This window comes from Nelumbo lutea, chromosome 1, assembly GCF_056320005.1.
Source record: "Nelumbo lutea isolate HS-2025 chromosome 1, American lotus-T2T, whole genome shotgun sequence".
Lineage (NCBI taxonomy): Eukaryota > Viridiplantae > Streptophyta > Magnoliopsida > Proteales > Nelumbonaceae > Nelumbo > Nelumbo lutea.
The window spans coordinates 207,419,792-207,491,880 of NC_142684.1; the positions used below are offsets into that span (position 1 = coordinate 207,419,792).

The following is a 72,089-nucleotide window of genomic DNA, read 5'->3' on the forward strand; positions in this document are numbered from 1 at the left end:
AAGGGAAACACTAGCAAAGTGCCACCGCTGTCGAGGAGAAGTACCACAAATTCTGGTAGAGCCTCATCAATGAACATAAGTTCTGTATGGAGGCTCAGGCGCAGTTGAAGGAGGCGTAGGAGAGCCTCTCCAAGGAGAAGATGGAGAGGGCCTGCATCGTAAGCCTTCTCTTTGAGGTAGAGTGGCACCTCACCCAGGCCGAGGGAGATGCGGTCGAGGCGAAGAAGAGGGTGGCTGAGGCGGAGAAGAGGGCCGGGGGAGCAGCGAAGTGTGCCACGGATGCCGAACATAAGGCCACTGAGGCTGAGAAGAGGGCTTGGGAGGTAGAGAAGCGGGCTGAGGAGCTGGTCGATCTTGCTTCCGGGGCTTACTTGGACAGGATCGAGGATACTAAGAAGGCGCTCACGCTGGCTCTGCCCGACTTCGAAGCCAAATCTTTGAAGGTGATCCCTGATTCTCCCGAGGAGGCTGCCAATTCTGCTCTTCCCCCTCTTATAGGAGGCAAGGCCTAAGCTGAGCTTTTTCTATTTTCTTCTTCTTTCTTTTTCTTCTTTTGACAATGTACATGTATTCGGCCTGAGGGGCCATGGAACAAATTTGTAAAGCTAAAGGAATTTTTGTGCATAATGAAAATCAATGACATTTTTTGATTTTTTGTTTCAAGTATTGCACTAGTGCTTTGCTGTGTTGTTTTTCCTTGCATTTTTCACACTTATGCTTTTGTTGATGAAGGGTCCTTGCCCCTCCAAAAGAAAAGACACAACGTGAGAGAAGCGTAGTTCTCTTCAGTTTAGTTTGTGTGTTGGAAGTGTGGCGAAGGGGTGGCCGAGGCAAAGCTTACGTAGTTAGTCCGAGGCTTGCCTGGCCTGCCGCCCTTTTAAGTGTTCATTTAGGCAAGACCGAAGAGGCCTATGATGGAGGGAGGTTGAAGCAGAGCGTGGGGCTCGTCTGGCTCTCTACCTATATTTGGGTAAGTAGCAAGATGACCTGTCAACATGAGAGTGGGGGCCGAGGTTGAGTTGAGGTTCGCCTGCCTCCCATTCTTCTGAGTGTTGACCTCGGTGAGGTCGAAAAGGCCTGCCGCATTGAGGGATGACTGAGACAGAGCAGAGGTCCATCTGGCTCTACGGGGCCTAGGCCGAGCTGAGGCTCACCTGGCTCCCGTATCCCTGCGCATTAGATTTGGCAAGGCCGAAATGGCCTGCCATGTTGGGGGGTGGCCGAGACAGAGCTTAGGCTTGTCTGGCTCCATGGGGCCTAGGCAGAGCCGATGCTTGCCTAGCTCCCATACCCCTGCATACTTGTTTCGATGAGGTCGAGTGCAACGCTCCGAGGATGTTGGCTTCCTTTGTTGGTAGCACTAAGTGTGAAAGTTCAGGAGGCTAACCGCCGCTGAGGTGGGGCGCTAGGGCACATGGGACCCTCGGCCGTCTTGGTGTATTGTGATGCATTAAGTCATAGCTAGGTGTTCGCTACTTATTTGTTAAGTCTTGTCGTTAGTCTAGCGATGGGGTATAGCCCTCGGAGGAGGCCATGCGTCCCTGCTAGTTGCGAGGCTGAAGAGTAATAAGAACATAGTAGGTACACGCGCTGAGCATTGAGCCGAAGAGGAACTTTGCTTCATTCATTTCACAATTTCGAAAAGATGTTACAATCATTTGTAGTACATCCGGAGGTTCTTTGAATTCCATGTCCGAGGTATAGGTCTTTCATTTAGGTGTTCCAAGCGAAAAGTGCCGGGGCTGATGACTTGGTTAATTCTGTAGGGGCCTTCCCAGTTTGGGCCCAGCTTCCCTACTCCAGGTTTAGGGACCATGACTTTTCTGAGGACAAGGTCTCCCTCTCGATAGTGTCTTTCTTTTACCCTAGAGTTGTAGTAGAGGGCCATTCACTGTTGGTAAGCGGCTATCCTTATTTGTGCTTGCTCTCGGGGTTCTTCTAATAGGTTTAAGTTTGCTCTGAGGGCTTCATCATTCTAAGCTTCATTGTACACCTCGATTCGGAGTGTCAGTTGGCCAATATTTGCTGGGATTACTACTTCAGTGTTGTAGGTTAAGCTGAAGGGAGTTTCTCTCATGGCTGTCCGAGGCGTAGTTCGGTAAGCCCAGAGTACACTGTTCAATTCTTCAGCCCACAGGCCTTTAGTGCGGTCCAATCTGGTCTTCAGTCCATCCAGTATTGTCCTATTGGTGACCTCGGCTAGGCCGTTAGTTAGAGGATAGCCTACCGAGGTGTATTGTTGCCTGATGCCGAGGGAGGCACACCACTCCTGGAACTTGGCATCATCAAATTACTTCCCGTTGTTGGTGACTAGCATGTAGGGTAGGCTGAAGCGGTAGATGATGTTTTTCCAAAAGAAATTTTGGATGGCTTGCGCCGTGATGGCTGCCAAGGGCTCGGCTTCCACCCACTTGGTGAAGTAGTCCACTGCAATAATGAGGTGCTTCCTGCTCCCCGTGGCCGGAGGAAAGGGGCCAAGGAGGTCCATGCCCCATTTAGCAAAGGGCCATGGGCTACTGAGGGCTGAGAGAGTGGTGGCCGGTCTATGGCATAAGTTGCGTGCCTTTGGCATGGTTCACACTTTTGCACCAATCTAGCTACGTCCTTGTGAAGGGTAGGTTAAAAGTAGCTTTGCCTTAGGGCTTTTTGGGATAGGGCTCTCCCGCTAAGGGATTACCGCAGATGCCTTCGTGAATTTCTTGTAGCACATAGTTTCCCTCCTTCGGGCGAAGGCACCAAAGGTAAGGCAAGGTGAAGGATCTTCGGTATAGTTTTCCCTCGAATAGGGTATAGTGGGCTGCCTGTCGTCTGAGTCATTTTGCCTCATTTCTGTCTTCGAGCAACCGTCCCGTTGATAGGAAGTTGACGATGGGATCCATCCATGAAGGTTCGACCCCTATGGGGAGTAATTGGACCTGTTCAATGGAGGGCCGAAGTAGCTTCTCAATGTGCACGGTCCAGTCAGGGGATCCACTTGAGGTACTTGCCAACTTGGAAAGGGTGTTGGCTCATGCATTCTCGGCTTGTGGGACCCGTTGCAGGGAGAAGCGTTGGAAGTGGCGGGCTAGATCTTGAAATTTGGTGAGGTACTTGGACATACTTTGTTCACAGGCCTCGTACTCGCCGTTCACCTAATTCACCACCAATTGAGAGTTGCTAAAGGCTTTGACGTGCGAGGAGCCGAGGTCCCTAGCAAGCTGTAGACCAGCGAGGAGGGCCTCGTACTCGGCTTCGTTATTTGATTTTGGGAAGTCGAACTTTAGTGCGTATTCTAGGGCAACATCATCTGGGTGAGAAGGATGAGGCCCACTCTGCTTCCTTTAGCATGGAGGAACTATTGACAAAGAGCTTCCATCGAGGTTGAGCCTCATCGTCCACATTATCCCCCTTAGCATTCTCTAGGGGCTGGCGAAGGGCTCGGGTGAAGGTGCATTCTACTATGAAATCTACCAGGGCTTGTGCTTTGATTGCGGGTCTCGACTGATACTGGATGTCAAACTCTGATAGTTCGATGACCCGCTTTGTCAAGCATTCCGAGGTCTCAGGTTTGGCGAGGATGACCTTGAGGGGTTGGTTCATCAGGACCACTACACTGTGGGCCTAGAAATATGACCGGAGCTTCTTTGCCGAAATCATGAGGGTGAAAGCCAATTTTTCTATCTCAAGGTACCTGGTCTCGGCGTCACAGAGGACCTTGTTGGCAAGGTACATTGGCTTCTGCATGCCATCTGAGGGGTTGGTTCATCAGGACCACTACAGTGTGGGCCTAGAAATATGACCGGAGCTTCTTTGCCGAAATCATGAGGGTGAAAGCCAATTTTTCTATCTCAAGGTACCTGGTCTCGGCGTCACAGAGGACCTTGTTGGCATGGTACATTGGCTTCTGCATGCCATCTTCCTTGATGGGGGCTGAACTAACTGCTTTGTCCCTGGCCGAGAGGTACAGGTACAAGGTTTCTCCTTCAGCCGACCAAGTGAGGAGGGGGGGGGGGGTGAAGTGAGGTACACCTTGAGCTCATCAAAGGTGTGCTGGCACTCCTCCATCCATTGAAACTCTTTCAACTTCTTGATGACACAGAAGAAGGGTAGGCAGTGGATAGCTGATTTTGACATAAAGCGATTGAGGGCTGCTATTCGACCAATGAGTTTTTGGGTCTCCTTCCCCGTCCTCAGGGGTGCCATGTCTAGTATGGCCTGTATTTTCTTAGGATTGGCCTCAATGCCCCTCTGAGTGACTACAAAACCTAAGAACTTGCTTGATGTGACGCCGAAGGCACACTTGTTGGGATTGAGTTTCATGTGATACTTTCGCAAGGTGTGGAAGGTTACGACTAGATCCGAGACGTGGGTCTTAGCTTTCAGGCTCTTCACTACCATGTCATCCACATAGGATTTGATGTTCCTCCCCATTTGTTCTTTGAACACCTTGTTGACAAGGCACTAGTAGGTGGCCCCTGCATTCTTGAGGACAAAGGGCATCACACAGTAGCAGTATGTGCCATGTTCGGTGATGAATGAAGTCTTCTCTTCATCATCCGGGTGCATCTTTATCTGATTATATCCGGAGAAGGCATCTATGAAGCTAAGCAGCTCGTACCTTGTAGTGGCGTCAACGAGGTGGTCTATCCTCAGAAAAGGAAAATTGTCCTTGGGACAGGCTCAGTTAAGGTCTGTGAAATTAATACAGATCTGTCATTTATCATTAGCTTTCTTTACCATAACCACATTTGTCAACCAGTCAGGGTAGTGTACCTCTCAAATGAAGCTGACGTCGAGTAGCTTTTCAACTTCGTCCTCTATGGCCTTCCAACGTTCTGGTGCAAAGTTCATCTTCTTCTGCCGAAATGGCTAGAAGTCGGGTCCACGCTTAGCTTGTGTAATGACTGAGGGGTCAATTCCGGGCATGTCAGCGGTGGACCAAGCAAAGACATTGGCATTAAGTCTGAGGAAACTTACCAGCTTGGATAGGCTCTTGGGGGGAAGGTTGGACCCAATGTGGACTGTTTTTTCGGCCTCGTCCTCATCTAGGGGGACCGAGATGAGGTCCTCGGATGGCTGGCCTTGGCTCACTGGCTCCTCCCTGAGGTCAAGCCCTTCTAGTGGCCGAGCTTCTTTATTCTTGCCCTTCAGTGCTGCCACATAGCATTGGTGGGCGGCATGCTGGTCCCCACGAATAACTCTGACGCCGTGCTCAGTGGGGAACTTCAAGGTAAGGTGGTAGGAGTAGATGGCTGCCCGAAGTGCGTGAAGGGTTGGCCTCCCCATGATGACGTTGTAGGGTGAGCCAATCCTCACGACCAGGAGCTCAGTGATCCTTGTCACCTACTGGGGCTCCACCCTACTGTGATTGGTAGGGAGATCTTGCCCTTTGGTTTGACGATGCTACCGAAGAATCCGACTAGCGGGGCATCTACTGATTGGAGGCGCTCTAGAGCTATCTTCATCTTTTTGAAAGCTTCGTAGAAAAAGATGTCTGCTGAGGAGCCACTGTCAACAAGAATCCTTTTGACTACGAAGTTCGCAATGATGGCCGAGACCACCAATGCGTCATCATGGGGGACTGCTACCCCCTTCAAGTCCCCGTCCGTGAAAGAGGGGTTCTTGCGTCTTCTTCTTCGGGGCCGGCCCCTGGATGTTCAGTTGCTTGGCGTAAGCTTTGCGAGCCAAGGCCAAGGCTTCGCTTGAGGCTATGCCTCCCACTATGAAGTCAATGATGCCTGTTGCTTGTTGGTGGTGGTGCTACTGCTACTGATGAGAGGACGAGGTGTCGGCCTCACCTCTGACGTACTGCTTGAGGTGGCCCTGATGAATGAAGGACTCTATCTCATTTTTGAGATTATAACAGTCCTCGGTGTCGTGGCCGGTACCTCGGTGGAACTTGCAAAATTTTTTGGGGTTCCCCCTACGGGAATTCTTCTTCAATTTCTCAGGACACTTCATGAACTTTTCCTGCTCAATCTGCATCAGAATCTGTCTGCGGGTGGAGTTGAGTGGAGTGTACTGGTTGTAGGCCAAGGCCAAGCCAGTGGCTTCCTGTTGTTGTTGCTATTGTTGCGGCCCTGGTCCCCGTTCTTCCTCTTCTTCTCGGGGGCTCCATCTCGGTGCTCTGTGCCTCTCTCATGGGCATCCGTAGCCGAAGCCTCTTCAACGACAATGTATTTCTGGGCCCTTTCTAGGAATTCCAACTTCGTTTTTGGCTGACTTTTGGCAACAAAGCACTTGAGGGCCGAGCGGGGGAGGAGCTCGCTGATAGCAGCATGCATGGAGACTAGGGGGTTGAGGTTACAGACTTTGCGTTCTTCTTTATTGAAGCGATCGATGTATGACCACATGCTCTCTCCTCGCTTCTGCTTGAGAGTCATCAACGAGACAACGCTTTTCTGGGGGCACTAACTGCTGATGAAGCGAGCGAGGAACATGCTGGAAAACTGCTCCCATGAGGTGATGGATCGAAGAGGGAGGCTAGAGAACCACCGCCGAACGACTCCCTTGAAGGTTGCCTAGAAAGCTCAGCACGTTAAGGCATCGGAGTATCCATACAGGATCATAAGTGCCTTGAAGCTCTCCAAGTGGTCATATGGGTCCGTATTTCTACCGTACATCTCCAAGGCGGGAGCCTTGAAGTTCGGGGGCAGAGGTTTAGTGACAATATCAGGGGAGAAGACATCCATTCTCCATGGGCAGTTGCTTTGCCCGATCGAGGTGTCAGTTTGACCTTCCTTAACCTGTTGGAGCTTGACTTTGACAACATCGAGCTTGGCTCGGAGTTCGGCGAACATGGGGTCGGGCATGGCCTGCACACCATCCCTCTCTTCATGAACATGGTGGTGCTCGACATGGACTCTAGAGTGCTCGGAGTTGAGACCGTGTGCCTCACGCTTAGCGCGACAGTCATTCAGGACGTCCCGGAGGTCCAAGAAGTGAGGGGAAGAGGCCCGACGCCAGCCCTCGGCCCTGGATTGGGCGTTGGGGTGATTACGACGTCTGCCTTCATCCCTTGGATTTGCCCTTTGGCGTCGGTGATGTTGCTCGGAGGATTGACGGCTATTCTCCGATCATTCCGACTGCTCTTCCCTTCGCGTGGGAGGTTTGGTGGTTTGGGAGAGCGGGTCGGCTGGGCAACTATTACCAGACTCGGAGGGCTTGGTCCACTGCGCGTGGCAAAGGCTGGGCTGGTGGACCCATACCGGTTTGGATGTGTGGACTCCCCGGCAGGGAGGCCATCCTGGGGGTAGCCTCCTGCCTGGGGGTAGCCTCCTGCCTGGGGGTAGCTCTGCTCGACTCGCTGTGTCAAGTATTCCAAGCGGTCGAGCATGGCATGGAATTGTTCATTAGTGATAAGATTTTGTGTATTTCTCGTTCTTCGTACCATGTTGATTGGTTGGAGCTTGGGGACTTGTTAGCTTGTTAATGTTCTTTTAGGGAGCATCCTAGTGACGTGTTCCCACATATCACGCCAATTGTTGATGCTCAGGATGGTCGAGGACAACAAAGTAATTTCACACCTAGACTCCGAATGGTCGGCCGAAGGCTTCAAAGGTTCGGGAAGCTTGTTGCCGAAGCCGAGGTATACAGGCTGAGACAGAGAGGGCTCCGGATACTGCCTAAGCCGAAGGTAGGTGGTCGAAGTACTGCAAGGCAAAACACGTCAGAGGCCCTGGGTGAGAACCCGAGGCAGAGTCTTCGACGATCAAGTTAGTACGGGGTACAAAGAGGGGAATTACAATATAACTCTTGAGATCAGTTCTAAGCCCAGATGCAGATTGTATTCGATGCCCCTTACATGGAGGGGGGCACCCCTATTTATACTTGAACTGCCTGGAGGTAGGTGGAGATGAGCGCCTGGGATGGGCGCTGTACGAGGGCAGTCATAGAGCTCTCTGAGGATGCGTGGGCACTTCGCGGTTTGCTCCATACGAAGGGAGCAAAATAACCTCTATTGTAGCGGATCTCGTTGAGCAAAATAACCTCTATTGTAGCGGATCTCGTTCCCCATTCTGGAGCTTGTGGGTTGGGCCTTCCAACCTCAAATGGGCTGGGCTGGGCCACCCCACATCAAAAACAATGAAAGGAATTAAACACATGGTGCCTAATACATGTTCTTCAAAGAGGCCAAAGAATACTTTAGAAAAGGCTAAACAAAGTGAAAGAAGAACCAAACTATTTGATGAATGTTCTACCGAACAACCTATACAGGTAGTTTTTTTTTTAATTCATCAATTAAAAGTTTACTTTTATTTTACTTTTTGCTCGTGATCGCTAATTAAATTGTGACAGTGTACAAATCATGAGGTGGAAGTGATATAAATAAAAAGGGGACAAAACTAACAAAGTCAAAAAGAAATTGGCAAACTTCTCAATCTAGACAGGTATTGTTTTGATTAAATTATGAATGTGTTTTCTTGTTATAGTTTTTATATTAATAGGATTCATGGTTCGAAGAGAATAGCCTGAATAAAAACAATGCGCCCCATCATGTTTAGGTATAAAGTTGACTGACTTGGTCTTTATCACTTAACTTATATACTTTGATTCTTCTAACCAGATTTTATGTTTAATGAATGTTGGTACCATTGCTTCAATATTTTATCTAGTTTAATAAATGTCTCTCTCTTATATATACATATGTATTTTTTGTCACAACCATTATCGAATTATTGCATGTATCTTCAATCCAACTATTTATTTAATGCAGGTAGCATGTCTCAATTATTACAGGTGAGTCGTGCATATGATTATTTTTTAAGACCGCTCTGAAGTTGCTATATTTTTTCCTTTTTTTTTTTGTCTTTTAGTTGTAATTATTCATTCATATGTGTTTTTATTGGCACAATTATCAAGCAATGTCTTTAAAAACTCTACACATGACTACTCTCATACGAGTCAGATCAAGCCTTCTATTTCCTCAAAGAATTATCTTTCACATTAGTTTCTAGTCATGAGTGTAATAACATAATTTTATTTGACAGGGATTGTAGAATATCCACAAGTAATGACCTCTAGCAATTTGGAAGTTGGAAATGATGATTCAAAAACTTGTGATTGATAAAAGTTTTTTCCTCAAATTTCCTATGTTTTAAACTATTGGACTACTAATTTGATTTTATAAACTTTTGACTTTCAGGTTGAGTTGTTCTTGGGGATTATACACAGTGCAGAAACTAGCAATGTGGACCCACCAGCAAACACATAAACAATGATTCACATTTAGGGGTGTAAATGGATCGAATTTAAATCGGATCATGTAATACCCGAATTTGAATCCGATGAGAAAATCCGATATCCGACGGATATTAAAAATTACTATCCGAATTTGAATCCGATTAAATATTCGAATATCCGATTCGAATCGAATTTGATTAATTAATTATTTTAGATAATTAATAAATATATAAAACAAATATTTTATTGATATAAAGTATATAAATATAAAAATTATTTATATAACTTAATTATTATATATAAATTATATAAAATATTATACATAAAAATTAAAAAATAGGTCGAATTTGGATATTTATTGAATCGAATTATGTCATATCCGAACTCGACCAATTAGATATTCAAATTATCCGAATTTGATTCTCGAGTATCGAATTCAAAATCGGATTTTCGAATACCGTTGACACCCCTATTCAGATTAAAGGATTTTCTTTTTACAATCCATTATAGTACTTATTTTGGTTTTAATAGGTAGAATCTAAGAAAAATGGTAAAAATGTATTTTTTATTCAACTTGCAAGAGTATTTGTCTTGTTAGCAACAAGTTTTGTTACCAACTTTAAAATTTCTTTTTTCTTTTATTTACAGATGCTATTGATTTTTGAATGCTAACGTGGTCGATTGGCATATAACTTAATCTGCTTGAGTGAACTGTTATATGATCCATGATGACCCATTTTACCATTCATTAAATGATCATTAGAAAGCGTGTTTTTTCAATGCACAACTTAAGAGCATTGGATGCTTTAACAGTGACAGAGAGACATGCATGGAAGAAACAAAGATTTGTTTGACAATTAAGAGCATCGGATGCTTTGCAACATAGTTACTATTGACAAATTGCAACTGTGGCCAGTAGAACTGTCAATAGTCAATGTTCTTCTGGCCTTTAAGCAGTTGCTGATGTTGCTGCTGCAAGAAAAAACTGGATTTTATGATATTGGCATTAGAGCGGAAAAGCACCAAGAACAAATGAAAGGAAAGTTCCCAAATAGATGCAACAACCCAGTAGAAAAAGAAGAAGAACTAACACAAGAATAGGAGCGGAAATATGTTCTTCTCTGATTCGTTTTCTTCTTTGGAACTCCTGCAAATCTCTTCTTAATGCTGCCCAAAGAAGAAACATTCTTAATGCTGCTTAAACAACACGTGATTTGCACACTCCTGCAAATTTCTTGTTAATGCCACCCAAAGAAGAACCACCCTCCACCGTTTCGTAGCAAATCAAACGATTTCCATTCCTGGGTTGAGTTTTTTTATTTTTTATTTTTGTAAAAAGATCTACTTTCTAGAAATTGGTTGTTAATGGCGTCTGGATTTGGAAAGGCTTGAGTTTCCTTCTTTTTTTTTTTTTTTGTTTAGCCTCTTTCCTAATTCAACTGGGCAGTCAAATTTTCTATTTTTACTCCATCTTTTTCTTATTTTTAAGATATCAAAAATTGAAATAGGAGACTAATGCCCCAAACCTTACCATTAGACCACATCTATGCATGTAAGATGGGAATGCATGTGAAGTGGGACGTGATTAAATGTCATTGGAAGTGTACCTCGTCCCACACCATATCGAGTGCAGGAAATCCGGGTTTGTCCAATCAATCATACATTCAAAAGCGGTTTCCTCTCATTTCATTTTGAATCGACAATTTCGATCATACATTCATCGGTGCCTCTGACACCGATCTGTTATCATTTGTTCAGGGATTGCAAACCATTGGTAGACGTCGAGGTTCTGCATTGGGCCATTTCGATTAAGGTTAGTTGGTTTGATATCTGAGAATCCGGGTTTCCTACTTGAAGGTTTGACGTTGGGAGTTTTGGAAATTCGGATTCTGAGATATGGATTTATCTTCTGTCAGCGAGGAGCTAGCGGAGATCGATGGACAGATTAGTGAAATCCTCCGTACTTTATCGTAAGGATTTTGGATATTTCGATTTTTGATGGATTCGTCTGTATATCTGCAAACTCCTGTCTACGTTGTGTTGGACATATGGGACGTTGTGTTTTCATATGCAGATTTTAATTCGACATGATAGCTGAATATACTAATATTTCATTTTCAATATTTGCTCTAGTTTTTGAAGATCATTTCATGCATTTCCTACATTGTGAAAGGATTTCTGAAATAGTTATATCTTCCTTTTCTATCAGAAATGGATTCCAGAAGTTGCAGAAGATCAAGGATGCAAATAGGCAGAGCAGACAATTGGAAGAGCTTACGGAAAAGATGCGGGAGTGTAAGAGGTTAGTTGTTACCCGGCTTCTTGCCTACTTTTGTAAGCGAAACTTATGTAGAACGAGGGAGGAACTTGAAAATGTGCTTAGGGAAGTAAGTAGTCTAGGTTGGAAAATCACACAGTCACAAAGGCGATTAGGCAATGAATCTTTTTTTTTTGATAAAATATTGGGTGACTTTTGTTTTTGTTTTTTAATAAAATATTAGAAGAATCTCTCGTATCGTATAGCCTATGAATTATGAAAAACTAGAACAACAAGGGAATGGATCTCTATTTCTATTAATGCAGGTTGGAGATGTAGAGACAATGTGTTTGTCGTTTTAAGGATAGATGAACAAAGCATCAAGGGATGGGGCCCTTGTTAGTTTGAATATATCAAAGATACAGAGGAGAGATTATACGAGAGGAAAGAAAACGAAAGAGTTTAGAGCCCTTATTCTAGTAAGTTAGAAGAAAGTGAAGGGTGATTATAGATCAAAAAGAAGAGCAAAAATAAGTGGCAAAGTCCCTTTAATGCTCTATAAGTTGATGTTTCACCTATTACGATGCCGTTTATACCCTTTGAGCTTATTTATGCAATATGATATGGTTTGGCTGCATTACACCTGCCTAAAATTGTTGTACCATATATGTATGAAAGTACCAAGGCTTGGCGCAATTATTACTAGGGGTGTCAATGGTATTGGAAAATATAAATATCTAAATTTGACCGATCATTTAATTCTTATATATAATATATAAAATATATAAATGACTTAATATTTATATACTTTATATATCAATAAAATATTTATTTTATATATTTATTAATTATATAAAATAATTTATTAATTGAATTCGAGTAAGACAAAATATTTGAATATTTAATCGGATTCGAATTCAGATATTAATTTTCAATATCCGTCGAATATCGAATTTTCTAATCAGATTCGAATTTGATCCGTATACACCCCTACTTATTACCACCTAGGCATTGCCTTCACATCTGACTGGAGATTATGTAAAACAAAGAGTTGTCATTGCCCAGCAGGGAATCAATGTAGGACTCTTAAGGAATGCTCAACATTTGTTATATTTATTACCATAACATAATAAACACATGCAGATGCTTGAACACTGTAAGAATTAGAGTTAGAACGTTTTTTTTTTCTTCTGTATGATTGAGTAAAAGGTGCTCTGGGTAGGGATGTAAATGGATTGAATTCGAATTGGATAAGGCAATATCCGAATTAGAATTTGATATCTGAATTTGACTCGATATTTGATGGATATTAAAAATTAATATCCGAATTTGAATCCAATTAAATGTTCGAATATCCAATTCGATTCAAATTCAATTAATTATTTATTTTAAATAATTAATAAATATATAAAACAAATATTTTATTGATATAAAGTATATAAATATATAAATTATCTATATAACTTAATTATTATATATAATCTATATTAAATATTTTATATATTATATATAAGAATTACATAATCGGTCAAATTCGGATATTTATCGAGTCGAATCAGGTCATATCTGAATTTGAATATGATTGACTATTCAGTATGAATAGGATATCCGAATTTGACCGATTAGATATTCGAATTATCTAAATTTGATTCGATTATGTCGAATATCGCATTCAAAATGGGATTTTCAAATACCATTGACACCTCTAACTCTAAGCTCCTCAATGATCATTAACACATTTATAGGCAATGGCCTCACATTTACTATGTGCATCTTTGTCGTAGAAAAGACCCATCAGATAATCCACCCTGCATATCAGATGTGGCAATATGTAGAGTCCTTTCCTTGATCATCTTGCATTTATATTTTGGATTACCCAGAACAATTTCATATAAAGTACTTCATACTTTTATGAGCAAGTTGTGCAGAATAAAGCTGCTAGATTATTAGGAGTTTACCAAACTTGTTAATCCAGATTTCATCCTCCCAAAATTTGTTCTCACCTCACAGCAACTCCAACCATGCACTGGAAACATCTTCCTATGAATAAAAACATACAAGTACAAAGATATTTCCAATGCATAGCTGGGGTTGTTGTGAATACAGTGTGAGAACAAATTTTATAAGAACGAAATACTATATCCAAACTTGCTACTTAAAGTACTTTTTTACATATTTTTTTCTAACAATTCCTGCAGACCTTTTAGTTAGGTTTATTGGTAAAATCTTTACAATTTCCAAGTGTTGTCCATCTTTGAGGGCATGGTGCTAGTTTGTAGAAAAGATGAAATATAAACACTACTCAATCTTCTGAAGAAGGCATCCTTTCTTAGAAAAGATGTTTTATGTCTCCAGGCTTATTAAAGAGTTTGATAGAGAAGTCAAGGATGTTGAAAGTAGAAATCGTCCAGATGTCAACCGGATGCTCAACGAGAAAAAGCAGTCAATGGTGTTGTTACAATTCTCAATTTATATATTGTAATAATTTTCATGGATAATGGACAAATTTATTTGTTTTCTATATGTTATAATAAGTTTACTCCTTGTTTTTTTTTTTTTTTTTCCAAAGCTTTAACCAAGAATTGATTTCATTATATGCAGATCAAAGAATTGAATTCCTATGTTGCTCTCAAAAAGCAGTAAGTTATCTTTCTTCTTTCATCTTTCTGAAGGTACCATCGTTCTGTTTATATCAAGGTTCAAAGTATCGATACGAGTCGTATCGTATCGGTACATAGAAACGATCAAAACTTTATTTTATTTTTATGCTTTTTATTATTAAAAAAAATAGAAATCTGAAACACCTGAAAACAGACATTTCGAACCATATCTTATTTAAAAAATACGATACGATACACCCCATATCAATACTTTGAATCATGATTTATATAACAACTAAGTGTTACCAATCCATCTTCCTTCATTTGAATGACACCCTCTTCTGTGCATTGTATTCTTTTATTTTCTTATCTTTACTTAAGCTATTAGTTTCTTTACATCTTGCCAATGTTACAATAGTCATGTAGTCATGGGCTGCCTGAAAACTTGTGTCCTTTTCAATGTTGTGCTTGATCTCTTGACATATTATTTTTCTGACTCTAAAAAGCCATGCTATCTTTATATACATGGTTGATCTGTCTCATCCACTTAATTGGGCAAATCATCAATTAAAACGATTTCGATTTTTTACTGAAATTTATTTTATCTGAGTTAACTCAGCTAGGTTTTAACTATGTTACTATTTACTTACTTTGACCTTACTATTGGAAAAGCACAAGTCACTCATCATCTGTTTATTAGCTCTCCTTATCTGTTTGTTGTTGTTCATTGGATGACTTTCTTTTCAGTAGGTTGTAAACATTCTTACTTCAGAATCATCTTTATGTTTGTACGGTTTAAATCTATATCTTTGTTCTTGTCCTTTTGCTTTACTTTTCCTAGTGATATTAAACTTAATTTCCGGAGCTTCTTGATAAACTTAAATGCAATATTTATTCATTTAACCTTTTTTTAATTTCAAGTATCCTTAATTACGTGATTTTGTTTCATGTTGTTGTGGATGGCAATACAGATATGCAAGTAGTATTGAAAACAAGCAGCGGGCTGATCTTTATGATGGGCATGGTGATGGGGGTCCTGGTGAAGAGAATGTTTTGCTGGCATCCTGTAAGCGTATGCTCTCTGTTATGATGAGTAGGAATGACAATTTTGTGGGAATTTTTGAGTATTAGACCCGTTCCAATCCTAATAGGACCCGTTTATCAAAATCGTATAGGGTTTGGGATTTTAGATTAAAACTCTATAGGGTTTGGGTTTTGACTTTAGGGTATCCGATACCTGATATCCGGGATGCATAATTATGAACCTATTAATCTATTATATTATATATCATGCACAAATTTATAAATTTTAAGTACTAAGATAATTATTCTATTATTAATATTTTATTTGTATAAATTTCTTGAGATTAAAATCATCATTTGATGTAAATTTGGATTTGATAGATTGTTTATTTTATTTAGTTATAAAATACTAATTTTAAATATTATTTCTTTTAATTTTTAGTTGGAATTGTTAATCATATATATGTATTGATTGTTTTGATGAACACAAAAGTTAATAAAATCTATTTTATTTCATTAATTAAGATAAAAGGCAAGATGGCTTAGTGGCTTAAAGTAATGTTAAGAGATTTGGTGCTATCATTAATTGATCTAGGTTCAAGTCACACTATAACCATTAAGAAACCTTTTTTAGTAGAAAACCTTTGGTCAAAGGATTTAACGGGTTTAGGATGGGACGGGTTTGAGAAATTGAAAGAAAAAATTAGACGGATTTGAAATTACCATGAAGACCATAAGGTATTGCAAATTATGGGAACAGGAAAGATGAACAAGAACATCAGCATGAAATCTGATGATGATTTTAAATATTATTTCTTTCTTAATATTGGTTTCTCTTGTCAAATGACCATAGGCAATGAGTTCTAGTACTTTTCTCAAAATGTATAATAGATGGAATTGTTATCTTACATCAGCATGAAATCTGATGCTAACTATACTGTGATAACTTTATTTTAATATCATGCTCCTTTTAGTTATTTTTGATTTAGAACCTATATATTTTGCAGCCATGACCAACCAAGAATTAATGGATCATGGAAATCGGGTGATGGATGAAACTGATCAGGCCATTGAGCGCTCAAAACAGGTCAGTTTCTTTACAAACAACACCTATTACTAGAGATGACATTATTTGATATTTAACATTTTAACTTTAATTACTATTTTGTATCATTCATATTCAACACTGTGGGGATGCCTATTGAATTCTCAAGACATGTCACTATTTGATTCTTTTCATCATCCAAGGATAGTTGTTCACTTTCTTGTGTTCAATTCATAATTTTTTGGTGTAATTTATACAGTTTAAACTTCTTAAATTCAAATGGTTGGCATTCATTGACCTGCTACTTTCACTCTAAAAGGAAGAAGAAAAAAAAAATCAGTAGTACCCCATATATCACATTTTGGTCATTCAATTTAGAGTCTTGTGCAATCTACAACCCTACAGGAAGTGCTTGTTCTTTACTTAGTTAAAATATAAATTTGTTATATTATAAGTGCATTATAATTATCTTTCTTACTTTCCACAAATAAAAATGTTTACAATAAGAAAGTAGTTAATTCAAGACAAGACAGAAGTAATGACTTCCTAAACAGTTATTGTATTCATTTGCTTTGAAACATTAAAGGGGCTATTCTCCTAGTTATTTCTGAAAGTTGCAAATCAGATAGACAAGTGCCTTATGGTTGGGTTCTCTCTCCTACTTCAGCCCTTTAGTATGCACTTTCTCCATAAACAATGAATAATTGAAAATTAAAGTTTTTCTTTTTTAATTCTTGTGTAATTTACCAACTAAAGGGAAAACTAAATTCATTAGATTGATAATATAAAACTCAAAATTTAAATCATACCCCTAGAAGTCTTATAATGTCTATTTTGTGTAAAAAAGGACATTTCATTGGAATATCAAGCAAAAATTGTGTGCATTATAGCCTTCCTAAAAGGAAAAATTATACTAAACCCATTTATTCAGTAGAAATCTGTATTTGAATCTAATATATGAGTATTCCACAAAAAAGTGTATTTTTAGTAATTATCAAATCAAAATTATTTAGTACATTAGTTCTTTTTCTAATAGAAAACTTTGCAAAATCAATGCCTTAATTCAAATAGAACTCTTTCTATAACTTCATTTTACAAGTAGATTATAAGGCACATGGCATCACATGTGGGATATGAGGCAACATGGAATTTCCTCTCCCTCAAGGGTGGATGCCTTTGCTTAGTTGTGATACTATGCAAGATCTTAAGTTTGGGTAAACTGAAGCTGTTAAAATTCAACTTGAAAAGTATGTACATAATATTCTGAGAGAGGGGATGACACTTGTTTTCTCAGTATTGTATGGCCAATGATATTTTGGTGTTTTTATTCTACATTATCATGGAATATTGGAGGCTTTCACATATGCTTAGTGCCTTAAGGCTGCAAATGGATTGGAATGGGGTATATCCAAATCCATCCAATAAGAATATGAGAGATCCAAATTTGATTTGGTATCTAACTGATATGTAGAACATAGATCCTAATTCCATTCACTTACTCGAGGTTCAAAGTATCAATACTATATGCCCTACATCGAGTGTATCTATCGTATTGTTGGGTTTCCAATACACCACCTGTTTAAAGGTGTTTTTAAGAAACCAGTTCTTTTATTTATTAAATAATATAGAAACATATATAAAGAATAAAATTTCGAAAAAAATAAAAAAAATGCATGGCCGTGTAGGGTATAAAGCATCGATACACCCCTGCCGATACATTTAGTTGTATCAATACTTTAAACCATGCACTTACTTTCATTTATTTCTTTTCATTTATGTTAACTTACTACATTTTATCACCTAGGCAATTACTTCAATGCTTCCTTGCTACACTATGTCCCTACTCTGCTTTATAGCTTCCATCCAAGAGGCAGTCCGCTACTAAACTCTCCAAATTGATAATGTTTTAGTGTAAGACCGTTAAGTGTTTAGTTTTAGGTTTGAAGAGCATAGTCAAAGTCCTGGGGTTCATCTTTAGTAATCATTTTCTGTGTGTATGATACTTGGGGTGTATAGGTGATTCAATGGGACAGTGTAGTGCTTGGTCTCCTAGCCACCTAGTCAATATGTTATAGAACTTTATAAAACAAAATCCCTAGTTCTAGGTTAGTTCCATGGTTTTTCTTATACCAATTAGTATGCATTTAAATAAAAAAAATGCTCTTTATTAATAACATTTTTTTCCTCTCAAAACATGTCAAATCATTAATATCTCAAAGACAATAGCATTTTAAAAAGTTTTAATTTCAATATAAAAAATACACTATAATATATAAATATTTAGTGGAGCAATTTGATGTCAAATTAGCAAGTAAAGAAAGCTACACTTTTATACTAATAAAAATTTAAGATAGAGTAACAAAAAGAAGAAAAAGAACAAGGAGCATAACCTTAATTTATGTAGGAAAAAAAATAAAATCTCTTTTGTTTTTATTTTGTTTTCGCTTTTTTTTTTTTCTATCATTTTCTCTTCCTAAACCCATGGTTCTTTCATATTATAATAGCACAACTTCAAAACAAAGTATATGTAATGAATGCAATACATGATATAATGTATCAACTGACATACTAATAAGATGTATCAATAGTAATAATATTGTAATCAGGCACATGTTTTCTTTCTTTCTTTCTTTCTTTTTTCTCCCTATACAGGCACCATAGTTTTCAAGGCGCCAAGGCGAGGCTGGGCGTTAGGGGTCGCCTTGTCGCTTAGTCGCCTAGGCGCTGGATTTTTTTATATAGAAAACATAGATCCTTGGATAGTTTCCTAGGTACCATAGCCATATTTCCTTAATAATTATTCATAATTTTCATAAGAAAAGTATGGAGTTCATGTTAAAGTATAGAAAATGTGCTGATTAGACAAAATTTTAAGTTCTTCCTTATTGGTTCAGGTTTTAAAGTCTTTGAGGGTTCAATACAACATTTAACAATGTTTGTATCGATTAATCCTAACAAATAAGAAAATAATAAAAACAAATTAATATATAAACACATAAAATGAATATTTTAATTTAATAGTGCCTATTTTATAATTATAATGTAAAAAATAAAGAATAAAAAAGTATTTTACAATACATAGTACAAAATTGCTTGGCGACTAGGCGAGGTGAGTCTCAAAGGGCGCCTTGTCGCCTTGACAACTATGATAGGCACCTAGTAGATGGGCACCTTTTTGGTACAAGGCATTCAGACTAGGGTGCTTTGTCACAGCTTAACAACTATGATGTGCATGTGCATGTGTATGTGTGTGTATGTGCATTTGCATGTTTGGGTCATAGGTGTATGTAGGTTTTATGGTTATTTCCACATTCAATAGGCAGGACATTGGCTGAACAATTGAGAAATCTGGCCTGAGCGAAAAGCTTAAGGGGGGCATTCTTTTTTCAGATTTTGGGAGGGGGGAAAGTTGGTCAATGGGATTTTGGTTTCCATTGACCTAGAATCCCATGTTCTTTTTTCAGATTTATGTGGGGACCATGGAAAGTTTATTTTCCTGGGTACCACTTACCCGGGTAAGTGATACTCATCTCCTAGGTGGGTAAATAACTTTCCCACCTGGGGGGAAAGTTGCCAACACTTGAAAGAGACAAAAATGCCTCTTTTGATACTAGATTTTTATGGCTGAAATAGTCATTGCCTTATTTACATGATAAGTAAAAGAAAATGGGTAAATGCACTTACCCAGGTAACTGCATTTACCTGGGTAAGTAACTTACCAAAAAGCGAACGGGCCCTAAGAAGAGTATCTATGTAATCCCACTAAAGAAATCTATATAATCTGACCTGGTGATGTTCTAGTTTGAGAGCAACCCAGCTATTACTCATTGCTAGCCCCAGCCATGTTGAGTCTTTGGAGAGCTGGACTGGGCGTGGACTTAACCTCCTTCAAGTTTTGCACAAGGCTGCTCTCAGACTAGAACATTTGAACCTGCATTCATGTATGTGTATAGAAAGCTACATATGAGATATGACAAGAAGCAACTTATTTCACGTTGTAAAATTGTGACTTGGGGGTTTGAAATATCTATTTAGGTGTATTACATTGGGTTGTTGCTGAGATAAAAACCATTACTCTGGGTTGTAGATTGTTGAACAAACTATTGGTGTTGGAACTGAGACTGCAGCTGCTCTCAAGGCTCAGGTATGTGTTGTCCGAAGAGATAAATCATGGCTTGCTACAACATAAAAATTTAATTCAATTTATTATTTTTGCTTGTTATGAGATGGAGCTGAACATTTTCATTTATTTTGGCATTCAGACAGAGCAAATGAGTAGAATTGTCAATGAGCTTGACTCCATCAATTTCTCAATTAAGAAGGCTTCTAAACTGGTTAAAGAAATTGGTAGGCAGGTCAATCTCTAAAATATATATAAATCTCTTCTTTTAGTATGTTCAATTATATTAGTTCACCTTGTGGTACTTATTGAAGCTCTTTCTATAGGTTGCAACTGACAGGTGTATTGTCACAATGCTCTTCCTAATTGTCATGGGAGTTGTAGCCATCATTGTTGTGAAGGTGGCATTTCTTTCAATGTTCCATTTTTCTTAGTTCTGTTTTGCATATTTTTCTATTTCCATTGTTCTTATTAAGAAAAACCAGAGGTTTCCTAGTGACAGGGAATTCTTCTTTCTTTCTTAAACTTCATCCCTGTGCATAAAACTCATGCTATGCATTCATTATTTAGAAATTAATACTGGCCTGACTTCACCTTGGATTTTAATTCCAACTTCTTGAAACACCAGATATCTAATTTTTGTACAACTATGGAAATTCTTTAAGGGAGTTGTACAAGATCTATTGTGCCTACACCTTATTCAGAACCATCAGCTACTAGGAAAAAATGTCAAACCCTAGGTTTCATTTTGTTAATAGGTTGCTTCTATTTCTATAGGACTTGATCATGGGATATATGCTATCCAGTTTCCTATAGGATATAGGTGGTGCTGTTGTCTACAATACTAAAGAGTAGTTGGTAGACTTGTAAGCTGGTTATGATTGGTGCTGGACCACTGCTCGTACTAGGGTGTGAATAAAAAAAATAAAAAAACTGAACCGATCGAATCTAAACTGAAAAATTGGTTAACCGAACTGATTAGTTCGATTTCGGTTTGGTGTTTTTAAAAAAATCGAAGGTATTGGTTCGATTTCAGTTAATCAATATAGAAAACCGATAGTTAACTGAACTAATCAGTATACATATATTTTTATATATTTTCTATATATTTGTGTATATTATATATATATTTTATATATATTATAAATTAATAAATATGTATTATATATATTTATAATATAATATATTATTTAAAATATAATATCACATATATTTATTTATTTAAAAACCAAAAAACCACAAACCGAACTAATCAACCAATTGACCGATAGATTTCGATTAACCGAACGGTAAGCACCTCTAACTGGTACCAATTGGCATATTAGAGGAGAATGCATAAGATGCCCAGAAAATCCCTAATACTAAAGGTTTTTGAAATTAGAGTTTAACATCTCATTTTTCAGGGTACTAGAACTTTATTAGATTATTCTCTACCATGCAATTCTCAGAGTTCACAGAGTTCATCATGGATGAGCTTTAATTTTAAAGCTGCACCATGTATTCTGAACCGTGATTGACATGTTGAACATCGGACTTTAACATGTTCTCACTCTAGTTGTGCTTTCCTTGTTGCTACCATACTGGTTTATTGCTTGTACTTGTCTGGCACAAAAACATGAAAATTCTGGATATTACTTGAATCTGACAAACCAATGAGACAGTTATTAGACCTAAACCTCTCAGTGTAGAAATGTTTGCTTTATGCTGTAGCTGCTTTGTTTACGTTTGGTATACATGCTAACTTATGACAGAGTCCTGAATTTCCAGATTGTGAACCCAAATAACAAGGACATTCAGGATATTCCTGGACTGGCGCCACCAGCTCTTAGAAGGAAGCTCCTTTGGAATGAAGATTAGAGTCCAAAAATGACATAATCTCAGGATTTCATTGAAAGCCACCTGGTATATATAAGATATTTGGTATGAGAAATTATGCTCATGTAGTTTCTGATGCAATCCACCCATTTCCACTTTCTGGGTTTCTTAGTGTATTATTGCCTACAAGCTCTTGTTGGAGAAGGGCAGAAGGCCTGTATGATGATACCTTGTGAGGATTTCCTTTTGAAGGCAGTATTACAGCTTGAGTGAAGATGATTGATATCTTGAACCTGAATTGGTCCACACACACCACGCCTAAAAGGCCAAGTTGAACTTGTATATCTGCAATTGTTATATCTTATTTGTCCTTATTTAATGTAATTTTTTTTCTTCTTTTATTGACGACCTCATGGTTATGTTCTCGATTGTTTTCTGAAAATATTGGCAGTTTTTCAACTTTTGGTATGAAGGATATGTTTTCATGAATTACTGAACTACCTTAGATTATGTAAAATTTCAATAGATAGAATCTTAGAAGAAGTTAAACTCTCACTCTTAAAAAAGTTAATGCATTGGAGCATAGGATAGTTGGACGATTTAATGATGGGCCCACACTTTTGCACCGATTTCAAACAAACAAGATGAATGCAAAAATGGTTTAAAATGTGAACCATGTTTGCTTACATGAACCAAAAAAATGGGTAAATATAACGCAGCCTTAGTATTATTTATGAGGAAACTGCCAATAGGAAGTTCTTTTTAGGGAAATGATTCAATGTTAAGACTTAACGGCCATGTACAATGAAATTCCCTAGAGATTCCACTAAGGGGTGTTATTTTTTTGGATTTTGAGAGGGGGAAAAGTTGGTTAATAGGATTTTGGTCCCCATTGACCAGAGAAAGTTTATTTTCCTAGATATCATAATTTTCCCACCTAAGGGGAAAATTGTCAACACTTGAATGGGACATAAGTACTCCTTTTAATAATGGATTTTTATGGCTGAAATGGTAATTACATTATTTACCTAGGAAATAAAAGAACATGGATAAAATGCACTTACCCAAGTAATTGTTTCCTAGGAAAAACTCACCCAGTTAATTGTATTTATCGGAACAAATAACTTACCAAAAAACAAATGGGGCCTAAGAATTTGGTTGCTATATTAGAAATTTGAGTTAGAAAAGAGAATATTGTGGGGTTTTAAATATTGTGAGAAGGAATCGTTCGTTTCAATTGGAAAAAGGTATCTCATAAGCAAATTTTTGTAAGGAAAAAAAACAAATGCGAATAATGAAAAGCCTTTTGTTTTAAGATGGAAAATTTTCATTTTTTTAACATTTGATATTTCAAATCAGATCCTTGCCCTTTTTTGTATTAACTTTCAAATTGTATGTAGTAGCTAGATCAAATTTCCTTGGCCCACCAAACTAAACTGGATGTAGGCTTCTGAACTCGGCAACCACAAATTGTGCTGCAGGGGAAGTTGTGGTCATTAAATCCTTTTGCCATTTCAAAGTTTTTTCCCTTCTTGTATTGCGTTTTGTAATCAGATGCAAGATTTCGTTTGGTGCATGAAAAAGGCACATTGGTCCGATATAAGGGTGTGTGGGTCGTTTTTCACCAATGCAAGATACATCAGGGTGATAAAGAAATCACCCAACAAAGGAAAGATCAAGAATTTCAATTTAACCCTTTAGATAATCAACCCTGGTAACTGCAAGAGATAGTTCGGCTTCAGTCAGTGCAAAATCCGTTTGAATAATCTTTACAGCCTTGTATTAGAAATATGTTTGTACTTGCATACTTTATTTTATGGGAAGATTGATATTCCCAATACAAGATTGTCAGAGACTGTTCAATAAGTGTGAGCATGGGCTTGCACTGATTGAAGGCGGATTCAAGACAACCTGAAAGCCCCCACCTCATCATCAAAACAATGAACCCAAGCCAAAGATCACAAGGATGCTCCTTCCGAAATACATAGAAATAAACAATCCCACCCAACCCTCCCAGACCCTACCTTATGCTTATAGTATTTCAACGTTTCAAAATGATAAAAGATATCATATCATATCAAAGAGAGTTCCCATTCATCAAAACTCTTGATATACACTTTTTTTCCCTATCATGAGTCTCAATACTTTGAACCTTGCTGGCCCTCATTGGGGTGTGTGGCATAGCTGTAGCATAACACGGGTTGTGCTAGGCACAGCACGATAATCATAGCAATTGGGCCATGTCAAGCCCAACATGATCCTGGCCCAAACCCCTGTGCCATGCCGGGTTTTGGTTTTGAGTCCTACGGGCTGGCAGGACATGGCATGAACAAGCCTGCGACTCAAACATGACATGACTTGGATAGCAGTCTGGCCCAGCCCAGTACAAAATTGGCAAGTGCCGGTCCACCTGAATGATATAGCCATTGGGAACACTCCCTAATGGTCATTTTTCACATTTACAAATATAGCCACAACAACTATAAACAACTAATTTGGGGGTATTTGTGTGTTTTAGCTGAAAATGACTTAAGTGCCCCTAACAGCTATATAATAGTTAGTTTGGTGGCATCTTAGTAAAGTGATAAATACCTTTGAGAAATACCAAAATATCCTTCCTAACAATTAAAAATGACTAGTTTTAAGAGTATTTTAGTTAATTGAATTATTTTCAACTCCTATAAATACTCTTATCTTACATCATTCTTATCACACTAATTCTCATACTCTCTCATACTCTCATATACTTGCATACTCTCACATACTCTCTTGTTCATTAGTCCCTATTTTTCAACTTTATTTAAATTTTAATAAAGAGAAAGCTTGTTCAAGTGTCTCAAGCTATCAACTTGGGAGGCTAAGATGCTTCATCAATTAAAATCAAGTTGGGATTCTAGAGTGGCAAATCAGGTAAGTGGTAATTAATTTTCATTTCTTAAGACTTTAATATTTGAAAATATTTTAAGATGGTTAGTTCCTCTTAAACTCCCTTTTCCTATAGCTTTAGCTTGGATGATGTCCTAATGAACTTCATTTTTATTTACAAGTTAATTTAACAAATTTCCTCACTTTTGAGGAATTACGTACTTTTATATTTTTAGCATGGTGTAAAGAACACGAAAAAAATTATCCAATGCATATTTACCACCATGGCATGTGATCTATTAACTCCCCTATTGATCATTATTCTATTGGAATCTTGTTTTGGTGTAAGTAACAAGTTATTGGATGATAAGAAAAACTACATGAATGATGAAAATATGGGGACATACATATGTTTAATGGACCAATTGGGTGCAGATGACAGATTGCAAGATCAAGGAAACGGCACAACACTTTAACTGATGGCTCACTAGATGTTGCAAATCAAAATCAAGGAGATGGAAGAGCTCAGACTTCAAGAAAATATTGAAGTCAATATTTATTTGAATATTTAATAATTGCACAATATCTTTAAAATTTATTGTAAATTTTGTTTTTCAATTTTTATTTAAAGCTATTTGTAATTTTTCAATCCCATTGTACTCAATTGCATTGTACTTTTTTTTAACTTAATTTTATTGCCTCATATATGATCAATTGTATACATTAAATTCAAATAAAATAAATCCATTGGATCCTTCAAATTTGTTTTCTATTTTGTTAATTTTCTTTTATCTTTCCATTTTTTACTTAACAAAACAGGTGAAAAAAGTGAACAAAAAAAAGGAAAAAAAAAACAGGCACGTGATCCAACACAGCCCGCATGACACGGCATGACCCACATTACACCTCTAGGTGGGGGTGCTATATTTAATGACTGGGATGCACACACAGACCCACATTCACAACAGAAAGCCTGGTCTTCCGGCAGGTGACCAACTGAATTACTGAGTCATCGGTATCGATGTTTTGTTTTTCTTCCTGCCATGATCCGACTGATCACCAATTTAGTTGACAAGCACCATTACCATATGCCTCATCTCCTTTCACTCCAAGCAAAAATTAGTTTAGATCTATTCATGGGCTGGGTAGCCTGGCAGGCTTGTTTATGGGTTCAGGGTCAAATATATTTTGAAGCCCGTAGGCTTGGGCTTGGGCTTTTAAATAAGTCTGTCCTGATAATATTAATAATAATATAAAATATATATTTGTAATAGCTATTAGGTAATAATTTGTATTTTATATATGATTGTTGTTTGAATTTAGGTGTATAATTGTATTTTATTTGTAATGTGCAAATGTGTGATTGGATAGAAACAAATTAAAAGAATATATATAAGATTAGAAGATAGAATTAAATCATTGAATAATGTATGTACACCGGGCTCAGACTCGGGCCTAGATATTTTCTCTTCATAAAAACCCTGGCCCTGAACAGGTCTAATCCATGCTCCGTCCTTGTCCTGGAACTAGAAATTTGTTGCCAAATACCTCAAGAACAACCTCTACTTTGGTTTTTCTAAGGCAACTATTCAATCTAGGAGAGAGAAACAAAACAAAATCCACAAGTTAACACATCTTTCAAAAACTCTAACATGTAGATCCATTCAATAGATTCTGCTCCTTTATCTTTGGATTTTCTCCACTGTCACATTAAAGGAGTCTGGATCTCCTGCTCACACAAACTCTGCCCGCGTCTGCCCACATAACATCACAACTACACATGAAGAACATCTCATCCTCCTACATAGTATTTTGCAAGGAGAGAGATTCCCAATTTCACAGGGGTAGTGTGTTGTGGGTAGATGTGGGCATAGTTCTGATGGGCAGGAGATCCGAAGTCCCATTAAAGCATTTTCTTATGGTCGGATCGAGCCAGATAAGCAAACCAGATTGAACAGGTCTCTAGCAAGGGATCTCCTGCTGGGTTCGGTCAGACATTGAACCAAACAAATGCCAAGTAAACTAAAAACTAGATTGTTCAATCAATGGTTCAACCAGAGAATTAGTTGGCCACTTGACAACCCATTTAGAGGCCTTTCTTTTTTCTTTTTTTTTTTTGGATTTTGAGAGGGGGGAAAGTAGGTCAATGGATTTTCATTCCCAATGATCAAGATATCCAAGTTATTTTTTCGGATTTAAAGTAATTTGACCACCTGGGGGTGAGCAAGTTGTCAACACTTGGATAGGACAAAATCATCCCTTTAATAATGGATTTTTAAGGCTAAAACAGTGATTTGCTTATTTACCTGAGAAATAAAAGAATATAAGTAAATACATTTACCTGGATAAGTGTTTTCTCCAAAATAATTAACTGAGTAAGTACATTTGCCCAAATAAATATTTTCCTGAAAAATGATAGGGCCTCAGGATTTTTGGAAGTAGGCTCCTTTCTTGGGGAATATTGCATGCTAACATTGCTGCAGCTAATTTTCCATGGCAAACTCTGATGCAACAAACCCAAGACCCTCAAGAGTTGGGACTTGCTGCAATATATGCTACAGCTAAGTGCAAACATCCTCTATCTATTTATCTATCTCATGGTTTTTGAACTGCTGTTGATCCGGATGGTCGGACTGTTTGGCTCAGAAACCGTTCAGGCAACCAGTTTGGTTTTACCCCAAACCCGGTCCTGGCCAAAACTGTTGAATTGGTCAACGAAGTGTTGACCCATGTGATTGAATCGTTGACCTGTTTGACCTATTCAATGGTTTTGGCCACTTTTTTATTTTAATTATTTTTTAATTTTTGTCAGAACGGGTCATCCGTTCAAATTGTCAACCCAAAAAACCAATGGCTAGAACGACTCCAATTTTAGATCATTTTTTAAAATATCTATCTATCTATCTGTCTGTCTGTCTATCTATAAGAAAAATCTATAATGCAAGAAAGATATAGTATAGACAAAATTTTGACCAATCAAAGCCCACCCACGAATTTTGATAAATTACACCCGATTCACTACCACGTCTATAATTCCTAGTCAAAAATTTTTTAGATATCATATTTCCATATCATAGTTGAACCCATATCGAAAAGCTTTTGCTTAATCAAATCCCATATGTCCTTTAAAGGAGCATTTTAATGATGAAGTCACATGGCTCTCCAAAACAAACCCTAACACTAAAAAGTAATGAAAAGACCAGATTTGAAACTTGTGGGCTGGGATCTCTCAACGGACTTGCCTTTATGGGAATTTCCATCCAAGACTCGCCAACCAAAGCAGTGTTGGCAGATAGGCCGTGGGCCATCCATATATAAGATTGGGTGTATAAAACATATGTAAATAATATAGCTAGAAAAAAAGCATTTTGATACATGATCTCATCTTTTTATATTAGAAATTTGATGTTGAATTCTGCTACTCCAGACGTGACATTTCAAATCCCCACTTCACGACCCAAGTTGTTCAATCGTTCCAAAGACACCTTCTTGGTGTTTTTTATTAGCCACCAACTCCACCATTGTTATCCAGCTTGCTGTGTGTTAAGTTCCTGTTGATCAACTTCTGAATGCAAAAGAAAATTCCAATATATATATTATTGGAATTTTCTATATATATATAGAAACCCTTAATCAGACAATTTATTCTAAAGCTTGACCTTGAGTATAGGGGCCCGTTTGAAAAGGCTGAAGCTTTGGTTGAGCTAATTTTATGAGACTTGAAAATTTAAACCAAATTTTCTTTATGTAGATAAAAGCATAAAAATGAAATTAAATATTATTGAATCTGATCTATGTTGAATCTAATTATAAAATGAACTGAATTTGAATCGCCTCAATTAGCTAATGAATTCAGAAAATGATTACCATTTTCAGCCCTAGAATGGTTTATAAAAACAAGGGTCTATTGAGTATTGAGTCCCTTGGAAAATAATATTTTCAAACGTGTCAAATGAGAATATTGGAAACTGTGAGAGTAATTATGCTTTCCTTATGGGTAAAAGGCTGGTCTCATTTCCTTGCTTTTCTTATAATCAATATTGAGTTACTGACCAAATTTATATTTACATCGATACATATGCTTTTTGCACTCTTATCAAATACAACTTGTACAATAGCTAGGCAACCCTCTGTATTACCCCCAAAAAAATCCAGATAATGTAAGATGGGTTGCACACCTAATCATAAAAATGCTCATCAGTTGTAGATATATTTTTTTGCTACCAGGTCCAAGAGTGCAGAAAGAGGTTGAGCTCTACTACACTTTTTTTTTCTGCACTTGATGTACTAAGCAATCAATCTTGATCGGGTATTTTGTATTATTTTTTTATGTATTTGTACTGTATATATTTATATGTGTATTCCATCCAAACTGATATTATGTAAAGATCGATATATTTTAAAATAGCTGAATTTTTATCAAAGGGCCATTTGATAACAGCTGAAGCAGTGCTTTAAAAACCGACCGAGAGATTGAATCGTTTTTTGCCTCCAAGTCGTGGGTCACTGGTTCAATCGGCTAGGTTGAATGGTTCAGATCATGCCATGCCAGCATTTATATATATATATATATATATAATATAATTATGTTTTAGATATTATGTATGTATTATTTTATATTTAATTTATGTTTTTTAATTCAGTTTTTAATTTTCATTTATAAAAATACTAAAAATTGCAATTTGAGGTCAAAAGGTTTTTTTTTTTTATTGTGAAAATAGTGGTGCAAGAGGCACAGATCTCAAAATCCAAAATATAAAAAAAAATCACCTCAATCAAATATTGGAGTGCAAAGTTATGGCATCTCAAATTTTGCATACGTAGTTGGTATGCAATATGTGATCTAGTCACCGGGTCGATCGGGTCAATGATCCAATCATCCAGGTTGGGCGGTTTTTGACAAAGTCAATGGTTTTGGCATTTTTTTGGGTTTTACTCAAATTGGACTCAAAATCTTGACCGAATGATGGTTCGAATGATTCAAGCAACCGGGTCAATGGCAGGTTGAAAACAGTCAAACACTGAGCTGAAGTGGTTGAACCAAAAAACTTATTACTTTAGGTTATGTTTGGTTTAAAGGAAAAAAGTAGGGAAATTAAGAAAAATGTAAAGAAACCTTTACAAACCTTGTATAAATTTCTCTACCTTTTCTTTCTGTTCCCTACTTTTTCCTTCAAACCAAATACAGCCATAGTGAATAAAATTTTAAGGAGATTGGGCTATTTAAAAACTGAGGCTGACTCGAGTTTGATTATGAACGTAATTATATATATATAATATTATTTATTTATTTGTTTTATATAAAAAATTAGTATTAAAAAAACTAATTGTTATGATTAGGCTTGAATGTCGTATTTGGCCTGTGAAAATGTGGATTTGTGTCAACCCTAACCACGAGAGTTGGGGGCTTAAAGAGATGGGTCTGGGCCACCTCCGTCGTATGGCCTTCTCCTTAACTGTTAGATAACTGTGAGGTTCAAAGTATCGATATGATACGAGTTTTGGCTGTATCATATCAGCAATTAGAAACGGCCGAAACTCTATTTTTTTTTTTTAGTTTTTTTTTCAAAGTTTAGTTTTTTAGAAAGCTTATAACCTGTTTTTTATTATTAAAAAAATTGGGGGTCTAAAACACCTAGAACCGTATCGTTTTCAAAAGATACGATACAATATGCTCAATACGGGACATATTGTATCGATACTTTGAACCATTCTGCAACCATCCTCTACCGCCATATAAGGGTGTCAATGGACCGATTTTGGACTGGATCCCATCCAGTCCAAAAAATCAAATTGGACAGATTAGACAGACCAACAAGATATATTAGATTGGACCAATCCAGTTTAAAATATTTATTAGATTGGATCAGACCTGATCCGGTCCAAAAAATCAATTTGGACAGATTAGACAGATCAACAAGATATATTAGATTGGACCAATCCAGTTTAAAATATTTATTAGATTGGATTAGACCTGATTCATCTATAATAAATTTATATTAAATTTAAGATAAGAATATTGGTGTAAATGGATTTTGATTCCCGTCTCCATGGAGATAAGTATAAAGAGGTATGAGCCTATAGAACTCTGCTAGGTACTTATTAGCAACCGATGTGGGACAAAGTGCATTTAATAAAAATATGCAAAACTGGAAGCTTCTATGATTTACAGCGAAGCCAGGTTCTTGCGAATTGCGAAGATGGGGCTCTGGCCTTGTTTCGAACCATTCAATTCAAGGCCTCTGATAGATTCATTCAGTTTATTTGCGTGCTTTAGTTTCATGATTCATGGAACCTACAGAGTTGGGTATAGATATTTTAGGTAGGCTGCAATTTATGAGTGTTTAGTCTTGGAGAATTCATCAAATCATAATACAAAAGAAAAAAAAGGTAAAATACCAGAATTTCATTACTGAAGGTTTTGAGAAGAATGAAACTCTGGTTTGAAACAGAGAATGTGAAGGCTGTGTCTTTGATGCAGCAATCGAAGTGATTCTCCGAGTCCAGCCACAGAATTTTAGATGCCAGGGGAAGGAAGCCTTTCTCTCCTGGGACCTGTCGGTTATGGGCCCACCACGCTTCCGCTGCACCACTCTGATTTGTTAAACATATGGCCTTAATCATTATTTAAAAGTTTTTGGAACACTGTTGTTCACCCCCAAGATATGACAATTACGATTGGGAATATCTCCTTTACCATACATGGTGGTGGTGTTCTATGGGTACAACTTGTGGGTAGCAGGTCTTAAGTCATCTTGAAACATCCATCACACTCAAATTCAAATTGCAATAAAATATCAAATAATATTAACAAATATAATAAAAATAATAAAAATATTATATAATATTCAATAAAGCGAATTACAAATGTCTTTGATATTTGTATATCATGAATGAAATATGTTGGCAATAAATTTTATGAAAATTAAAACAATGACTATTTAGTGAAAATACAACATTCAGATTTATGTTATTAATAATAAGATCACTTTAGATCCGACAGGATTCTGAATTATGTTATTAATAATAAGATCGGACTTAGATATGGGTGCTTCCCATTCTGAATTGATCTCTAGCTATAGCTTTAATGACCTCACAGTGGAATTGTTTTTCCATTCAGGCGAGTCTGCGATTCAACCAGCAGGTGAAATAGATGTCATAAATTAAATAACGAAAGTATAGAGAATAATTAAAAATATGTAAAAATTATAGACATTAAAAAAATACAATATGACTTATATATCATGATAATCATATTAAATGAAAGGTTTACTAAGTGAGAATTATTTGTTATTAATGATGTGAATGGATAAAATATATAGAGTTGGATGATGGGTTGATTGGCCTAGCCGATGAATATGATTGACCAACAAACCCATATTCTTTTTTGTTGATTTATGTGAAAATTAGGGAAAATTTATTTTCTTGGGTAAATTAGCTTAGTTTTCAAGTCGATAAGGACAACTTTTTGCCCTAAATATAAAAAAAAATAAAAGCTTTATAAAATAATCAAAATAGGATAGGTTTTTTTAGAAAAATATCAAGAAAGGGCAGTGGCACTGTTCCTCGTCTTCCTCCTTTGCATATGTAATCGTGTGAATACACTGGATTCAAAGAGGCGAGGCTTGGATGAAGACGAGGGTGGATAAGAGAAGGAAGAGGAAGATGAGGGTTTTGCATACTGACATGGGCGGATACTCATCTTCTTCTGTTTTGCGCGCTGACCTGGTCGGATAAGAGAAGGAAGAGGAATGAAAGGAACAATGGATTTGACCATGTCAGTGGACACTATTCCTCTTCCTTCTCTTATCCGCCCATATCAGTGCATAAAATGAAGGAACGCTGTTCCTCATCTTCTCCCCCCATGTCGTGTGCAAAACCCTCATCTTCCTCTTCCTTCTCTTATCCGCTGTCGTCTTCCTCCAAGCCTCGCCGTTGTCTTTGAATTTATTGTATTTGTATGAGTACAGAGGCAGAGGAGGAAGATGAGGAACAATGTCATTGCTCTTTCTTGATATTTTTCAAAAAAAAAAAAATATCCTATTTTGGTTATTTTATAATAATATTATTTTTATGGATATTTAGGGAAAAAAGTTGCCCTCATTTGCTAGAAACCCAATTAACTTTCCCATCTTGGAGAAGTTGCCTACACTTGAATGGGACAAAAGTGGTCATTATATAATTTACCTAGAAAAGAATATGCATGGGTAAATGCGCAAAAAAGCCCATGGATTAAGTATTTGCTAGGAAACATTTACCTTGATAAGTAACTTACCAAAAAGTGAATAGGGCCTTATTCAAACACAATTTCTAAGGGAAAGTATTTTGGCTTTGATTTTACATAATTCAATTTCCCAAAAAACATTATTTTTCATACTTCTGTTATATATAAAACTTTTTGTTCACTATTAAATAATTTAGAATGAAAAAACAACCATTGTTTAAAATGATTTTAATTAAAAAATTATTTTTTTATTTGTTTAAATAATTCGATTTCCCAAAAAAGTATTTTTTTCATACTTTTGTTATATATAAAATAGCTTCTTTCACTATCAATTAAATAATTTTAGAATGAAAAAGTAATCACTATTTAAAAGGGTCACTTACTAAAACACCCCTTATAGTTTTATTAATTTACCAAAACTTACCATATAGTTTGTGTTTTATTAAAACATCTCATATAGTTTGTAATCTTAATCGACTTTCCATTACATAAAAGTGGAAAATGACAATTTTAACACTAACATCCATTCAAATAAATTTATCAAAAGAAACTGAAAAAAAAATGTCAACTTTGCCTCTAGTAAGAGCACAGACAAACACTATTTTTTCTATTTGGTCAATTTTGTTTTTTTATATAAAAAAAGGTGTTAAGAATATTTTGGAATAAAACATCCATAAGTCCATAACATTTTCTCCTCAATTTAAGGGTACAACTATTAGTCCATGCCCTGATCATTTAATAATTAATTGGGATGAGTAAAAAGGGTTGAGAGTCTGTCAGACAACCGTGCGACCATCCCACCCATTAGATGGCTGAGAACGATCCTCTATGGCCTGTAGAGTCTCAAATCTTGAGACCCGAAGGCAATTAATCACGCTCTGATCGCACAGTCCGAACTCATCCACCAGACTTTGATTCCTGTCTCCTTAGAACTCAAGGATGCAGAGGTACGAGCCTATAGAACAGATCCTGTTCAAGTAAGGTCGTGCCCTTTGGCAGCTCGGATGCTTTGAAGAACTTCTTTTGGCTTTGCTACAGGGCCGATGTGGGACAAAGTTCATTCTTACAAAATTGTCAATAATGAAATTGGATTGGAGGGTTCCACTTGTATTGAGACATCATTTTGAATCGGACAAACCAGATTCATAAATTGAAAAAGGCAGATCGATAAAGAGTGGGACCAACTAACCAAGACCAACCACGAGAAACTGACCAATCGATAGGCTGCTTCCTTTTATAGGTTTTTGGGTGGCGATGGATCGATTATAAAAGATTAAAAACCATACAAACAACACCTGGTCTCAGATATTTGTCTGGGGTGGTTATAGGCTTACAGCCTTATGGGCCAACTTCATACTTGAGTAATGAGTGTGAACTTGAGAAAATTGAAGCCAAATGATTTGGAATGCATCGGTGCTCGCCGAACTGCAGACCACGTTCACACTTGCTGTGTGATAAGCTGGCTTGCTGTAATACCAAAAAATCTTCTGATATGATAGTTGAGAAATTAGGATCCGTTTGGTTCGTAGTTGGAATTGAAATCAGAATTGAGAGTCGGTTTGATTTAGGAGTCTGGAATCGGAATCGAAATGGTTCATTCTTACTCTAAATGTTTGATTAAATAAAATGAGAATTTTATTCCTATTCTAGGCTTAATGGGATTCCCCCGTATGGGGGAGTGCCCATTCCTGAGCCCACCCCAAGGAATGCCATTCCCATTCTGGGGGTGTCATTCCTATGTCGTGTTTCACACCCACAATGAAACACGACATTCCCCCCACATGGCTGTACGTGGTAAGTATTAACTCCACGTGTTAAGTGTTTATAGTTGCAAAGAGTTGGTGATATGTTCCTCTCCCCATTTGGAGTTAATACTGACCACATGGTACTTACTACGAGACAAAATGGACCTCACTTAATAGACATGTCTTAATAGAATTTCTTTATGCATTTTTTTTCTACAAATGGTGTTTCTGCATTTTTTCTACAAAATTGTTATATTTTTTTTGCAACTTCTGTAAAAATTGAGTAATTTCATGCATTTTTTTGAATTTTCTACAAAATGATTGTAATTTTTTTCAAAATTTTTGCATTTTTGATATTTTATGCATTTTCTGCTTTTTTATTTTTATTAGGGGCAAAATTGAAAATCATGGCTGATTCCGATTCCATCCTCCTAATGAACCAAACAACATACATCAGAATCCGAATCAGTTTGAACCAAACAATCAAGCGAAATAGGCCATCCTGATTCCGATTCCGATTTTGGTATGAACCAAACAACCAAGTGAAATAGGCCATTCTGATTCTGATTCCAAGCGATTCTAATTCCGATTCCCATCGTGAACCAAATAGGCCCTGAAATCCTTTGGAATTGAAATTGTAATGGTCTATTCCCGTAGTCTGTTTGGTTCAGACAAGAATGGGAATGAGAATAGGAATTAGCAGGAATGATACTTCATTCCCAAAAGAGGGGTAGGGAATGGTTATTCCCTCAAATGGGAGAATGATATTCTAACAAGAATAAGAATGGCATTTCGGTTCTGCCTAACCAAACAACTGAAACCGAAATAACCCATTCCAATTCCAATTCCAGACCCCTATTCCTATGAACCAAATAGGGCCTATTGTACGCAGGCTTTTCATGTAATGACTATCTGGCTGATGGTTTTCTTTCTTTCTTTCTTTTAAAATCATTGCCTACCATGAGTTCTTTTTTATCTTCACTCTCTAGTCTCTACTATTCTTTTTTTACAATACAAAAATCAGGGAAGAGCAAATGCACAGTGAGGCCCACCAGCCATACCACAAATAAGAGCAAAGAGTGTGGAGAGACCTGGCATCAATTCCTGTAGCCAACAGGGTTTAGAGCAGTCTGGATCAGGTAGGCATAGCATTGTAAGCACATTCATAGGAAACTTTGAATTTTTTTGACACTTGTCCCTAAAAATATCCTCAGTCTAAAAACAACTTTTGACAGTTGCTAGAATATTTATTTAGTTGAGCATGCTTCTTATGTTGTGCCTACTAGATTCGACCCTGATTTAGAATAGGGATGGAAATGGGGTGGGATCGGGGAGGGTTTAGTATATTCTGGAACCTGCCCACCTCCCTAAACCTCCCTACCCGTGTCCACCCCAAAACCCGTAGTGGGTTAGATTTTGAGAATCCAAATCCTCCCCATACATGAAAATAGAAAACCCTTTCTGACCCTACCCTCTCCACATACAAGGGTTGGGGCAGGGTGGGTTTAGAACCCACATCTAATTTCCTATTACTTCTTGTGATATATAAGCAATAAATAAGTAAAATAACATAAATAAATAACAAAATTTTCAATTATTTCAAGACCTAATACATAAAGTTTATATGCTTTCCAATAATATGTGGGTCGGCGAGTGTTGGGTTTAGCCTAATACCGTACCATACTTGTACCCATATAAAATTCCAAAACCCATCCCACCCCAAAACCCATTTTTCAAGCAAAAAACCCCATCCCATTATAGAGGGTAGGGGCGGGTACCCACCAACTAGGGTAGAAATTACCATCCCTAGTTTGGAGGGGTTAAGGAAATGGGAATAGGAGATTGGCTGTGCTCTTTTACATCAAATATTGGATATATATATATATATATTCATAGAGAAATATTCCCAATGCAAGGCTACAAAGAGACTGTACCAACTCTGAACATGATCTTGTGAGAATTGAAGCCGACTTCTGGGGATAGGCTACCCCTTAGGGCAGACAATGGACTCCCAAAATCCCCAAAACCCAGGGATAAGTGAACTGCAATCCATTTCAAAAATCTGAAATTGTAGCCCCCTCCTAATCTATTAATAACTCCCCTATAAACTGCATCTTGCCCATGAATTTAGCATCAATCCATGGACCTGATTCACTCAACCCCTGAAAATCTTAACTCCACCTAGGGGTGGACTGAACTATAAAAACCTCGAAGATGATTAATGTGATTTGGATTATAATAATGGAAAAAAAAATTGTAACCAATCGGGGTGATTATTCAAATTTCTTCTGGTAGTGGTATTATGTCATAGATTCTTCCTATTTTAATGTATATAAACATTATCTATAATTATTACCAAAAAAACATTATCTATAATTATATAAAATTTATATTCAATAAATTCAAAATTTTCTTTATTTCAAATACAATAAAATGGATTCGGATTAAACCCAAACCGACTGGACCGATCCAATCCGAATCTGACCTAATTACAGCCTAACTATATGCCTCTACTGACCCTGATATGGTCTGATTAGCATAATTGGGTTTGGATGAATTGAGATGTGCTCTTCACAGAGCTCACACCGATTTTACGGCCACAATCGACCCTAATACAGGAATCTCCCTATGAATAATAAATATAAATATGAGAAATGTTTTCGATGTGCAGTCAGAATATACCGTGAAATCGGTGTGAAACGTGGTCTATGAGAAGCAGATCCGGACTCGGTTTGGATGGTGATGTAATCCGATTCATCTGTTTTGATTTGGTATTTGCCCAGAAAATCATGAATGAAAAGAGAGAAAAAGGAGGGAGGTTTGGTGATCCTTGACCTGACAATTAATCCTTTCATTGACTGATGAATGTGACCATGAGGAGAAGTTGGTTGGGGATTTTAAAACTTTATATTGTGAATCTCTGATTCCAATTTTCATCTTAATGACATAAAAAAAACTAATAATTAAAATTAATCACTGACGCGGTGGGCTTATTCGGGACATTCCGGTCTGGTGTGAGTGTGACATGGGACTGGTAGTCTGGTGGTCTTTGCCCGGGTCTGATTCTCCTCCTACCACCAAGTCATCATGAAGACGTTCAACAGTCCAACGCCCCAAATCAACATCAATTTCATGGATTCTGTCCAAAGCTTTTCATTCTATAACTCATTGAATTCGTCTCGTCCCGTAAAATATTGATATAAAAGGATTTCATATTTGTCTGATTTTGTTGCCTTGTTAATCTGGAATGTGGGATCATCTAGTGGTGGGGTCCTGTAATCTTAGGGATAGGATTCAATAGGCACACTATAATAGGTACATTCAATGAACACTTTATAAATATTTTGACAATTATTAAAAAGAACGGTGAATGATTGTTCAATCAAGTTAGAATTTATAAGTCCAAATTACTGTTGGGATAGGTGCCAGCTTGGAATTGATACCAATTCACAAGGCATTGGTGCATATAGAGTGTGAGTTGTTAACATTTTGAATATTTATACCTTTAAAGTGGAAATAGGAATTCACCATTAGGCCTGTCCGTACTTTTTCGTAAAAAGAATAGGTTAAGGGTATCCCGGGGACATGTATCAAAAAAATTTAAAAATGCTTATTTAACATGCTTACAATGCATGCCTACATGATCTGAACTCGTACTCGCGTTTCTTGGTATATTGCGAGTAATTATTTAAACCCATTTAAATGGTTTTTTTTTGTGTACAAATCCAAGTTTTTTTTTTTTTGTTGGATCTTTTGGTACCAGGTCTTCTCGGTATTATAGATTTTTCCTAATAAAGAATTCTGTTTTATTTTTTTTTCCGCTCCTAGGGGCCCATCCCCCAAACCCATAAACCCCCAAGTCACCAATCTAAGTGCAGGTGAGATTCAATTTCAAGCAATATTTTAAAAACCGGATCTAAAACCACTTTGGCCATCACTTTCTGGATCAGTGGCTTGATCGTTCGGTTTGAATGAATGGTCAGTTCCAATTTAAAATATAAAGTATAAAAAATAATTAACATAGAAAAGACCAAAATTAATGTCCAGGTCGAACGAATCAACAATTCAATTGCCCAGGTCAATGGGTCGCTGAATCAATCAACAGTTTTGGCAAAAAAATACGGGGTAAGTGTGAAGCAGAACCAATTGCCTTGATGGTCCCAGGCTGAATTGTCCAACCGTCAACTGATTGACACCTTGCAAAAGAAGAAAAAAAATTAATTATCATTTTCTATGAGTGAATTCACAGTATGGAGGGGTCCATCTTCAGATATAGTTCAACATATGGATTAAAAAGAATATGGGTCCCACTTTAGTCTTCACCAAATTTAAAAATTAATATGCAAATGTTTTCAAAGCTTAAATGGGCCCCTTGATGTTATTATGTGGTATTTGATGGAAATGGGTCAACAAAACTGAAATGGTTTCATTAATAGACATGCAACTCTTTGACAGAAGAAAGAAAAAGGGAAATCGATCACATAAAATCAATGAAAAAGACATTTACCAAGACCCAAATGAACTTCAGTAAAAGTAATAAGAAATGATTTAAGTATTCATTGATCAAGTTTTAAAAGGTTAAAGGCAGAGGAAAGATGATTGGGTGCTAAAGAGAGGAGGCATAAGCCTTGAGGCAGTTTGAGGCGTAAATCTCAAATTAAAAACTTAAACATTATGAAAAAATAAATAATTGAAAGTTTATACAATTGTTTGTGACTTAATGTTTGATTCGACAATTGATAATTGTTCAAATCAAGTTGAATATGCCAAAATTTGTATAAAAAATAACCCAAGATAAATTAACAAAAAAAAAAAAAAAGAAACATTCAAATGAAAATAACAAATCTGTAGTCAAATTAATAAATAACAATATCATGTTCATTGTATGCAACATGTATCATCACAACACTTATCATGTTCATTGAAATAACAAATTAATAAATAAGTAAATAACAAATTAATATTGATCCAAATTCAATATAACTTTGGAATGCATTTCATTTAAGAAAATATTGAAATGCATTTCAGTAGTGAATCTAGATTCATACAAGAGGAGGAGGAGGAGACGGAGGACCTGTATGCACTACACATACAGACGATTCAAGTAAAACCCACATTTTTTGGGATTTTCACTTTTTCTTTTAATTTTTTTTCCAAAATTACCCATCATGAAATCAAGTTTTCCCCACCCAAAACCTTTTTAACTTGAGGCTACCGCCTGTAAATTAAAGCAAAAGGCCAAATGCCTACACCTCACTAAAACTAAGGCTTATGCCCCTTGTGCTGAGATTGAGGATACCAAGGCTAGGTGAAATTTGGCCGCCTCACCTTGAGGCGTGCGCCTCTTGTCTCACCTCAACCACTTTTTAAAACCATGCTAATTGATGATGGGTGATTTGACCCTCCAGTGACATTATGACATGTGGCTCCACAAAACCATTGGACAATAACTCAACTCCACGTAAGCAAGCTTCATGAGTATGATAAACACCTCACATCCATCACAAACTCCTTGGCCCCACCTCAGTAGGTCGGTCAATGTTAGATTAGCATATGAGGCGACTTGGCTCTGTCGATCTAGTAGATACTCGGTCGATGTCAGGTCGGCATATGAGGTAGCCCGCCTCTACTGACCTAGTAGAGACTTGGTTAATAGCTTGAGTGACATGACAGGCGACTTCCTCTTCAAGCAAGTAGTTATCTCTGACTTTCCCATGATCACAACGCCATGTCGACAGAGCTGGCTACTGCCCCACCCGTTTCGGGAGCAACCAGATGACTATTACCCACTCACACAGAGTCCCTCTACGGGCATGAAACTATTTCCGAATTAGATTGGCCAGAGATCTCGGGCGCGCTTTGTGGAGATTACAACAATCAACCTATACAAAGGCGTCCCCTCCCTCAGAAAAGGTACACACAATTTAGCTCTCTTGTTTTCAAGCATGCAAACCCCGTTTTCTAACTTAAGCATTTGAGTGCCCACCCCGGGGGTCAAGCAACCAGGACACTTTGATCTATTCTTCTTGCAGCTCGACCAGGCAACGTCATCAACCTGATATTTAAACTATTTTCTAGTAGGGAGCACTAGATCGCGCACCATTAATTGGTGCCGTCTGTGGTAATATGCTACACAAAAGCTAAGTTCTCACCTGTTCTCAGAGTCTCAAGCAATGGCATCTTCAAGCAACACCCTTGTCAACAATGCCAACAACAACAACAATGTGTGCGTTGATGACACTGTCATAGGGGGTAGGATCAACCCACAATGCATACAAAGGTCCCCACTGTTACTATTAGCACCCAATTTTTGCTCGATCCCTTCACCCTACCTCTTTGTACCCTCCTCTTAGACCTAAAAAACTTAGAAACACAAATAGATCAACTTGAAACTTTTTAAAACATGAAATGTCGTCATTTGACACAATCCACAAGACAAGTAACAACCTTGAGATCAACATAAATGTCCAATCAAACACTAGCCCTAGACTTGCAAAACTATAACTTAGTCACACATCAATTTTCATGACTAAACTCCAAAGATCCACCGTTCATCATGACAACGCCTTTTTAATGGTCCCGATCTATACAACATTCAAACTCCAACTCCTTAAAATCAAATCTAACGTACCCATCACCTTAATATCACTAGAAAACAATTAGTTAGTGAATCCCAACATGAATCTATAATGATCAACCATAAAAACATTAAGATCCCATTCCAATGGTCCTAAGTGATTACCAAGGTTGACCTTATCTTTCTCATATCAAAACCATCCACATGACTCCTCTCTTTAATCCATGCTTACCCACCAAATTGTAGCTCAAAATTCCCTCGTTCGACCCATCATCAAGCCAAGATTCTATTTTAGCAAATCTCATCAAAATAGAGTTTATCACCTATTATCCCAACCTCATCTGACCAATCAGACCTCACCACTATGTTTAAAAACCAAAAAACCCTAGCACGCCAAATTTCATGACCAAACACCTCCATTTGACCATTGAAAAAGTAAGATTCCATTTTGAGGCCCTCTCATTGATTGTAAAAGCATAAGCTAAGATCATGATCTGAACTAAATCAGCCAATTTACACTTCTGATCATAGGCTCACCCCTCCCATCAGATTCAAGATGTTCAAAAATTCCTACCCACCAAATTTCATCCCAAAATTCCCCCGTTTGACTCTTCATCAAACAAAGATTCTATTTCAACAAATCTTATTAATCTAAACTTGTCATCCATATATCTCAATCATCCAGGCCTTATTTGTCTGATCATACCTCACCACTGTGTTCAGAGACAAAAAAAAAAAAAAACCCCAGGATGCCAAATTTCATGACTAGATTCATCCATTTGACCGTTAAAGTAGAAATATACCATTTTGACACATTAGATTGAAACACCACATCAGCTGTCCAACCTAGGATTTTCAGAGGGTGGGGAATGATGTTAGCTCCCTAATTGACCCCATTAAAACACTTGGACCAATGAATTTAAGCCTAATTGGCTTAAAAAGTTCAAAATACCAAACAAACCCCCATTTAAAACTAAGAAAGGACAAAGCCTCATTTAAAAGTTCTTTAAATTTATGTTTTTTGCCACTGCCAGCTCTACATATGGGACTGCAACGCCTGGCACGCCCCAATCCCTCATTGGATGCATGAAATCCATGAGAGTACCTCCAAGCTTGAGAAAATTCGTTGCACAAAGAAAGAATGGTCAACTGTAGGCCCTTTTCCCTCAAAATCCTTGCCTATTTTAGTGAAAAAACTCTGTTGAATCATAGACACTATAGCTGGGCGAATTTTAGACCTATCTCCCTCCATTTTCTCTATAAATGAAGGCCCAACTTGAGCTTGGAGAAGGAGGGCAGTTTTCCCAACTTTTGTTATACACCGTTCTGCTTGAAATCCCGAAGTCTTAAAGCCAAGCTCAAGCCTCATCTCCTATCTACCAAACTTAACACCAGAAATCTTAACTCAGTTTTGAAATATTGGAGAACCATTGTTTGTAATTTCTTCTTGATTGAGAATAAAGGCAAGAGGCGATGGTCTTAGGGAAATTAGTACCTAAGACTCGATACGTCACCTCAAAATCAGTCTTAGGAGAAGTTGAAAGCATGTTTCTCCAGATTTAAGAAATTCTTGCAACAATTTTTGTTCTTCCCCGAAAGAAAATGAGCCTGAACAACTCCCGCATTAGGCTCCTACAATAGCTTGGAGAGAGGGCTACCTAATACCTTCCCTCTCCCAATCCTTATGACCCAAAATCTCTCGGTTGTGTGCCTTTTCCATGGAGGATAGAGTCACTATCAAAAACTTAAATCAAGTTTTTCAAATCTAAAAATGAGGGACAATTTCCTCTGAAAAATGGGTGGTGACTTCATCTCTTTGAACCGACGATGAGCTTCCCGGAGCTCACAGTTACCATCAAGTAGTTCATTGTGCCCTTGACCCTACCTATCCTCCCGGCCACCCAAGGCCTGAACCTTCCTCTTCCTGCCATGAATGTGCCTCTTCTAGAAGTCGAGCTCTCTGCGGTTCCTATTAGGATTAATGGCCTCCAGTTTCATGAGCTGGTGTAGTTCGTCTGCGGAATAGACATGAAGATGCGAACATGGGAGGGCCGTTTTGCAATAATGGTTGGGATGCAACAACAACAATAACAACAAAAGTATCAGCAATGACAGTAACAACAACATCATCAGGTTGTTGGTTAGAACATGAACCAGAAACAACAGCCTAACAACCAAAACTAGAACCAAGTACCGGTTTCGTCTCGCTGTCACAGTGACCAGAGCCAAGTTCCCACTATGTAATCATGTCGAGTTTTGACATTCGAGGCTATTAGCTTCACTGAGGGATCCAAGAGGAGGTGTCACATACATACATGTCGTGTTAAGGGGAAGAGCTACTTCGTCCTGAAGGACGACAAGGAGGCAAAGAAGGAAGAAGATAGAAAAGAAGCAAGCTAGATAGCCACCTCATCGGCCCAACCCGTATCCTGCACCTTGTCGTTGGCAGTCGAGATCCTCATGGCCCCATGGCCTAAAGACTTCAAGGTCTCCAGCCTAGAATCTTACGACAATACAACTGACCTGGTTAGCCATGTCGACAATTTTCAGGCGTTGATGCAACTTCATAGGGCCAATGACGCGAGCCTATGCATGGCCTTCCCGACCACTTTTTGGGACATAACTCGAATGTGGTACTCAGGATTGATCACAGGATTAGTCAAGAGTTGGAGCTAATTTGTCAACCTCCTCACTACCCACTTTGTGATGAGCAAACGGTGTCTGAAGTTAGTGACCTACCTCCTAAACATGGTCCAACGACCCAACGAGAAGCTCTTGGATTACATCAAGCAGTTCAACCTGGAGCGGTTACAGATCCCAAAACCTCGACCTGTCCATTCAGCTCACTACAACAGTTAACAACGCCTGGCACCCTGACTTGCGCTAGGAGGTCGAATTGAACCCTTCGACCACTATGGAGGAGTTCCTCAACCAAGTAGCCAAGTTCACAAAGGTTGAGGAAGCGCTTAGGTCCCAATTAAAGCTGAGCAAAAAATGAAAGAGGTCAGAAGATGAATAGGGGAGTAGCAATAAAAGGTAGAAGTACAAGTCACTATGGCACAATGGTCCCCCCACAATCGATGAAGCAGGTCACCGCGCAGAAGAAGCATATCTCGTTATAGGAGTAGCAAATCTTCAAGTTGGTGCTCTCGCACTCCACCCGTACAAAACTAGAACTACACCGCATTGAACGCGAAGAGAGGGAAAATTCTCATGAAAATTAAGTCATCAAGTATGTTAGATGGCCACCTTGAATCAGGGGAGACGCATTTCCACTTCCATCACAACATTGGCTATGACACTGAGAACTACCGTAACCTCAAGGACAAGATCGAAGAGCTGATCCGCCGAGGTTACCTCAAAAAAATTATCAAGCAAAAAGGCCGTGAACGACCTGCCAAGTAGCCAAGAAAAGTGCCACAACAAAGCAAAGACCGGCCTCCGCAAGTCCCACCTCTAGTAGGGTGGCCCCTTCGTGGCATCATTAAAATGATCACGGGTGGGTCTGTATTAGTAGGCTATAGAACGTTGGGAAGAAAGAATTTAGTTTAGGAGCTCTTATATGAAGACGAGAATCTATCGAAGTGCCCTCGTGTGGAAGAAGTAATTTACTTCACTGAGGATGATGCTTGTGGGATCCAATACCCGCATGATGATGCCCTTGTGGTCAAGTTAATGATAAATGACTTCGATATCATTTTCTTGGAGGCATTCGAACGGATGGAGCAGGAAAGGAAGGACCTACTTCTGGCCGACGTCCCCATAGCAGCTTTAACAGAGTAGTAAAGCCTCTAGGCCAAATTAATGTACTAGTGACAGTGGGCATGGCACTAAACAAAGTGCACCTCAACCATGATTTCTTAGTGGTAGCAACTTCCTTGCCCTATAATGGCAATACTGAAAGGGAAGGGAAAACAAGACACTAACGTTGACTTGGATCTGTCCCCGGAGAACGACGATGAAAGAGCTCACCCCATGGAGGGCACCATCTTGGTGTCGGTCTCAGATTCTGACCCCACGATGAGATCAAAGCAGGACTCAAAGAGCCATTGCGATCTAAAGTTGTAATTTTTTTAATTGAAAATTTAGATGTTTTTGCTTGGACAACCATGAATCTGCCCAACATAGGCCCCTCTGTCATAACTCTTAGGTTGAAGTTGACCCTTCAGCTAGACTAGGCCGACTAAGGAAAATAAACCTTGCCAATGAGCGGTGGTGGATAGTTGATGGAGAGGTCGAGAAGCTCCTCCCAACAAACTTCATGAGGGAAGTCCAATATCTGAGTTGGATTGCAAACCCAATCCTTGTGATGAAGGCCGACGACAAGTGGCACATGTGTGTTGACTACATTGACCTCAAAGAGACTGTCCTAAGGACATCTTCCCACTTCTTGGGATAGATCACCTGGTAGACATGACCACATGGTTCGAGTTGTTGAGCTTCATGGACGCCTATTCCAATTACAACCAAATTCTAATGGATCCATACGACCAATAGAAAATGACTTTTGTAATTAAAACAAAGCTTTATTGTTATAAAGTGATGCCCATTGTCTTAAAAAACATTGGAAAGACCTACTAGCGTCTTGTAAATAAAATATTTTTTAAATTAATTGGAAATAATGTTGAGGTTTATGTTGACGATATGGTAGTAAAAACACAATTTTTGATCTCTTTAATTGTCGACCTACACAGTGTTCTTTTTTTTTGTATTCGAAGGAAATATTACATGATGCTTAACCTGAACAAGTGTGTTTTCGGTGTCACGTCGAAAAAATTCCTCGGTTATATAGTGAACCAACAAGGCATTGAAGCCAACTCGAAAAAAATCCAAGCCATCCTACATATCTGTCTTCCTAGGTCAATCAAAGAGGTACAAAGGTTAACATGTCGAATAACCACCCTAAACCGGTTTATGACTAAGTAGACTAGGCAGTGCCTTCCATTGTTTAAAGCTTTAAAGAAAAATCAAGACTTCGAATGGATCGAAGAATGCCAACTCACATTTAATGAGCTAAAAAGGTATTTAAGTTCACTATCCCTACTAACCAAGCCGAATCCAGAGGCAAGCTAACACCTTACCTCTCTGTGAGCGATGAGGTAGTTAGCTTGGTACTAATTCGAGAAATAGACAGAGCGTAGCAACCTGTCTATTACATAAGAAAGGTCTTACCGCCGAGACCATGTACCCAAACATTGAGAAACTGGTCTTCCCATTCGGTTGGCTGCCCGTAAATTGTGCCCTTACTTCCAGGCATACACTATCATTATGCTCACTAATTGACCTTTGAGTCAAGTCTTGCAAAAGCCCGAGGTGTTAGGGAGACTGATGAAGTGGACGATTGAGCTCAATGAATATGGCATTCAGTTTGAGTCACATCTTGCAATAAATGTCTTGGTTATAGTTGAATTTGTCGACAAGTGCATGTTCAACACACCAACCCCTAAGGATGAGCCCACCAACACCTCAAAGGCTTCATCTAGTGCGGCAATTGTCCATACCTAGGACAAATAGCCTTGGGTCCTCCACGTGGATGGCATATCCAATTAGAGAGGGAAAGTAGGGTCGGACTTATCATCTACAGACCAAGTGAGGTCAAGTTAGAGTACGCCCTCCGATTTAGATTTCGAGTAACGAGCAATGAAGTTGAGTACGAGGCGCTTATAGCCAGGTTATTAGTGGCAAAAAAGGTCGGTGTGAAGTTGGCTTACTTAGTGACTCACAGCTAGTAGTTAACCAGGTGAACAAGCGATACGAGACTCGGGAGCTCACCATGTTGGCTTAGTTAGCCAAGGTTAGAGAACTCTCATATTTCTGCTCTTAGCACATCCAACAAATCCTGAGGTCTGAGAACACCGAGGCTGACACACTCTAAAAACTAGCCAATGTGACATATGTCACAGAGAGGTCAACACGAAGCATCTCACAATTTGTAGTGACTCGTAGTAGGTAGTTAACCAAGTGAATGGGCAATACGAGGATTGGAAGCCCACCATGTTGGCTTAGCAAAGGTCAGAGAGTTCTTCTTGTATTTCTATTCTTGGCACATCCAACCGATCCCGCAGTCTGATTATTAGTGAGCAGTTATACCACAGGTCGTTCACGCTCCTCTACTTGCGCTGCTTGCGTCCAATGGAAACGAACCAAGTGTTACGCGAGATCCATGAAGGTCTCTATGGAGGACATTTGGGGGGCAAGGTGTTGGCCCAAAAAGCCCTACGACAAGGCTATTATTGACCTACAATGAAGGCGAGTGCAATAGAGCTTGTCCGAAAGTGTGACAAGTGTTAACGCCATGCTAATATACCATATCAGCCCATAATCGACTTGAGGTACCTTACTATTCCATTGATAGACATCCCCGGTCCCTTCCCACATGCGACCAGGTAGATGAAGCTCTTGGTAGTTGTTGTGGACTACTTTTCCAAGTGGGTAGAAGTTGAGCTGTTGGTATCAATAACAACTCGGAACATGTAGAATTTCTTCTAGAAGAACATCGTTTGTTGGTTTGGACTCTTAAGTTGTTGACATCAAACAAAGGGAAATAGTCCAAAGATATTAAATTTTAGAATTGATGCGTCAAGATGGGAATCTAGTAGCACTTTACCATGGTAGCTCACCCCCAAGCGAACGGTCAGGCTGAGGTAACGAACAAGGCAATACTCCATGGACTCAAAGCTTGGATCTCCAAAGCTAAGGGTTTGTGGGTGGATGAGCTACCTAGTGTTGTATGGTCCTACCGAACAACAATCAAAACAACAACAGGAGAGACTCCCTAATAGAAGTCGTAATCCCGACCAAGATCGAAATGCCACCTTGCGATCTGAGGCATGCGATGAAGAGGCTAACGAGGACGAGCTGTGGACTAACCTTGACTTTGTGGAGGAAGTTCATGACTTGGATTATATGCGTTCCACAACATACCAGCAGTGAGTAGCTCAGTACTTTAACGCTCGAGTTAAGAGACCAATTTTGAGTTGGCGACCTAGTACTTAGAAAAGTTATGGTGCTTGAACCCAGCTTGAATAAGCTGTGTCCGAATTGGGAAGGCCCCTACAGGGTTTCAAGGGTGACTGATGAAGGAACATATGAGCTTGAAACCTTGGAGGGGAGGTATGTACCCCGTGCATGGGACGTTGACAACCTAAGGAGGTATTACTACTTGTGAGGACTTTGAAGTTTTGAAATACTTCCACAAAATCCACAAATCATGCTAAGTTAGGTGAGAAATTATGCAGCTAGGTAGCATTTTAACTTATCTAGGAATTATGCAACTCGACGGCAAATTATGCAACTTGGCTTATGTTTATAGTTAGCCTATTTCCTAAAACGGGAAATAATAGGTGTAAAGGGGGACATAGTGTTTGTGAAAAGAAAAAGGCAATTCCATTACTAAAAAAAGAGAGAAGAAGTACATCGCAAAAAAATAAGAAATAAAAAAGAAGAGAAGGTAAACAAAGAAAAGACATATTCAGAGCATGCAGGCTCAAAGCATAAAGGCACCCAAAAGACATGAATAAGAATCCCCCCAGTAGCTACTCTTCCTCATCTCCCTCCTAACCATTGTTGACCTCCCTCGTGCCCTCATCTTTTGCCTCATTGTCACCCTCGCCAGCCTCCTATGGAGTTAGAAGCTCTTGGTCAACCTGCACGGCCAGCTCGTTCGTATTGATCTAATTGATAGAGTCTCAAAGTTGAAGTTGGGGTGCAAGGACTTGAAGAAACAGGAGCATAGCTTGAATCCCTTCTTCATATAAGGAATGATGTACTCGACCTTCTCTTGCTCAAACTCCGGCGACAGGCAGAATCGCTTGACCATCGCAACCTCGACAATATGGATGTCTTCAATATACTTAGTTTTCCACTCTTCTAGCTCATGCTCTCGGGTTTTCACCTCATCGGTCAAGGTGGCGATGGTCTCTTTGGCCTCCTCCAGTTTATGTACATGCTGGCACTAAGGTTGCAAAATGCTTATGGTCCTTCTTCTGCGCTACAATGAGCTACCATGCTAGACAAGCTCCCTCCAATTGGGCCTGTAAGGCCTCTATATTTGCATGCTTGTCCTTCCCACCTACAAAGAAAAAATAATAGTAGTAAGGCTTGGAAGGTGATAAGAACATACATCAGAAAATGAGGATTACATACTTACAGGATGCACTGAGTCATCCTTGTGCTGACGTTAGCGGGATCGAGCCCATTATAGTATTGGAGGTCCTCATGAAGGAGGATTCCCCTTCCCATCTGCAAAGCTACCAGAGGATCAATCAGGCGGTCAGTGATCGTGACGTCAATGTTGGGGACGAATCAAGGTATTTCAGAGTTTAAGGGGATGGTCGGGCATTCATCCTAGGCAACTTGGGGCTATGAGTGGTCAAACCTGTGAAGATCTAAGCGGGCTCTACAAGCGTAGGATTGCCACCCCCCTCAAGGTCGCCCACCTTGGGCATACACATGACAAGCCTCAACTCAGTCTCGACTGATGAGCCCCCCTTGATGATTGAATTGAGGAATCTGTCACCCTCCTCTTCTTTTCAAGGGCCTCTTGGTAGCTACTAGAAGGGAAGCAATACTTGCCATTTTTGAGGAAACATACATGAAAAAATGAGTTAGTCGAGTCAAATAATATCCTTTGACATAAAAAACAAACAACAAGCGACAATTAGGTCAACCTACCTATAGGACTCAGGCCAGCTCGAACAAGCATAGGCTCAGCTAAGAACTGAGCTATCATTAACCATCGACATACGAAGACATAACTCTTTGTCAAACTCAATGTTAGAAACTTTTCTTGCCTCACGTCGCCAAACAATGTCCATGGGCCAGCCAACGTCCCGAGTGAGGAACAAATACCTGTTCTTCCAATGCCTAACCTTTGTTGGGATTCTTAGGAAGACTCCCATAAGTTTATAACCATGGCAGTAGCTTAAGTAAAAGCAATAGGGCTCGTTGGGAACTCTTTTTATATGATACATCCCCGAGAAGGCGTTCATGTCTAGAGGGGAATCAAGGTAGTAACTGAGAGAGATTGTTCCCACAATGGTCTGGATGGAGTTCGGGTGTTGTCTCAAAAAGATGCCATAGTGAGAGAACACCTAGACAATGAAAGGGTGCAGAAGAAATTTGAGCCACCGATTAATGCCTCCTCGAAGACAAAAACCTCGGCCTAACTATGAATCCAAGGAAATTGGTCCGAGCCAGGCAGAATATAGTTGAAGCCATTTAGAATATGAAAAGAAGACACCAAACTAACAACTTATTTCTCGCTTAGCTCAGTGGAACCAAAATGGGAGCTCGACTACGGCTCTTGCTAAGAAGTTGAGGTCCCTATATGGGAACCTTGTCGCTCCCGTGCTGAAATCCCTTCCTCGGCCCGATTAGAGTAGGAAGACCCCCGCTCAGACTCGCTCAAAGACATGACTAAAGAAGAGGGAAAAGGACTCACCAGCTTTTGAAGGAAAGAAAGACTAACTTCGCTTAACCGGATTAAGCTTGTCAAACTAACAACGACCTCCTAACAGATCTTGCCTCCAACCTCTCGCCTCACTCTTTTGCAAGAAAACTCAAAATAGTACGAATGAAACCCCATTTATAACCATGGGCACAGAAAGTTCGATGGATGTGGTGTCACGACAGAAAATTGATTGTCGAAAGGATCAAACCGCTCCAATAATTTGTGGGCAAATTCGAGTTTCAAATTTGCGTACCCAATTTAAAATTCAAACTTGTTGTGCACTCTATCCTGCCCTTAGGCCTACTCAGGTGAACAAATCGAGCAGACTATGAATGATTGGGCGAGTCACCCCGGGCCAATGATTGACAACAAACTATTTCCTTCGCCGAACCAAGATCAACTCGGGAGTGAAGTGGGGGGCAATTGATGAGGGGTGGTTTGGCCCTCCAATGACACCATGACATGTGGCTCCACAAATCCGTTGAATGAAAACTCAACTCCATCTAAGTAGGCTTCGGGAATACGATAGACACGTCGCATCCATCACGGACTCTTCGGCCCCACCTCGATAGGTTGAATTGTAGATAGGTCGGCATATGAGGCGACTTGCCACCGCCGATCTAGTAGATACTCAGCCCTACCTCCGTAGGACGGAATGAAATAGGTTGGCTAATGTTAAGTCGTTGTATGAGGCGACCTGCCTTCGCTGACCTAGTAGAGACTTGGTCAGTAGCTTGAGTGACATGACGAGTGACTTCCTCCTTGAGCAAGTTGTCCTCTCTGACTTTCCCGAGATCACAATGCCATGTCGATAGAGCTAGCTATTGCCCCACCTGTTTCAGGTGCAACCAGATGATCATTACCCATTCACACAGAGTCCATCTATGAGCGTGAAACTGCTTCCAAATCAGACAGGTCAAAGATCTTGGACACGCTTCGTGGAGCTTACGACAACCAACCTATATAAAGGCATCCCTTCCCTCGGAAAACATACACGTGATTTAGCTCTCTAAGCACTCTAGCTCTCTTGTTTTTAAGCTTACAAAGCTAATTCGCTAACTTAAACATCGAATTGCCCCCACCTTGGGTCAAGCAACCTGGACACTCTGATATATTCTTCTTGCAACTCAACTAGGCGACCTACCTCATTAACCCAACATCCGAACTGTCTACTAATAAGGAGCATCAAATCACACACCAGCACTAATAATTTAATTATAAAACCAATTGAGTGATGGATTGATTGGCATGTTAGCTTAGCTGGGTAGTCATAGAGAGAGGTGGATTCGAATCCTGTTATTACCACTTGCATTGAAAAGTTAGTGTATTGTATTGAGTAAAAAAAATTAACTATAAATATGGCTCTAAATAGAAGGGATTGAAGAAATAAGATTCATGATCCCGACCCCGACGATGATGATGATGATGATGGCACGTTGTAAGACCACTTTAACACAAACACTTGTATTTTCAGGGGCTTTGAGAGTGGAATAGCATTTTACTGTTTTAACTTTTTTCAGACCTTAAATGCATAAAATAATTTTTTGATTTTTCAAACTTCAGATTGCCCAAACGCCACTTTAATGTGAGGTGAAAATTCGCTTTACTCTTTTTAATTATTTTGTGGAGTGCATAATCACCAAGCGAACAAGTCATTGCTGGCAATGAATTCTACCAACGGAAATTGAATTCAACTGAACATTTAAATTCAAATTGGATCCAAATTTTTGACCACTTAATTCGACTACCTGGATCCAAATCAGATAAAATTGAACTGTTTTACATTTACACCCTGACTTGTAATATAGTTTTGTTAGGGAGAAATAAAGGACATTTAGGTAATTTGGTACCAAACTAAATCCGACTCAAAATCCACCCCGATTATATTATATGACATAATCCTTATTTAAAAATGTTGATATATTGTTGGGGTTTGGGGTGAGGAATTTGAATTTGGGTTGAGAGATAGAGCAGATAAAACCTAACCCCGCCCCATCTCGTTGGCATTCCTAATTTGATGACTCAGCGGGCGGATTTCATGTGGTTTTTAACTGTTATACACAGTCTCATGTACCTCCTTTTATAATTCATTTCTTGAATTTTTGATACAAGCCTCCTAAATAACATGTGCCATGAATGGGACTGCATGTAAAAGGTGTTAATGGACCAAATTTGGATTAGATCATTTTGAATCAAAATCAATTTAAAAGATTGGACGAACCAATAATACATGGAATTGGAACAGTCTAGACTTAATGGTCTAATGTATTTATTGGATTGGACTTGACCTGGTCCATTTATAATGATTTTATATTGGATTGGATTGAACCAATGTCTAGTCCATTGATATAAGATAAGACTACTGGGTATCGATGGACTGGGTTTGGATCGGATCCTATCTCTATTAAAACCAATTTGAACAGTTTAGACAATATGGTCTATATATTGAATTTGACCAATTCAGAATGATTCGGATTGGATTGAACTTCGTCCATCTATGATGGATTCAATAGGACTGTAACGGATTGGACCAATATCCGGTCCATTAACAGCCCTACCTACACATAGTCTCTACTAAGAAGTTCATTGATACTTGAGTGAAAGGATATTCAGAAAAATACTTTTACAGTAAGGTTATATCTTAAAAATTCTGTTAGAATAACGCACCTTGTCCGCCGTAAGCCATTTCCTACAAAAGGTTTACATCAATAAGTGCATTTACCGGTATTATTTTGATTAGATGCATTTTTAAGTGTTTTTAACCATTTAGAAGGGGCAATTTTGTCCGATATTGTTTTGAGACAATATGGGACCCACAAGGGAAAATTTCTTACCCACAAGGAAAAAGCAATTTATTGTTGAACCCATTTTAGGGGTTCTCATAAAAACAACCACACGAAAATCAAACCAAATTAGTCAAAAACTAAAACCGGTCAATTGATTATATCTAAGGTTCAAAGTATTGAAAATGCAATGCATATTGAAAAGATAATTTTAAGAGATGTATCAAAATATGCTTTGGATATGCATACAGACAAAAAATTAAGATATGCATAAATATATGCTAGGAAATTAAAATATATTCTAAAAAACTATATTACTAACGATAAATACAAGTTTTAAATGATTATAAATAAGTCATTTAAATGTAAAAATCCATAATTTAATGGTTTATATAATGTGAGATATTGGGATACAAGTAGTAACTATTGAAAAATGATGGAATAAATAAATAAATGTGAGAAAAAAAACTAAAATGTGAATGTGTATACATCAGTTTTCAAATAATCAATATAAATGTAAATATGTATATATCAATTTATCTTAATATTTATTAGTATATAAATTTTAATAATTAATTGAAAATTTACTTAAAAATATTATTGTTTTAAGGATTCACAGTGGCTAATACCTCTAATAGTCACAGACTCACGGTGGCATCTTCCATGAAGAAACCGAATTTATAGTCTGGACTTTTCTATGAATATAAACGTGTAAAATGGGATGCATAATCAGTGAACACACCGATGTACGAAACGTTGACAGGTTCAGTCGTGATTAATGACCTAGTCTGCTGGGTGGAAAATGTGTGGTATGGTACAACAAAGTGGGCCTTGTATGAATCCCTCCTTCTTGGGAATACCTAACCCAAAAATATATGGACAAACAAGCACTACAAAGTTTGATTTATGAATCAAATGTGCTGTCATCCACAACAATGCCTTTGCAACGGGCTGTGGAACATAAGGTTTTAAAAATCAACCAAGAATCGTTTGGTTCGAGTGAATGGTCCATCCTAATTTAAAAAATAATAATAATAATAATCATAAATAATCAAAAACCATTGGATAGGTTGAATAAATTGATGGTTCGATTGCTCGGGTTAATGGGTCGTTGATCAAATCAATGATTTTTTTATTATGGACCGGGTTATGAATGCAACAAAATCAATTGCCTAAGTAGTTCCTGGGCCGAATAGTCAACAACAGTTCAAAAACATTGGTGGAACCAATGATAATGTCCCATGTCTGTCATGAATGCATATGGCCCACACCTCTAAATCTTAGGGATGCAAACGGATTAGACCGGATTTGAACCAAGGTATATCCGAATCTGATCCAACATTGTTAATTGCAGATCCGATTTGATCCGAATATTCGATCAGATCTTATAGACATGGATATTAATTTGAATCCGATTGAGAAGTTGGATATTCAGATCTAATCCAATATGTTATGTTTTTTTTTATAAATTAATAAATTATTAAAAGAAATAAAATATACCAATTTAAATAAAGAAAAAATACAAGTACTTTTTAATTATTTTCATCATATATATATGTTTTTTATAAATAAATGATATAAAAAATTTACAAAAATACAATATAAATAATATATTTATAAATAAATAAATAACACACACACACACATATATATATATGTATGCATGTGTGTGTATTATATATATTATATAAATAAATAGGGTAAAATACAAAAACCTCCCCTGAATTTTCTAACAATCATATAAAACCTTCCCTATATTTTAACCTTGACAAAAATCTCCCTTTCCTTGTTCTACTTCTCTTGCAATTGAAAGTCGAGACCACTGAAAACAACACCGCCAGTCACACCTGCTTCTCTCCTTCAACCTTTCTCCCCCCCCCCCCCCTGCTGGGCAGGGCCGGGTTTTGTTTGTCCCGTACCCAATTCCAAATTGAAATTCCCCACCCCGAATCTCAACGGAGCTAAAAATCTTAACCCCATCCCCGTCCCCATGGGGAATGGGGATCCCCAACTTTGCCCTGCCCCGGTCATTCTTACTTGTATCTTTATATTTTTTTTATTTTTTTGAAACCTACCTAAAACTATTTTATATTATGTAATATAATATAATATATAATAATATAATATACATTAGCATATATTAACAATTTTATATGTATTATGTTATATAATATAGTCAGGACAGAGTCTTGGTGGGGTGGACAAATACCGTCCCCACCCCATCCCTGACCCCAGAGTTTCAGGTTTTTCCCGAACCCCCACCAATGGTCAAAAAACCTGCCCTGACCAAGGCGGGGCCCCATGGGAACGGGTCAAATTGCCATATCTAACACCATTATTCTCATTAGATCGTATGGCCCAAATCAAACTTTGAACACCTAGAAAACCACGATCATGCTTTTCTTCATGGGTTTGAAAACCGGACTAGACCAGAAAAAATGGAAACCGGTCAGGTGACCGGTTCCGTTTTTCTCTAAAATCGGATTTTTTCCAAAAACCGTTGATTCGGTCAACAAACCGCTGACCCAAGAAATTGAACCGTTCAATGATTTTGACCGTTATTTATTTATTTTTTGTCAGAACGGGCCGACCGTTCAATTCAAAGAGTCAGACCATTCGGCCCAGAAACCAAACCCCTGATCGGTTTGTTGTCTTAATCGGTTTTAAAAACCTTACTTCTCTTTTCCTTCCACTTTCTGTGATCAAGGGACCTATTTCTATTCAGTTTGCTGGTCTAAAACTCTATGGCATCTAATGGGGCAATCGTTTCTATCAAATCTGGATTTCTTTTAGATCAATAAGATTAACGATAATAGTAAAAGAACCTCTGGCATCTTACTTCTTTCACGTTCATAAATGACATTGTTTTCTTTTTATTTTTCATTTGATAAAGGGAACAAAGCAGCCAAGCATTGTTTTCTTTCTATGAAATAGCCGAGCATTCTGAGAAAATCAAATCGATCTCCAAGTAATCAAAAACAATAACGGAAGATTTCTAAGAACCAATGTTTTCTCCAAGCTTTTCAATCCCCCAAAGTAATCTTTCCCCTCTCCCTCTCCCTTTCTCTCTCTATCTCTATTTGACTGGGGTGGCCCTGTAATTGGATCTCGGATCGGACAGAATCATGATCCGATCCATTTTGCACCCCTACTCAATCTCTCGCATATAGCATTTATGACGGTGTTAGCATTGATTCTACAGCCTGCTATACAGTCAATGTGTTTATGTATTAAGCTAACCCAAGTTCTTTACAAAGACGTTTGCTCCCTTCATTGAAAGAGCAAAAAATTATTTTCAAACTCCCAATACAAAGAAACTTACTAACTCCAAAGTCTCCAACCAAATTCCCATCTTGACCAGTGGAAGATCTTTGTAGTTTGTTTGTCCCCTTGCCATGAATCAAGTGGACCCTTTTTTCAGTTTTTCTCTACATTTATCTCCATCCAACAAATCCAACAAATTGAATTTTCATTAATTTTTTCTCTTTCTTGTAAAATAATCCAAATGCATAAAACAAACACCGCCTTATTCTTCTTTCCGCAAGAAGAAACATGACCCCTACAAGTAAAGGATCTTAATAAGATACCAATCTATGCCATCTTCTCGTTATTCATGTGGTAATTTTCAATGGTAAAATTTGTTTTCAAAAGCAGAAAATCATACACATTGACAAACGCCTCCTTAATTTAATTTAGCATGCTTATTATGTGTATTAGATCCTTTGCAAGCACATGCAGATTAATTTTATATAGATATACATTATACATAAAAAACAAGTATTCACTAGAGTTCATGAACAGATTTATTAGTATTTGATGGAGGTGTAATTTTGGAACATTCCTTGATTATTGGTGAAACTATAGGTTTTTAAGAAAAAAACACACGCACACACCTTATTATTAAAAACAAGGATTTATTTTAGGTTTATGCGCTGAGATGTTACTTACGGGGCGTCCTGCGACGGTGGTTGCAGGACAAACCTGTGACCCCGGTAAATTTTGAACACAGTACAGTGTTTGATGAAAAACCATGGCTTTGAAAATCGGACTGAATCACACAGTTAGACCAATTGATCCGGGAATTAATCAGGTAATCGATTTTGTTTTACCCTAAAACCGTTTTTTTTGGATAAAAATCGCGATTAATAAGCCATTGACCCAGGCAGTCAAACTATCGAACTGGACAATGGATAAAAACCATTCATTCTTACTGAACAGTTGGACCATTCGACCTGAAAACTGGTCCCTAAAAACAGTTCCATGTCCTGACTCAGTTAATTTTATATAGATATACATTATACATAAAAAACAAGTATTCACTAGAGTTCATGAACAGATTTATTAGTATTTGATGGAGGTGTGATTTTGGAACATTCCTTGATTATTGGTGAAACTATAGGTTTTTAAGAAAAAAACACACGCACACACCTTATTATTAAAAACAAGGATTTATTTTAGGTGTATGCGCTGAGATGTTACTTAGGGGGTGTCCTGTGACGGTGGTTGCAGGACAAACCTGTGACCCCGGTAAATTTTGAACACAGTACAGTGTTTGATGAAAAACCATGGCTTTGAAAATCGGACTGAATCACACAATTAGACCAGTTGATCCGGGAATTAATCAGGTAATCGATTTTGTTTTACCCTAAAACCTTTTTTTTTTTGGATAAAAATCGCGATTCATAACCCATTGACCCAGGCAATCAAACTATCAAACTGGACAATGGATAAAAACCATTCATTCTTACTGAACAGTTGGACCATTCGACCTGAAAACTGGTCCCTAAAAACAGTTCCATGTCCTGACTCAGTTAATTTTATATAGATATACATTATACATAAAAAACAAGTATTCACTAGAGTTCATGAACAGATTTATTAGTATTTGATGGAGGTGTGATTTTGGAACATTCCTTGATTATTGGCGAAACTATAGGTTTTTAAGAAAAAAAACACACGCACACACCTTATTATTAAAAACAAGGATTTATTTTAGGTTTATGCACTAAGATGTTACTTAGGGGGTGTCCTGCGACGGTGGTTGCAGGACAAACCTGTGACCCCGGTAAATTTTGAACACAGTACAGTGTTTGATGAAAAGCCATGGCTTTGAAAATCGGACTGAATCACACAGTTAGACCAGTTGATCCGGGAATTAATCAGGTAATCGATTTTGTTTTACCCTAAAACCGTTTTTTTTTGGATAAAAACCGCGATTAATAAGCCATCGACCCAGGCAGTCAAACTATCGAACTGGACAATGGATAAAAACCATTCATTCTTACTGAACAGTTGGACCATTCGACCTGAAAACTGGTCCCTAAAAACAGTTCCATGTCCTGACTCAGTTAATTTTATATAGATATACATTATACATAAAAAACAAGTATTCACTAGAGTTCATGAACAGATTTATTAGTATTTGATGGAGGTGTGATTTTGGAACATTCCTTGATTATTGGCGAAACTATAGGTTTTTAAGAAAAAAACACACGCACACACCTTATTATTAAAAACAAGGATTTATTTTAGGTTTATGCGCTGAGATGTTACTTAGGGGGTGTCCTGCGACGGTGGTTGCAGGACAAACCTGTGACCCCGGTAAATTTTGAACACAGTACAGTGTTTGATGGAAAACCATGGCTTTGAAAATCGGACTGAATCACACAATTAGACCAGTTGATCCGGGAATTAATCAGGTAATCGATTTTGTTTTACCCTAAAACCATTTTTTTTTTTGGATAAAAATCGCGATTCATAACCCATTGACCCAGGCAGTCAAACTATCAAACTGGACAATGGATAAAAACCATTCATTCTTACTGAACAGTTGGACCATTCGACCTGAAAACTGGTCCCTAAAAACAGTTCCATGTCCTGACTCAGTTAATTTTATATAGATATACATTATACATAAAAAACAAGTATTCACTAGAGTTCATGAACAGATTTATTAGTATTTGATGGAGGTGTGATTTTGGAACATTCCTTGATTATTGGTGAAAATATAGGTTTTTAAGAAAAAAACACACGTAGACACCTTATTATTAAAAACAAGGATTTATTTTAGGTTTATGCGCTGAGATGTTACTTAGGGGGCGTCCTGCGACGGTGGTTGCAGGACAAACCTGTGACCCCGGTAAATTTTGAACACAGTACAGTGTTTGATGAAAAACCATGGCTTTGAAAATCGGACTGAATCACACAGTTAGACCAATTGATCCGGGAATTAATCAGGTAATCGATTTTGTTTTACCCTAAAACCGTTTTTTTTGGATAAAAATCGCGATTAATAAGCCATTGACCCAGGCAGTCAAACTATCGAACTGGATAATGGATAAAAACCATTCATTTTTACTGAACAGTTGGACCATTCGACCTGAAAACTGGTCCCTAAAAACAGTTCCATGTCCTGACTCAGTTAATTTTATATAGATATACATTATACATAAAAAACAAGTATTCACTAGAGTTCATGAACAGATTTATTAGTATTTGATGGAGGTGTGATTTTGGAACATTCCTTGATTATTGGCGAAACTATAGGTTTTTAAGAAAAAAACACACGCACACACCTTATTATTAAAAACAAGGATTTATTTTAGGTTTATGCGCTGAGATGTTACTTAGGGGGTGTCCTGTGACGGTGGTTGCAGGACAAAGCTGTGACCCCGGGAAATTTTGAACATAGTACAGTGTTTGATGAAAAACCATGGCTTTGAAAATCGGACTGAATCACACAGTTAGACCAGTTGATCAGGGAATTAATCAGGTAATCGATTTTGTTTTACCCTAAAACCGTTTTTTTTTGGATAAAAATCGCGATTAATAAGCCATTGACGCAGGCAGTCAAACTATCGAACTGGATAATGGATAAAAACCATTCATTCTTACTGAACAGTTGGACCATTTGACCTGAAAACTGGTCCCTAAAAACAGTTCCATGTCCTGACTCAGTTAATTTTATATAGATATACATTATACATAAAAAACAAGTATTCACTAGAGTTCATGAACAAATTTATTAGTATTTGATGGATGTGTGATTTTGGAACATTCCTTGATTATTGGCGAAACTATAGGTTTTTAAGAAAAAAACACACGCACACACCTTATTATTAAAAACAAGGATTTATTTTAGGTTTATGCGCTGAGATGTTACTTAGGGGGTGTCCTGCGACGGTGGTTGCAGGACAAACCTGTGACCCCAGTAAATTTTGAACACAGTACAGTGTTTGATGAAAAACCATGGCTTTGAAAATCGGACTGAATCACACAGTTAGACCAGTTGATCCGGGAATTAATCAGGTAATCGATTTTGTTTTACCCTAAAACCGTTTTTTTTTGATAAAAATCGCGATTCATAACCCATTGACCCAGGCAGTCAAACTATCAAACTGGACAATGGATAAAAACCATTCATTCTTACTGAACAGTTGGACCATTCGACCTGAAAACTGGTCCCTAAAAACAGTTCCATGTCCTGACTCAGTTAATTTTATATAGATTTACATTATACATAAAAAACAAGTATTCACTAGAGTTCATGAACAGATTTATTAGTATTTGATGGAGGTGTGATTTTGGAACATTCCTTGATTATTGGCGAAACTATAGGTTTTTAAGAAAAAAAACACACGCACGCACCTTATTATTAAAAACAAGGATTTATTTTAGGTTTATGCACTAAGATGTTACTTAGGGGGTGTCCTGCGACGGTGGTTGCAGGACAAACCTGTGACCCCGGTAAATTTTGAACACAGTACAGTGTTTGATGAAAAGCCATGGCTTTGAAAATCGGACTGAATCACACAGTTAGACCAGTTGATCCGGGAATTAATCAGGTAATCGATTTTGTTTTACCCTAAAACCGTTTTTTTTTGGATAAAAACCGCGATTAATAAGCCATTGACCCAGGCAGTCAAACTATCGAACTGGACAATGGATAAAAACCATTCATTCTTACTGAACAGTTGGACCATTCGACCTGAAAACTGGTCCCTAAAAACAGTTCCATGTCCTGACTCAGTTAATTTTATATAGATATACATTATACATAAAAAACAAGTATTCACTAGAGTTCATGAACAGATTTATTAGTATTTGATGGAGGTGTGATTTTGGAACATTCCTTGATTATTGGCGAAACTATAGGTTTTTAAGAAAAAAACACACGCACACACCTTATTATTAAAAACAAGGATTTATTTTAGGTTTATGCGCTGAAATGTTACTTAGGGGGTGTCCTGTGACGGTGGTTGCAGGACAAACCTGTGACCCCGGTAAATTTTGAACACAGTACAGTGTTTGATGAAAAACCATGGCTTTGAAAATCGGACTGAATCACACAATTAGACCAGTTGATCCGGGAATTAATCAGGTAATCGATTTTGTTTTACCCTAAAACCATTTTTTTTTTGGATAAAAATCGCGATTAATAAGCCATTGACGCAGGCAGTCAAACTATCAAACTGGATAATGGATAAAAACCATTCATTCTTACTGAACAGTTGGACCATTTGACCTGAAAACTGGTCCCTAAAAACAGTTCCATGTCCTGACTCAGTTAATTTTATATAGATATACATTATACATAAAAAACAAGTATTCACTAGAGTTGATGAACAAATTTATTAGTAATTGATGGATGTGTGATTTTGGAACATTCCTTGATTATTGGCGAAACTATAGGTTTTTAAGAAAAAAACACACGCACACACCTTATTATTAAAAACAAGGTTTTATTTTAGGTTTATGCGCTGAGATGTTACTTAGGGGGTGTCCTGCGACGGTGGTTGCAGGACAAACCTGTGACCCCGGTAAATTTTGAACACAGTACAGTGTTTGATGAAAAACCATGGCTTTGAAAATCGGACTGAATCACACAGTTAGACCAGTTGATCCGGGAATTAATCAGGTAATCGATTTTGTTTTACCCTAAAACCGTTTTTTTTTTTGATAAAAATCGCGATTCATAACCCATTGACCCAGGCAGTCAAACTATCAAACTGGACAATGGATAAAAACCATTCATTCTTACTGAACAGTTGGACCATTCGACCTGAAAACTGGTCCCTAAAAACAGTTCCATGTCCTGACTCAGTTAATTTTATATAGATATACATTATACATAAAAAACAAGTATTCACTAGAGTTCATGAACAGATTTATTAGTATTTGATGGAGGTGTGATTTTGGAACATTCCTTGATTATTGGCGAAACTATAGGTTTTTAAGAAAAAAAACACACGCACACACCTTATTATTAAAAACAAGGATTTATTTTAGGTTTATGCACTAAGATGTTACTTAGGGGGTGTCCTGCGACGGTGGTTGCAGGACAAACCTGTGACCCCGGTAAATTTTGAACACAGTACAGTGTTTGATGAAAAGCCATGGCTTTGAAAATCAGACTGAATCACACAGTTAGACCAGTTGATCCGGGAATTAATCAGGTAATCGATTTTGTTTTACCCTAAAACCGTTTTTTTTTTGGATAAAAACCGCGATTAATAAGCCATTGACCGAGGCAGTCAAACTATCGAACTGGACAATGGATAAAAACCATTCATTCTTACTGAACAGTTGGACCATTCGACCTGAAAACTGGTCCCTAAAAACAGTTCCATGTCCTGACTCAGTTAATTTTATATAGATATACATTATACATAAAAAACAAGTATTCACTAGAGTTCATGAACAGATTTATTAGTATTTGATGGAGGTGTGATTTTGGAACATTCCTTGATTATTGGCGAAACTATAGGCTTTTAAGAAAAAAACACACGCACACTCCTTATTATTAAAAACAAGGATTTATTTTAGGTTTATGCGCTGAGATGTTACTTAGGGGGTGTCCTGCGACGGTGGTTGCAGGACAAACCTGTGATCCCGATAAATTTTGAACATAGTACAGTGTTTGATGAAAAACCATGGCTTTGAAAATCGGACTGAATCACACAGTTAGACCAGTTGATCCGGGAATTAATCAGGTAATCGATTTTGTTTTACCCTAAAACCGTTTTTTTTTTTTGGATAAAAATCGCGATTCATAACCCATTGACCCAGGCAGTCAAACTATCAAACTGGACAATGGATAAAAACCATTCATTCTTACTGAACAGTTGGACCATTCGACCTGAAAACTGGTCCCTAAAAATAGTTCCATGTCCTGACTCAGTTAATTTTATATAGATATACATTATACATAAAAAACAAGTATTCACTAGAGTTGATGAACAGATTTATTAGTATTTGATGGAGGTGTGATTTTGGAACATTCCTTGATTATTGGCGAAACTATAGGTTTTTAAGAAAAAAAACACACGCACACACCTTATTATTGAAAAGAAGGATTTATTTTAGGTTTATGCACTAAGATGTTACTTAGGGGGTGTCCTGCGACGGTGGTTGCAGGACAAACCTGTGACCCCGGTAAATTTTGAACACAGTACAGTGTTTGATGAAAAGCCATGGCTTTGAAAATCAGACTGAATCACACAGTTAGACCAGTTGATCCGGGAATTAATCAGGTAATCGATTTTGTTTTACCCAAAAACTATTTTTTTTTTTGGATAAAAACCGCGATTAATAAGCCATTGACCCAGGCAGTCAAACTATCAAACTGGACAATGGATAAAAACCATTCATTCTTACTGAACAGTTGGACCATTCGACCTGAAAACTGGTCCCTAAAAACAGTTCCATGTCCTGACTCAGTTAATTTTATATAGATATACATTATACATAAAAAACAAGTATTCACTAGAGTTCATGAACAGATTTATTAGTATTTGATGGAGGTGTGATTTTGGAACATTCCTTGATTATTGGCGAAACTATAGGTTTTTAAGAAAAAAAACACACGCACACACCTTATTATTAAAATCAAGGATTTATTTTAGGTTTATGCACTAAGATGTTACTTAGGGGGTGTCCTGCGACGGTGGTTGCAGGACAAACCTGTGACCCCGGTAAATTTTGAACACAGTACAGTGTTTGATGAAAAACCATGGCTTTGAAAATCGGACTGAATCACACAGTTAGACCAGTTGATCCGGGAATTAATCAGGTAATCGATTTTGTTTTACCCTAAAACCGTTTTTATTTGGATAAAAACCGCGATAAATAAGCCATTGACCGAGGCAGTCAAACTATCGAACTGGACAATGGATAAAAACCATTCATTCTTACTGAACAGTTGGACCATTCGACCTGAAAACTGGTCCCTAAAAACAGTTCCATGTCCTGACTCAGTTAATTTTATATAGATATACATTATACATAAAAAACAAGTATTCACTAGAGTTCATGAACAGATTTATTAGTATTTGATGGAGGTGTGATTTTGGAACATTCCTTGATTATTGGCGAAACTATAGGTTTTTAAGAAAAAAACACACGCACACACCTTATTATTAAAAACAAGGATTTATTTTAGGTTTATGCGCTGAGATGTTACTTAGGGGGTGTCCTGCGACGGTGGTTGCAGGACAAACCTGTGACCCCGGTAAATTTTGAACACAGTACAGTGTTTGATGAAAATCCATGGCTTTGAAAATCGGACTGAATCACACAGTTAGACCAGTTGATCTGGGAATTAATCAGGTAATCGATTTTGTTTTACCCTAAAACCATTTTTTTTGGATAAAAACCGCGATTAATAAGCCATTGACCGAGGCAGTCAAACTATCGAACTGGACAATGGATAAAAACCATTCATTCTTACTGAACAGTTGGACCATTCGACCTGAAAACTGGTCCCTAAAAACAGTTCCATGTCCTGACTCAGTTAATTTTATATAGATATACATTATACATAAAAAACAAGTATTCACTAGAGTTCATGAACAGATTTATTAGTATTTGATGGAGGTGTGATTTTGGAACATTCCTTGATTATTGGCGAAACTATAGGTTTTTAACAAAAAAACACACGCACACACCTTATTATTAAAAACAAGGATTTATTTTAGGTTTATGCGCTGAGATGTTACTTAGGGGGTGTCCTGCGACGGTGGTTGCAGGACAAACCTGTGACCCCGGTAAATTTTGAACACAGTACAGTGTTTGATGAAAAACCATGGCTTTGAAAATCGAACTGAATCACACAGTTAGACCAGTTGATCCGGGAATTAATCAGGTAATCGATTTTGTTTTACCCTAAAACCATTTTTTTTGGATAAAAATCGCGATTAATAACCCATTGACCGAGGCAGTCAAACTATCGAACTGGACAATGGATAAACACCATTCATTCTTACTGAACAGTTGGACCATTCGACCTGAAAACTGGTCCCTAAAAACAGTTCCATGTCCTGACTCAGTTAATTTGTACTTTGTACTACAACGGTTGGTCACAAAAAATGTGATCTCTTTTCAATGTTAATTCCAAAAAGTAAATTGGTTTTTAAAACAAAAACACGGAAGATGAAGATGGCAACTGACTCAGTTAGTGGATGTGGTTGACATTTCACACCTCACATTGACTTAGTATAATGGGATTACATGATATTCTTTGAAGTTTCATTAGCATTAATTTAAAACCATATACCCCTTAGTGCTTAATTAATATCTTTGACATTATCACGATCTTAGCCTTATTCCAATTATATATCTAAGTGTTTAAACCATTTCTTATTACTTTTACCCACATCCTTTTTATTTGTTTCTAGCTATTCTAAGCATTTCAACTTGTAATAAAACCCTACTAAATATCTTTTGATATATTTAATAATTATTAATCAATTATTTATTATTATTTTTATATATTAATTAATAATTTTCTCCAAATGAATCACGATGAGGGGATTCAAGCTCATCTAATATCATTTTCTTTGACATTTTTACACCAAATAAAAGTTAATTAGTAAACAATCATTAAGGAGCTTGCCATGTTACCCTACAGAGAGGTCAATAGCTTGTCCAAAGTTAAAATATATATATATATATAAGCTATAAGTAAGAATGACCGGGGTGGGGCAAAGTTGGGGGTCCCCATTCCCCATGGGACGGGGATGGGATTAAGACTTTTAGCTCCGTTGAGGTTTGGGGTGGGGAATTTCAATTCGGAATTGGGTACGGGACAGGCAAAACCCGGCCCCACCTAGTGGTGGGTGGGGGGGTGGGGGGGAGAAAGGTTAAAGGAGAGAAAAGAGGGGAGGAATAAGCAGGTGTAACTGGCGGTGTTGTTTTCAGTGGTTTCGACTTTCAATTGCAAAAGAAGTAGAACAAGGAAAGGACATTTTAGTAATTTTTACTGAAAACCTCCTAAAGGGAGGTATTTGTACATTTTTTTTCCAAAAATCAAGGGAGATTTTTGTCAAGGTCAAAATATAGGGGAGGTTTTATATGATTGTTAGAAAACTCAGGGGAGGTTTTTGTATTTTACCCTATTTATTTATATAATATATATAATATATATAATATACACACATACATACATATATATATGTATAAATATATGTTATTTATTTATTTATAAATATATTATTTATATTGTATTTTCGTAAATTTGTTATATTATTTATTTATAAAAAACATATATACACATGATGAAAATAATTAAAAAATACTTGTATTTTTTCTTTATTTAAATTGATATATTTTATTTCTTTAAATAGTTTATTAATTTATAAAGAAAACAAAACGGATTGGATTAGATCTGATCTAATCTTTGGATCATATTAGATCTACAACTAACAATGTTGGATCAGATTCGAATATACCTTGGTTCAAATCTGGTCCGATCCGTTTGCATCCCAACATTAATTTTATATAGATATACATTATACATAAAAAACAAGTATTCACTAGAGTTCATGAACAGACTTATTAGTATTTGATCGAGGTGTGATTTTGGATCATTTGATGTTTTATATTGTTGGCTTACCTTGATTCAAGCTCATCTAATGTCCTATTTTTGACATTTTTACACCAAACAAAAGTTCATTAGTAAACAATCATTAAGGAGCTACCCTATAGAGAGGTCAGTAGCCTGTCGAAAGTAAAATATATATATATATATATATAGTAAAATAAAATAAATATTTTTATCTGAAAAAGAGGCCTGTTTGTTTACTCTTTACATGGCTACATGATGCAAGTTGCCAAGTAATCTACTTTGACAAATGACGCATAAAATTAATTCAAATGAAAGAATAATTTTTTTATGCAAGAAAACTAGCCCCTCTTAATTAATGACCCAACTACTCTTACATATTGATGTGTCCCTTTGTCATCTAATATCTACAGTACTCCAAGCCTCTAAGGAAAAATTATTATGTGGTTCTCTTTGTGAATTCTTTTTTTTTTTCAAAAATAAAAAGATGTAAATTTCAATTCAAATAAACTTCAACACAGAATAAAAAGTTACCTAAATTCAATCTAATTTTATTTTTTTAATTCAAATATAAAGCACAACGGCAAGGCTTTTAATAAGAGGTGCAGGACCCATTTTAAAGATAAAGTGGGTTGTTAAATACAAATCAAACCTACTTTGTTATTCTCAATCAAACAAAGCTGAGTTTGTTTGTAGTGTAAATCAGTATTAATGTAAAAATCCATATTAATTTGGTTTTTTTGGTATTTATTTGTAGTATAAATCAAGATCGATGTAAAATTCCACTTCTAATTCAAATTTATCAGCACTTGAATTATTTATGTAAAACTCTATTCATAACAAAATTTTTACATTGATAATTACATTTTTCAATACTCAACGATTCAAAAATTTTAACATTGTGAAACCCTACTGATAAACTTTTATATCAATGAAGTTTTACACCACAAACAAACGCAGCATACCCTATATCTATCACACGGAAATACACAAGTGGGGACATTAAAGCAAACTAGGTCTGACTCTCCTTCAAATACGTGTCTAGACTCTCCCTCTGAAAAGCTGATAAGTTTCAATTCAAAAGTTCCATTAGCTCTGAAAATGAGTCGATTCCAAATTCAGACCAGAAAGACAGCTTATATAATTTAATAACAAATTGAATCTAGATTTCATTTCTTGACTTTCAGAAGAAAAATCAACATACCCATGCAGTTCTATTAGATTATTTAATTATAAACAAATTTGATTTAATGTCATAGATAAAATTAATAAACTTGGCCCAAATGCTTCATGATTTATGGTGGGTCTCAAACAAAATATGTATAGAAGTTTCTCTTGAAGGGCCCCACTCCTTAATGGCTCAAGCTCAAGTTTAATGTATTACTATGACAATTTAATTAATTTAATGTACTGAATGACAAAGGGTGCATTTAGAGGCACCGTGTCTTCTAAGGATGCCATTTGGGAATTTGTTAACATTTGAATGGAGTTGGGGCTGATACAGTGTAAAATTTTCAAAACAGGTACCGGACTTGCACCCTTAAAGGCTGCATTTGTTTGTGGTGTAAAACATCATTGATGGAGTTTTACATTCAATCATTTGAGAATTCTGAACAGTTGAGCATAAAAAAACGTGATTATTGATGTAATATTATGTTAATTTTTATTGTACTACCTTACTATAAATGATATTTTATATCGATTTATGATGTAAAACTCCACTTCATTTAAACACCGACAATTCTAAACTAGTGATGATATTTTATATCTATCTTGATTTACACTACAAACAAACGTTGACAAAACCGAACCAGTGGTGAGATTTTACACCACAAACAAACACAGTCTAATGCCTTTTAGGTTGCTTGAGTCATGCAGACTACAGTTTTTTTTCCTGGTATAGATTGATTACACACGATAGGGAAACTCATGAGTGGGGACACACTGTGAAATGGGGCTATTAACACATTCATCTGAACATGTGTATGAAATGGACTATGTAACCGATCACAAGTAAACATGCTAATATTGCATACACATAGGTCCACATGTGAAATGGGTTATATAACCAATCACAAGTAAACATGCGAGTGTTCCATACACATAGGAATGGCAATGAGTCAGGTCAGGGTGGGGATCATATTCTCCGTCTCTAACCCTAATTTTGGAATAAACCCCCGTCCCTGGCCCCCCCATCGGGGATAAAAATTGTCCTCCATCCCCGATCCCTGACGGGGACAAATTCCCCATGAGGGCCCGAGTCCCTGAAATTTTTTAATTAACAGAATTTTTGAAAAACGAATACAATTTTAAAATATAAATACTATTTTAAATATATTTTGATATATATAATACAAATAATATAAATAATATCATATATATAATATATATTTAATATGAATAATATATTGGGGTTGGGGAAGGGTGGGGACCTCGCTCCCCATCCCAAAAGACCCTGATCAAGGATCCCTATTAATCCTCGTCCATATTCCTGTGCCGCCAAAACAATCCCCATCCCAACCCATTGGGTTGAGAAGTCAGATATTCCTCGAGATGAAAAAATTGCCATCCCTACATCCACGTGAGACTCACAAGGGCCCACATCACATGTGGGTCAATCAGAATTTTAAGACGTGTTTGAAGAGATAAAAAAAATCCCATAAAATGTGAATATATCAATATCCGTTGAAGTAATATTTTGAATTTATTACAAAAGCTGGTGCCTCCTAATTTCATTACAGGTTACATGTAACCATGGTCATAGTATATTTTCTTTTGTTTGGAAAGGTCTAAAGGCTGCAATTGACATTCCTTATTTTAAGTATTTATCTCTTTTTTGCAGTTAAAATGTTCATGTAAATACTGAGTTTTTAATGGTAAAAAAAAGATATATCCTTAAAATAAGGAATGCCAAAACACAACCTAATTTCCGTTCAACCGAGTATAGATAGGTGTAAAATGCGTTAGGCCGCCCACAGGCTATAGTTCTGTGTCGTGCCAAGCACAGCCCGCACCCTCAGCCCAGGCTGGGCCTGGGGTAAGATCCATGTGCCCGGCACGGCAAGTTACATAAGTTAATAAAACTAAGTCAAGAAAAACTGGATACTAGAATGGTACCTGATACTACAATGCATTATTCACACATAGTGATCTTATGTTAAATCCGGATCTTAATCAAGGAAAAAGATTATGGTGCTAGAAAAGCTTAGACCAATCAAAACACCCTATGAATTTTGATGAAAACCCACCCGATTGGTTGCCACTTTTATGAGGCCATTTGATTAGTTATAAGGTTTTTCATATCATGTCTTTATAGTATTATAGTTGAATTTTCAATCAATTATATTAAAGTTTGTTTACTTTTCATTGGTTCATGTTTTAAAAAAGGCTACTTTCATTTTTAACAAAGTATACTTATCATCATACACCAAATACACCACAGATTTGCCCAAATTTATTGTACAGATATGCCCTAATCATATATGAGGTGTTGGGAGGGGTGGAGTGGATGGGTCCTAACCCTTGGCATTGTTTTTTGCACAAAATGATTGTTCTCATACTCAAATCCACATTCTCATGCTTGACATCTCAAGATTTCACCGTTACAATTATACATCCCATTCTTGATATTCTTGATAAACCCTAAACCTGTGTAAGAAAAGTTTGCCCATTCACCAACTTTTAATATCTTTTCACATGGGATGTTCCCCTCCTGCTTTATATGGAATGTCTTTGTAGGGATGTAACTTGTAAATTCAAATTAATTTCAGGTTGTATTAAGGTTGAAGCGAAATGTTTTTTGCAAGGTTCAAAGTATCAATACATATCAATTTATATTGTATCAACAACTTTTGAATAAATCTTTATAAAGGGTGTATTAGGGTTTTGACCGATTCAAGAGATGAATGTATGGACTTGTTTGTACGTACAAATATTATATAAATCTGAATTTATGTATGCATATATGTAATTATCTGTCAAAAAAAAAATATTCAATTGCATTCCGTAGCAATTTGATTGGGTGGGAATTAGGGTTGAGGGTTTGGGGTTGATCTTGATATGAACACGCCAACATGGATCAAACTCGATCTTGATGATAGAGCACGTAATCAATCACGAATCAACACGTCAGTATTTAGTACACATGGGATCTGGAGTAAATCTTGATTACCCCATAAAGAGAAAAAGAAAGGAAATGATTGAGAGAAAAGCAGCTGGTGAGACTGTAGAGTGCATATTTAAGGTTCATAATTTGAAAAGGACTTCACAAATTAACACCTCTCTTCGGTCTACCGTCTTCAAAACCGTCCAAACAACACTAAAGTTTCAACCAATACTCCACGATTTGCACAGCCATAAAAAATAAAAAAATGCTCCACGATTTGCAAAACCAAACAAACAACCGAGAAACATGAAAGCTCTGCCGTGGGTCTCTCAAACCGCGTTTACACTGTGTGGATGGATTTTCGAAGAAATTGACTATAACAACATTGCTGCTAAATCAAGGTGAAAAATCAAAACAATTTTTATCGTTTTCAGGTGAAACTTCCCTTGTAACAGTTTCGACTTGTCTGGGTTGACT

General features: G+C 37.5%; 2 protein-coding genes and 1 non-coding gene across 4 annotated transcripts in view; 2 read left to right on the forward strand and 1 right to left on the reverse strand.

Annotated features, from left to right (window-relative positions):
- Window positions 1-10,669: 10,669 nt before the first annotated feature.
- LOC148880637 (putative plant SNARE 11) lies at window positions 10,670-22,511 on the forward strand. 2 transcript variants are annotated; one of them, XM_088962613.1, is made up of 11 exons: window positions 10,670-10,804; window positions 10,921-11,132; window positions 11,372-11,464; window positions 13,775-13,868; window positions 14,021-14,058; window positions 14,991-15,085; window positions 16,050-16,129; window positions 20,175-20,231; window positions 20,350-20,442; window positions 20,534-20,608; window positions 21,975-22,511. In XM_088962613.1, the coding sequence occupies exons 2-11, from the start codon at window positions 11,059-11,061 to the stop codon at window positions 22,062-22,064; spliced, it is 789 nt and encodes a 262-aa protein (XP_088818739.1). In that variant the 5' UTR covers window positions 10,670-10,804; window positions 10,921-11,058; the 3' UTR covers window positions 22,065-22,511. The 2 variants fall into 2 exon arrangements, with proteins under 2 accessions (XP_088818739.1, XP_088818738.1); XM_088962612.1 differs by lacking the exon at window positions 10,670-10,804 and having other exon boundaries at window positions 10,851-11,132.
- Window positions 22,512-33,881: 11,370 nt separating this feature from the next.
- On the reverse strand, window positions 33,882-34,098 carry LOC148880638 (small nucleolar RNA U3). Its single transcript, XR_016106023.1, has one exon. It is a non-coding gene; the product is annotated as a small nucleolar RNA U3 (small nucleolar RNA).
- Window positions 34,099-71,950: 37,852 nt separating this feature from the next.
- The window catches only part of LOC148880639 (putative serine/threonine-protein kinase PBL19), a 4,942-nt gene continuing 4,803 nt past the window's right edge, over window positions 71,951-72,089 (forward strand). Inside the window, exon 1 of the mRNA XM_088962614.1 lies at window positions 71,951-72,089. This exon is cut by the window's right edge and continues 900 nt beyond it. The gene's annotated coding sequence lies outside the window, so the exon portion shown is untranslated.

Bases quoted from the DNA above. Each gene is read 5' to 3' on its own strand.
- LOC148880637 (XM_088962613.1), top strand. From the start codon at position 11,059: ATGGATTTATCTTCTGTCAGCGAGGAGCTAGCGGAGATCGATGGACAG. The intron at 16,130-20,174 runs GTCAGTTTCTTT...TCTGGGTTGTAG, and splicing joins CCATTGAGCGCTCAAAACAG to ATTGTTGAACAAACTATTGG. The intron at 20,232-20,349 runs GTATGTGTTGTC...TTTGGCATTCAG, and splicing joins CAGCTGCTCTCAAGGCTCAG to ACAGAGCAAATGAGTAGAAT.